General features: G+C 38.8%; 2 protein-coding genes and 1 long non-coding RNA gene across 3 annotated transcripts in view; 2 read left to right on the plus strand and 1 right to left on the minus strand.

The window, feature by feature from the left end:
• Nucleotides 1–27,248: 27,248 nt before the first annotated feature.
• Nucleotides 27,249–49,771, minus strand: Gm40383. Its single transcript, XR_872671.1, has 3 exons — nt 49,690–49,771; nt 29,140–29,231; nt 27,249–28,366 (listed from the first exon to the last, which is right to left on the minus strand). It is a non-coding gene; the product is annotated as a predicted gene, 40383 (long non-coding RNA).
• Nucleotides 41,892–42,777, plus strand: Ferd3l (Fer3 like bHLH transcription factor). Its single transcript, NM_033522.2, has one exon. It carries the CDS (start codon nt 41,957–41,959, stop codon nt 42,461–42,463), a length of 507 nt encoding a protein of 168 aa, NP_277057.1. The 5' UTR covers nt 41,892–41,956; the 3' UTR covers nt 42,464–42,777.
• Nucleotides 49,772–71,137: 21,366 nt separating the features above from the next.
• The window catches only part of Twist1 (twist basic helix-loop-helix transcription factor 1), a 2,161-nt gene continuing 1,209 nt past the window's right edge, over nt 71,138–72,089 (plus strand). Inside the window, exon 1 of the mRNA NM_011658.2 lies at nt 71,138–72,089. This exon is cut by the window's right edge and continues 16 nt beyond it. Coding sequence (NP_035788.1) covers nt 71,445–72,065 — 621 coding nt within the window. The 5' untranslated portion in view covers nt 71,138–71,444 and the 3' untranslated portion in view covers nt 72,066–72,089.

Raw genomic sequence — 72,089 nt, forward strand, 5'->3', positions numbered from 1 at the left:
AAGATTTTTCCAGGGAATTCCTTCCTACAAGTATAAATACGTTCAACAACATGGCTGGATACAAAATTAACTAAAAACAAAACAAAACAGTATCCCTACTATATAGAAAAAATAAACAGGCTGAGAAAGAAATTGTAGAACCAGCAGTCTTCACAATAGCCACAAATTATATAAAATATATTAATGTAACTCTAACCAAACAAGTGAAGGACCTGTATGACAAAAATTTCAAATCTTTGCAGAAAGACATTGAAGAAGATATAAGAAGATAGAAAAATCTTCCTTGCTCATGGATCAGTAGAATTAACATAGTAAAAATGGCCATCTTACCAAAAGCAATCTACAGATTCAATGCAGCTCCCATCAAAATTCTAACCCAATTCTTTGTAAAACTTGAAAGAACAATATGTAACTTTATATGAAAAACAAAACCCAGAATAGCTGAAACAATCATGTACAATAATAGAACTTCCAGAGGTATCACCATCCCTGATTTCAAGCTATACTACAGAGCAATAGTAACAAAAATCTGCATGGTATTGGCATAAAAACAAACAACTTGATCAATGGAATTGACTCAAAGAACCAGAAGTAAATTCATACACCTATGAACACTTGACTTTTTGACAAAGAAGCAAAAACTATACAATTTAAAAAAGTATCTTCAACAAATGGTGCTGGCCTAACTGGATGTCTACATGTAGAAGAATGAAAATAGATCCAATGCAATCACCCTACACCCAGTGCTAAGAACTATATCCAAACAATTCATTGAATCAAGCTGGTGCCTACATAGAGCCTTCGTCCACATGTCATAAAGTCTTTGGTGCAAGAAGGTACTCTTTAGGCTTACAAAAGAGAAATATAAACATAAACATGGAAATTTTGAACTACACTCTATCCTGCCTGCAAAATATGCCAGGCCAATGGTGACTCAGAACTTGTGGGAGTAGCCAACCTCAATGTCTGATTTGACTTAAGGTCTACTCCATGAAATGGAACCCATTCCAGATACTGCTTGGGTGACCAAGAACCAAAGCTAGATTTCCCAGAGGTCTAAAATAAAGCCAAACACTTCTGGTCCAAATAAGAATAAGAGTAAGAATAAAAGAGGAAGAATAAAATAATAAGAATAAAAGAAAATGACTATGAGTACATTAATAAAATGACTGAATGATTTCCTGCTATACTCATAGATCTGGGCCTTATTCAGACCTCATCAAGAGGCTTCTACATGTAGTAGACATGAGCACACATGGAGCCCCACAGCCTGACATTACCTGGAGAGAGTCCTTGGGACATACAGTTCTCAATGAGATTTCCTCATTAAACCCCACCCCATCAGTGCTCAGGGAACTCAGTGGAAGAGAGGGCAGAAAGGGTGTGAAAGCCAAAGGGATGGAGGACACCAGGAGAACAAGGCTGTCTAAATCAACTATGCAAGGCATATATGCACTTACTGAAACTGATACAGCAGATATAGTCAACATGAGTCTGCACCAGGTCCTCTACATAGTATATATTACATCTTAGGATTAGTATTTTTATGGGATTCCCGAGTGTGAGAACAAATGAATCTCTGATTCTTGTGCCTGCTCTTAGTATTCTTTCTTCTGTTGAATTGCCTTGTCCAACTCAACATGATAGTCTTATATTTTTTAAAAGATTTATTTATTTTATTTATGAGTACACTGTAGATGTCTTCAGACACACCAGAATCCCATTACAGATGGTTGTGAGCCACCATGTGGTTGCTGGGAATTGAGCTTAGAACCTCTGGAAGAGCATTCCATGCTCTTGACCACTGAGCTATCTCTCCAGCCTCCATGATAGTCTTTATCTTATTATAATTTTTTTTGCCATGTTTTGTTATTATTTCTTAGAAGTCTATTCTTTTCTAATGAGAGACAGAAAGGACATAGACCCTTGGGGGGGGGAGGGAGTGAGGTTGAAAGAATTAGGAGGAGTAGAGGATATAGAAACTATAATCACAATATAATGAAAAAGAAGAATCTATTTTTAATAAAAGTGAGAAAAAAGAAATCACAAGGGCTTAGTTTTTATTTATGTATAAAATACTTTTACATATTTAAATAATAGGAAATAAGTTTTCTTTCAAAATGATCTAACTGGATCATGAAGTGATTTTCTACATTAAAGATATATTATATGATTTCACATCCTCCATTTTAATTTGCAAAGGAGTGTGTGACATAACTTCTTCTTATGGACACAGAGTCCCCTTAGTTTTCCCCTACTATCCTTTTCAGCATTTCCTTCTAGCATTTCCACCCTTTTGTGACTCCTCATCTACCCACAGAGCCTCTTTGTACCAAGGATACATAGCCACCACATTGGACAGAACATAGGCGGGCTACTTTTATTATACTTTCTCTTTTCCACATAAGTTTCCCAAGATTACTTAGACCTGCTGCTGTCTGCTACCCCGAGCCTCCTCCTAATCCATCTTCTTCTCCTTGGAACTTGGACCCAGGATCCTCCCATATCTTCCTATCGTCCCTGTTAGCCTGTCTTTCTGGCCAATATCCATTGCTTTCTTACTTCTCACTGCCCTGCAGATCTCCTCTGGGATTCACAGCTGTCACATTTGGCTGGGACCAACAAACATTCTCTACCAGGCCACCATACTTCACTATGACTGAGACTAGTTTGACAACAACCAAATAAAACAGACAGAAAAACATTTCACAATAAAAACAAATGTAAGCAATTTGAGTTCACCATTATATATCTACAGAATGTGCTAGAAGGAAAACTTTAATCTGATTCAAAGCTTAACTATACTCAAGAGGACACAAAGAGTGAGCAATTCTAGAACAATTCATTAAAATGGGGAAGAAAGACATGATTACAACAAAACAACAGGAATTAGTAAACATTGCTCAATAATAACTTTGAATATTAATGGTCCTAATTTCCTAATAACAAAAGACCCAAACTGATAAGATCAAATTAGATTATATTAGATTAGAAAACAGGACCCATCTTTCTGCTGTTTGCTAGAAACACATCTCACTATAAAAGACAGTTATCACCTTAGAGTAAAAGTATGAGAAAAGGTATCCCAAGCAAATGTACCAATTTTTATTTATGAAAAAATAGACTTCAACACAAAACTAATCAGAAGAGATGGGAAGTGCACTATATACTCATCAAAATAAAAAATATCTACCAAGAGGACAATACAATTCTAAACATAGTCACAAAGCACAAGGGAAGCCAATTTTATAGATGTAAAAATATCAATAAAATACTTGAAAAACTGAATCATAAAAGACATCGAAAAAGATTATGCACCATAAACAAACAGACTTTATCTCAGAGATATAGTGATCATTCAACAGATACATATCAATAAATGTAACCTAGTACATAAACAGTCTAAAAGACAAAAACACATGAACATCTCATATGCAGAGAAAAAGAGTCTTTGACAAAGAAATCTAACATTTCTTTATGATAAAAGTCCTGGAGAGGCTAAGGACCCAGGATCATACCTTAATATAATAAAGACAGTTCTCAGCAAGTCCACAGCCAACCCCTGCCCCCAAATATATCAGGATATTTCCAAGGCTACTGGTTACTCTTCACAATCTGATAGTAAGGCCGTATTGCTGAAGATACAACTTACATCATTGAATATGAAGAAATTGAGTTAGTGCCCAAATAGAAGCTTCACCCCAACAGACTAGCACGTACACACACACACACACACACACACACACACACACACAACCGCAATCCATAAGACCCGTAAGACACACTAGTGCAATAGTGACACGTTACAGGACTAAAGAAAACAAGTATTTTTTTTTTAATTAGATTTAAGGCCTACTCCATGAGAAAGAGCCATCCATGACATGGCTAAACTGCCAAGCTGAGACAAGATAGGTCATAGGCCCTCAGAGAAAATGCAGCACTACTATTCTACTGAAGAAGCATAGCAATCACATGATTCCTATGGACATATTGCTATACCCACATATCAGTGTATCACTCAGACCTCATAAAGGAAGCGTCTTCTTGCAGTAGATAGCAATTAACACTGAGGCCCACAAGTAGGCTGTGTGCAGAAAATGAGAGACTTTGGAGCACACAGCTGTAAATGGGATGTTTCTATGAAACTCTTTCCATGAAGACTCAGGGATCTGTGTCAAAGACGAGGCTGAAAAATTGTGAAAATTGTTTGGCTACCATGGTATAATTGCTTGGGAGGTATTAGATATCATCTTGTTAGAAGCCTTCTTGGAGAAGCTGTGCCTCTGAGTAGGCACAGAGGTTCCAAAATCCCTTGACCCTTCCCACTTTATGTATCTACCCATCTCTCTTTCTCTCTCTCTCTCTCTCTCTCTCTCTCTCTCTCTTTCTGTGTGTGTGTCTTTGTTTCTCTCTGTGTCTCTCGGTCTCTCTGCCTCAGTCTCTCTTTTGTTCTCTCCCTCCTCTCTCCCTCCCCTCTCCCTCCCTATATTTATATCTACCTATCTACCTACCTATCTCTGTCTCTGTCTCTATAATATAATACCATATCTATCTATATATCATATATCTATATATCATTTAATCTATCTCTATCATCTCTATCATCACTATCTATCTGCCTATCTGTCTATTTCTCTATCCATCTATCTCTATTTTTATCTCTGTCTCTATCATCTCTATCTCACCTTTACAGATCAGAAGTATTTCTCACCTAGGGACACAACCATGCCTGCCTGTCTGCTGCCATTCCTGAAGCCTTGAACGTGATGGACTATCTATAACAATGATGGTGCTCAAGATAAATTATTAATTTATAGGTTACATTGGTCATGGAGTCTCTTTACATCAACCTAAAAGTAACTAAGACAGAAATGAAAGCACACACAAAGTCTTACCTTTACCAAGAAGCTATTTGCAATTGGTACCTCTGGGAAAGAGGAGAAAATCAATTTTATCAAATTTTTAAACTTTTTAAAAAATTTTGGATGGTTTTTTCATCGTGTGAGAGAGATGGAGAGAGGTAATATGAAACTGGGTGGGAAGGAGGTGGGGAAGATCTGGGAAGAGTTGTGGAAGGAGAAATAATAATCAAAATACATTGTATAAAAATTAAAACATTTTAAAGGATATGTATTTTTCTGTATTATGCTTATTTTATGTACAAAACTATAATTTTGTGATTTAATGATATTTCACTTAAGTTGATGATATCTATAATAAATTATACAATAGTATATTTTATATTTGTTTTATACTCTTCTACACAGTGAGAAAAAACAATGTGTTTTCTTGCTAGTGGGGTAGCATTATTCATAATTACAAAGATTTCACCTTCCCTCACAGAAATAAGCATTTAGACACCAATTGTGCCCTCATAAAGAATTATACTTGCTGCTTGTCTATAATCCCAAATAGGATACCTTTACCCTATAGAGTAGGACAAAATGCAGGCATGACCTGGTGTCCAGCCTACCTGGCACTTTGTGCTTCTAAATAATAAGGATGGTACACCATGCTCTTGAGTATGCCCTGAAGTCTGAGCATGAATTTTGAAGTAGCCCTCATAGACAGTAGCTGGCCTGCTGACCTTTTATGGTCTTCTTCTGCATAACAGTCTCAACACTCATCAGTGTGAGCACTCGCTATCCAATCCAAGCTTCGATGGTGTGAGTACACACTAACCAATCCAAGCTTATGTGCTAAGTAATCACACTCAGTGTCTTCTACTCTATAAGTTGTTGCAATAAAAGAGATGCTGTTCACTGAAACTCCTAGAGGTTCATCTCTGCACCCTTTACTGATCTACAGGTTTTGCCGTTTTGGGAGCAATTGTTTTTGACTCTTCTACATAGTAAGAAAACGGTTTGTGGTTTTGCGAGTGGGGTGGCATTATCCATCTAAAATGTCCCTTTCCCTGGCAGTAATAACCAGAGATAGGCATCGACATCGCCCTCATGACAAATGATACTTTCTGCAAGGCTATTACACGTATTAAATGTAAAGCATATGTTTGCCCATTAGGCTACCTGCTTTCTCCTTCTTAAGCATCCCTGAGCTACCTAAAGCAAGAATTAGAACAATTGTTAAAATAGAAGAATATCATCTCCATACTGGCAGGTATATAATATATAGGTGCAAAGACAGTCTAAAGGAGAATGGTTATTATTTCATCATTGATAAACTCTGTAATGAGTTAGTTTTCTAAGACTCACTGATACATTACTCTAGCCAAACACTGTCAACACTTTTAGACAAAGGTTTCTTACTTATTCCTTTCCTCCTTTGTGTCTTCTCATCCTGTATTCGTGTCTTCGCTCAGTTCACATCCTGACCTCTTTTCATCCTTTGCCGACAACCTTTTTACTAGCTTTCATCTGTATTTGCAATGAGGATAAAGTAGTACTGTGGAAATAAATGAAAACCAGTGCTGATGTAAAGATCACGGTGCCTATGGCAACTTTGAATGTCCTTCAATGGTTTCTTTTATTTTAGACTTTTTCACACACCAAGAAATTTCAAGAATTTAAGTAGGACAGAAGAAAGAGCATGAACTCTGGAGTACTGCATGGAGCAACTTATACAAGGGTAAAGTTGCTACAGAAAGTTGATTAACGTTTCCAACCCCTGAAGCCCAACAAAGAGGAGTTATATTTTTATGAAATAACATACTTGAACTTAGACTATGAAATGAGAATATACTGACAAGATTGGCACATACTGAAAACAATACAGAATGCATCTTGACCTAATAATGAACTTAGATCTATTTAGCTATGCCCAATCGTAGTATATAGACAAGGGGAGCTCTGGTTTCCCTGGATTAGATTTTAGGTGCATTAAAGTTTTAAACAGATCTCACACTTTAATCAGTTTAAGTCCTATTTTGCTAGCTTAAGGTTACTGCTCCATAGTAACTTAGGGTACTATCCTTATGTGCATAGACAAAAGGCATTGAAGCTAAGAGTAACATATATCTTTAAAATTTAAGATGAAACTTAGAACTGTGAAAATAAGTTTTTCTATGCTTTCTATCCATCTTATCATTCATCTCTTTTAATAATTAGAATACTGGTGCTTAGTGTTTACATGGCTTGCTTCAAATTTAAGGCCTAGAAACAAAATCTGATGATCAAACCAATATCATATCTTGTGTCTGCATATATACATATTCACATACATAAAGGTAATTGATACATGTGCATATACATATGTATTATAATTCCTCCATATTCTAAAGCATACTCAGATTTCTGGTAGCATAAGTGTGTTAGTAGAGTAAACTTCTCTGTTAAAGGTCAGTTTTGAGAATAATCACACTTGATTGAATCAGAACACTAAAAAGCTTCAACACATTAACTTTTATTGTTTCAGCTTTCATTTGTCTGTGTTTCTTTCAGAACATGTTCAATTTCTCATGAACAACCTGGTGGGTACAAAAAGGAACAATCCAACAGAAACAATAATGTTTTCTGTGATTCTTGCTTGGCACTTCATGTTGCTGCAAAAAGCACACATAAATCACTACTGTCCCTAGAAAACCCACAGGTCCTGGAAGGATGCCCTGTGTGGCCACTCACAGGTCCTGGCAGCATGCCCTGTGTGGCCACTACAGAATGAGTTCTAATATCTCTTCCCCTTCAGACACTCATTCATGATCCTCCATCCAGGCCTTGAGCCTGGACTCACTGTGATATGATAACTGCAAAGAAGGAAACAAGGTTACCAAATGAATGTCATCTATTTCTGGTTAGCAGAGCTCACTGTCCACGCTGGAACAATCTCACACGCTCCCAACATGTCATAAGCACTCTCTGCAAAGCTGCAAAATCAAAAATGATGCCAGCTACTAATGATGCCTTCCCGGTGGAGGCTCTGCTAGCCCACCTCAAAATTACCATGTTATATTATATAATACTTCCTTAGCCAGATTCCAAAGATTCTATAGACTATAGTTTAATCTTAAAAAAAAAAAAAACTAGAGGATATTAAATGATCTAAACTGGTTTAGCCAGAGATCCCCGATTTGGTTGCCCTTTGAAGTTTGTATCTGAAACTTTTTGATGTCTTAATATTATTTTAGAAATTGTAGGGGAAAGTTGACTTTGTAAATCATTTTAGGATTGTAAAAATGACATTATGATGATGAATGGCACAAGGCGTTTTAAAAGTTTCCCTGAATATTAAATTAACCACTGACTAAGGCTGTCTAGCATTAGCCCCTGATAACACAGAGGTCTTGTGGCCTGCCAGATGCTCTAGGAAACAAAAATATTCCATCTACATTATGAGCACCTTTCCACATCTGCAATTCTGTTATACAATAAAGTCTTGTTCTTTTGTTGCAAGAATGCCCTGGCTCATTTTTTTTTATTATTAATTTAAACCATGTGGGTAAAGGGTAATCCAGTAAGCCATAGGATTTTAGATCAGAGCCTTCATACAATCACATGTAACATCAAACATCTGGATATTTAGATGAACAGAAATGAAGTTTTAAAAAAAGATGTCAGGAACTAAAGCATTGTCTGAATGAATCAATTTTAATTTACATGAATCCATTCATGTTCAGTATATGTTCGTTGCCTGTTTATTTTAAGCAATAGCCATTTTAAAATGTAAAAAGTCATATATCACTCAAATTCCAATATATAACAAAACAGTTTTAATTAAAGGCTAGAAATAATAATGATATCAATTCCTTACTAGCCTACAATCACTTTTATTGTATGAACAAAGAAGCTGTAAACACAACAGCTACATGTTTTATTCCAGCATCAAGTTATGTGACTCTATGTGTGTGTGTGTGTTTACTCAATTTTAAGCAACAAAGTATTTCCTGTCAGGATTTTTTTTCTTTTTTTGCTTGTGCTTGTTTGTTTGGGAGACTTTTTTTGTTTGTTTGTTCTAATTCCTGAACTTTTTCTAACCCTTTTTTTTCATAAATGTTTTAAGGGAAAGATGTCATGATGACAAACAATTGGAAAAATAATTTACCTTATTTTAGTTTTACATTTTTCTCAGATACCTAAAACTTTCAAGCAATAAATAACCTAAGGAAAATACTTACAGTTCCTTCCTAAGGAGTCATGCTTCTTTGAGTTTTATTAATCATTTGATGCAGCAGAAAGCTCTCCATAAACTTCACAGACAACAACTGGTCATTTTTCCCAAAGACACTAGGTCAACACTGTTTAGAATTAAAGTGATATATATTAAGAGTAATGTGTGTGTGTGTGTGTGTGTGTGTGTGTGTGTGTGTGTGTGTGTGTAGTGAAAGGATGAGCACAGTAGGTCCACGCAAGACAAAAAAGTTAGAGTTGGCTTCTTGAATCGTAGAAAGTTCTTCTACAGTCCAAAGCAATTTACTCCCAAGCAGTTATTCTTAGAGACCTGTCTGAGTGTGTGTTATTTGTTCTCTGTAATCCAGATGCTGTGTATTTTACTGCAGATGCCAGGTGTAGACATTCAAAGGTAAAAACCTTGAGATCAAAGAAACAAAGGTTGATCCTGTTGAAATGTTTAGCCACAAGACACTCACATGACTTGAGACTTTATATTTCATGAGGTGTTTACATCCTTTGTTGTTAAAACTATTTATTACCTTTAAAGATAGGTCACCTTCCTCTCCAGAATACTATAGAGTATAGTATTCTCTTAAAGTGTTAAGAGAATACCGATATTTGCAATGAAAATTTGATTATTTTGGTTAAAATTTTGCTTTAGGTCAGTGTATTGCTTAACAATACATTGGTAATTAGAAATCTTTATATTTGATGTCAAGGAGATAGGTGTGAAAATACCAAGGCCAAAGTCAAAGTGAAGGAGAACAATATATAAAAGAAGTTGTTAGGGGAGACAGAAGCCCTTACGTCAGATTGCTGGCAGTGGTGGGAACAACCAGCACCCCTGGAACTGACCACCTGCTATAGGCACACATCATTCACTAACTTATAAGTATCTACTGAGGACCTCTGAACACCAAGCAAGAAGCACACACTGACTAGGAGACAGTGTCTTCCCCATCATTGCTTATAATCTACTGGAGGAGTCAAACACTTGAAGGTTCTCTGGTATTGAATGTCACAGAAGTACTGGAGAAGGGGACATCTTTTCCAGTCATATACAGAGAATGGAAAAAACATATACAGAGATGGAAAACAAACCAGGACGATGACAAACAGTCTAAGCCATAAGAGGAAAAGTAGGTGAGGGAGTATGCCTGATACAGACTACCCAGAACAAACACGTGACAGGAAATGAGGACTTGCAGGCAAGCAAAGGCATGGGTTGATGCGTGAGGGGCTTATTAAAATTAAATCTAGTCCAGGGTATGAAGAATACTTTTCTCTTTTCTCATCTATGCTCCTCCAAAGGAAATTCTATCTCAGTTAAACCCATGCTTCCAATTACTGATGCAAGGATTCCTCAGAACTTTTATCATCATCTAAGCCCTGGGCCTGACTACCAGGCATATGTTCTTTGAAAACACAGTGTTTTCTAGTAAAAAAGAAGAAATTGAAGCAAAAGTTTGAGATGAGTATTCCAATGTTTACTGCCTATATAAAAAATATTCTAGGCCTAGCTTAAACATATGAGACCTCAAAGCCTGCCTCCAAAGTAACACACTTCCTCCAACAAGGCCACACCTATTCCAACAAGGCCACACCTCCTAATAGTGCCACCCCCTGTAGGACTAGTATTTAAGCACATGAGTCTATGGGGGACAATGCTATTCAAACCATCACATTCAACTCAACCTTGTCCTTAACAGCTTGTAGCCATACAATGATGCAGAAATGCATTCACTCAAACTTCAAAAGTTTCCACAGTCTATATCACTCTCAAATTATTTTAAAGTTCAGCGTTCAAGTCTCTCATGACATTCATTCAATCTCTCATCTGTAATCCCCTGTAAAATTCAAAATAAAAACCAGATCACTTACTTCCCACATACGCTGGCGCAGGATATACATTACCCTGGGAGCATAGTGAGGAGGAATCCTGGACAAAGCAAGACTGAAACCAGCTGGGCAACGCCAAACTCTGCATGTCCAGGTCTGAGGTCAAAGCCATCTTCAGATCTCCAACTCCTTTCAGCTTTGTTGACTGCAACACATTTCTTTCTCTTGGGCTGGCTCCACTCCCTATTAGCAGTTTTCCTTGGCAGGTATCCCATGACTCTGATATCTCCACCATCTGGGGTCTCACACAATGGCCTTTCTAAGTCTCCATGCAGGGACCCCTCTGACACATGCCTGGCCTCAGTGGCTTTCCTTAGTGTCAGAGTAAGATCCCATAACCCTTTCCTTCTATCCTTAACTTGAAAGCCAGAACCATGTGGTTCAAGCTGCCAGGTTCTGCTGCTTGCTGGGGTTAAAACATGTATCTTCACCACATTTCTGGTCTTGGTGGTTTCATTAACTGCCTAAGTTTGGCTCTCCCAGATCTTGCTCTGTACATCAAGCTGGCCTTAAACTTAGCGATCTGCCAGCCTCTTCCTTCTGAGTGCTGGGATTAAATGTGTGCATCACCATTCCTGGACCCAAGATGTTCATTAATTCCTTTTCATAATTTGGAAGCTTATCAGGTGAGGTCTTTGCCTAAGGTCATCACTCTCTTTACTCCATTTCTTAATCTGTGTATCTCCTTAAACACAGGACATAGCTCCGTTCCACTTTCTGGTGCCCTTTTTCTCTTCTGTCTGTTCATTCTATATTTTTACTTGCTCAGCTTGCTCCTTTTCATTATAGATCTTCATAAGAGTGAAAATTTAATAACCACACAGCAGATATTACTAGGCTGTTTTGAGATTTCCTCTGCCAATGGAATTAATCCAAATCTTTTCATGTTAGTCTCAGGCAAACCTTTGGACAAGGGCAAAAAGCATTCTTTATCAAAATATCTCAAGAATGATGTATAGGCAACATACTAAAATTCTTCTCTTCTAAAACCACTTGAGCTATGCTCCCACAGTTCGAGTCACCTCCGGCACCACTGTTTTCCATTCTTTTACTAGTCTAGCCTGTTAAGCGGTGCTTAGAGTATTCTACTGCTTATCTAACTCAAAAAGTCCCAATTCCTTCTAACAAAAAATATGGTCAGGCCTATCACAACAATGCCTGATATCAACCTCTGTCTTAGAGTTTTATTGTTGTAAAGAGACACTATTACCACAGCAAAACTTATAAAGGAAAATATTTAATTGGGGTTGGCTTACAGGTTTAGAGGTTTAGTCCACTATGTCATGGTGGGAAACATGGCAGCTGGCACCAGGCAGGTAGACATGGTGCTGGAGAGGGAGCTGAAGTTTTAACATCTTGATCTACAGGCGCTAAGAGGAGATTACAGTGCTAGGCAGAGCTTAAGCCTAGGAGACCTCAAAGCCTCCACAGTGACACACACACACACACACACAGTGACACACCTCCTCCCACAAGGCCACACCTCTTCCCACAAGGCCACACCTCCTCCTACAAAGCCACACCTCCTCCAACATAGTGCTACTCCCTATGAGCGAAGTATCCAAGCACATGAATCTATGGGGGCCGTACCTATTCAAGCCAGAACATCCTTATTTGCAGATGTATTTGTTTCTTTATTTGTCCTGGGATTCTTTAGCCAAAAGATCATAGCAGTCACATAGTGCATCATTATTCAACATTCTGTCTCTGATTCCTACTAATTATCTCCTAATTATTACAGAGAGAAAGAAGCTCTCCTCAGGAAAAGGAGAGCATGCCACTGACATATTTTACTTTCTCAGAACTTCTGTGCATTGTGCAACCCTGAGCTATAACTTAGCGATCAAGTGATAATATCACTAAATATTGCATATCAAACACTCAGATTTAATGATATAAAACAAGAATGCATTTCCTTATACATTCTGTAGGTTGATGAGCTCAGCCAAGTGGCTCTTATTTAAAGTATCAGAGATAGCTGCTGGAGCCATGTGGTTATGGAAAAGCTTCATTACCTACATGGCTTTTGCCTATGCTGAAATGCTTTGAGCTGGGATAGATTGATGATTCATTCCACTGCCCAAGTGGCTCTCTGCATGGCTACCCTGGTATTCTGTCCTGTCCCTTCGACATCAGCACAGTCAGGCTTCTAATACATAAGATACCTAATGTAAGATCTGCCACTCCTGAAAGGAGGATAGAAACTAAAGGTGGGTTGGAATGTCACAACGTCACATCATTATATTCTGCTGGTCAAAAAAGTCACAAGTTCATTCATCTTGGAGTGGAACACATGACTTATCTCTCAAGGAGAAACACAATTTCTTTTTCCATTTCCAAATTTTTGATTAGGTATTTTCTTCATTTACATCAAATGCTATCCCAAAAGTCCCCCATACCCTCCCCCCTCCACTCCACTACCCACTCACTCCCACTTCTTGGCCCTGGTGTTCCACTGTACTGGGGCATATAAAGTTTGCAAGACCAAGGACCCAGTGATGGCCAACTAGACCATCTTCTGCTATATATGCAGCTAGAGACATGAGCTCTGGGGGTACTTACTGATTAGTTCATATTGTTGTTCCACCTATAGGGTTGCAGACCCCTTTAGCTCCTTGGGTACTTTCTCTAGCTCCTCCATTGGGGGCCCTCTGTTCCATCCAATAGCTGACTGTGAGCATCCACTTCTGGGTTTGCCAGGCACTGGCATAGCCTCACAAGAGACAGCTATATCAGGATCCTTTCAGCAAAATCTTTTTTTAAATATTTTTATTAGGTATTTTCCTCATTTACATTTCCAATGCTATCCCAAAAGTCCCCCATACCCTCCCCCCTACTCCCCTACCCACCCACTCCCACTTTTTGGCCCTGGCATTCCCCTGTACCGGGGCATATAAAGTTTGCAAGTCCAATGGGCCTCTCTTTCCTTGCTGGCGTATGCAATGGTGTCAACGTTTGGAGGCTGATTATGGGATGGATCCCCGGGTGTGGCAGTCTCTAGATGGTCCATCCTTTTGTCTCAGCTCCAAACTTTGTCCTTGTAACTTCTTCCATGGGCGTTTTGTTCCCAATTCTAAGAAGGGGCAAAATGTCCACACTTTGGTCTTCGTTCTTCGTTCTTCTTGAGTTTCATGTGTTGTGTAACTTGTATCTTGTATCTTGGGTATTCTAAGGAGAAACATAAATTTGGTGATCTTTAACATACAATGCTAAGCTTTTGGCTGTGAGAAAAGACAGCCTCAAAACTTATTTTGAGAAAAAGATGTCTAGTTTCCCAAATTTCTAAATGTAAGCACAGTGTCACTTAATAGGCTTAAATATTATGCACTGAAAATCATTTCTAGTCCATTATAAATTTACATCTTAATTAGCCTACAGATTATACATCATCTTGACTGGTATCCAAGCATTCTTATTGTTCATATTAGCTGCTGACTGGAAATGTGATGGGGTGTTATTTATGTATAACTTCAACAGCCCATGTGAATTGTCAAAGAAGTCAAGATTCATGGTTATAGGGCAGAAAATGACAAGTCTATCAAAGTGCTCAAAACATTTCTAAAGCAAAAAGTTATGACAGACTTTACAGAAAATCACAAGTTATTTTCAAATGACTTTATAATGATAGCAACAATTTTTACATATTTCATGGGAGTATTTTTCTTTCCATAAGTATTTTTTAATGACTATTTAAGCAGTACTTGATGTTCACTCAGAATTTAAACTATAGTATAATGGCTTGATGCACTTCATTAATATGTCTGTGGGAAATTTAGTGGCTTCTTAATTTGGGATTAAAGAGCTTTATCCTTTGACATCTAATTTAGATTCCCAAGGAGAAACAAAACATCAGTCTCTCGAAGTTACATATATAAACACAGATAATGCCAAATACAGCACTAACAGATATTCATTGGACATTTAGGTTCCTAACAGCAAGCAAATTGAACAAGAATTGTTTATGGTAATGTGATGTTAGGAACTGGTCTACCACTGGGGAAAGATATGAAACTTGGTATAGCAATAGGGAAATTCAATGTCCTACAAATGTAACAGAAAAAAAAATTCAGAAAGAACTGATCCCATGACCAAATTTGGCAGACATAGATGTTCTACCAGGAACACATGCCAGAGACTCCCCCTCTCTGGACCAAAATAAAATAAAACAAATGATCATGAAACCCAAACTCTCTGTACTAACACATGCTAAGTTTATCACTGCTGTTTCAGTTTTTAAAAATGATTTATTCATTTCATGTACACCACCTCTGACACACCAGAAGAGAGCATCAAATCCCATTATAGGCAGTTGTGAGTCAATGTGTAGTTGCTAGGAATTGAACTCAGGGCCTCTGGACTCAGGACTAGACAGTGCTCTTAACTGCTGAGCCATCTCTCTGGCCTGTGTGGTTGCAGATTTTTAGAAGAGATCCTAGGGAAGAACGGGTGTAGTTCAGTGGTAGGGCACTTGCCTAGCATGAACAGTGCTCTGGATTCAAGACTATTATAAAATCAAATTCCTATTGAAAAATTATACAATTATGAATTTGGTGTACATTTAATTGGCATCTTAAAGTAAATCTAGTAGATACTTAGTTGTTGAGGTTGGAGGTCAATGAAGGCCGATACAGCTGGTGAGGTTGGAGTGCAAGGTGACTTTTAAAGACCAGCAGGGCAGAAGTAGGTATCTCAGATGCAGATACAATGAAATTTGGCAGACATACGTGTTCTACCAGGAATACATGCCATCAGACGCCCCTCTCTGGACCAAATTAACTGCACAACTTCACTGAATAACCAGATGTGAGCTGCTAAAGGAAGAAAATGATCTCTGCTAAAATTAATCTCTGTAACCTCTGCTGCCAGTCTTGAAGGAGCGCAGGTCCTGGGGCTTTCTGTTGCTACCATTGCTTGAAAAATGAGTAGAAAAAATTGCCTGAAATTGATTCTAAATGATTTTTCTTTGTGTCTAACACATAGCGATACAAAAACAAACACAGATACACATAGATATTGTACAGGAGGAAGCTCTGATGACGATGGCTGAGAAAGGTACTGATCTATGAGCGTAGTATGGTATTAAGGTTCATTTTATTTGTACATTCTCTTAGGACAATAGTAGTATTTGGTTTTGTCCTGGGTCCTTGGGCTATCTAGACAAATCAGATATTGATTGGTCACTTCCACAACTTTGGGCCCTCATTACCTTAGCTTATCTTACAGGCAGAACATCATTGGGGATCAAAAGGTTTGTAGCTGGGCTGGTGTTTACATTTATTGTTGTCCTGTGCCTACGATGCTAGCACATAGGTATGCAGTCTCTATGGGCACCAGCTCAACTTAATCCATATTCATTGAGCTGTGTTAGTGTTGGCTTCAACAATATGGCCCTTGTTGTCAGTTTGGAGAGAGAAACCTATAGTCTTGGAAATAGCCTGGGTTGTTTCTAGGTTCCCATAGGACCTCTTTGGACGAAAACTCAATTAGATTGCAACCAATACTGAACTGGAAGCTTTAAGTAGTAACAAGAGGTGGCCAGTTACAGCTCTGTCTCCATTATTTGTTGTATCTGTCGAGACTAGCTTTGTGTCCAAGTATGTGGTAATTTTGGAGAAAGTTCTATACAGTGCTGTAAAGGTATATTCTTTGTGTAAAATGTGCTAGAAATACCTATTGGGTCCACTAGGTTTACTACATCAGTTAGCCCCAGTATTTCTGTTTAGTTTTCATCTAGATGACCTGTCTATTCATAAGAGTGGATTAGTGCAGTCACTTTCTGTCAGTGTGTGTCAATAAGTTATTTATGTAGTAGTTACATTTTTTTGTTGTTATTTTTGGATTTTGTAGTCATTGTTTTGGTTTGGTTTTGCTTTGGTGCACAGATTTTAAGAATTAGAATGTCCTCTTGGTGGGTTTTCCTATGATGAGTATGTAGTATTCTTTATTATCTCTTTTGACCCGTTTTGGTTTAAAGTCTATTTTGTCAGATATTAAAATGGCTATACTAGCTTGCTTCTTGGTCTGTTTTCTTGTAATATTTTAATCCTGAGGTGATGTTTGCTTTTGATGTTAACGATTTTTAGATGCAGCAAAAGAATAGATCCTGTTTTTGCATTCATTAGTCTGTTAGTCTGTGTCTTTCCATTAATTTTAAAAGATATAAATGAGCAATGTTTGTTGATTACTGGTATACTATTGTTATTGTTGCTATGATTTTGATGGTGGTGGTGGTGGGCGTGTGTGTGTGTGTGTGTGTGTTTTCCCTATTTATTTGTTGGTATGGAGTTGTGTATTCCTTGTGTTTTTCTGGGTGTACTTAAGATCTTTAGACTGTCATTTCCCTTCTAGTGCCTTCTGTATAGCTGAGTTTATAGATAACTATTGCTTAAATTTGGCTTTATTATGGAATATTTTATTTCACAGTCTATTGTGATTAATGGTTTTCCTGGGCATAGTAGTCTGAACTGACATCTGTAATCCCTTAGAGTCTGCAGCACATCTATCTAGGCTCTTCTAGGTTTTACAGACACTTTTAAAACACATAGGTCTGCCTTTATGTGTTAGTTGGTCTTTTTCCCTTGTGACTTTTAGTATTCTTTCTCTGTTCTGTATATTTAGTGTTTTGAATATAATGTGCCAATGGGAATTTATTTTCTGTTGGTGAAGGTAGCCTCTGAGGTTCTTGTTTGAATTTCTAAATTCTCATTTTTAGATCCCCCCATTTCAGATTTTCTTTATTGGTTCTATTTCAACTTTCAGGTTTCAAAGTGTTTTATTCATTTCCCTCCACTGTTTGTTCAGGATTTAATATATTTCTTTAAGATATTTATTCATTTCATCTTTAAGGATTCTATCATATCCATAAGGTCTATTTTAAGGTCTTTGCCTTGTGCTTCAGCTATGTTTCAATTCTCCGGGCCTACTGTGGTAAAAATAGCTGGGTTACTTTTCTCTAAGTCTTATTATTCTACAATGTATCTGTCTTTAATTTACTTCCTTTTGGTTTCCAAAATCTCCCTCAAGAGTAGAAGATCATCCTGAGAACCAACTAGCATGACTACCCACAATCCACTCCACAAAATATTTCTTGCTATTTAGTCATTGTGGACTTTGTGAGGGAACAAACAGCCTGGCAACCCTTTTGGCAGCATTTGGTTGAAATCAGTTTTTTGTTCAAAGAATTTTTGCCTGATTGAAAGATAGTTTAAGTCCAATCCATATCCATAGAAAATAATAATGATGGAAGGTCTTATCAGATCAAAAAACAAAATGCGAACTAAAACTGGAGGACCTATAAGCATAACACATACATTTAGGAAATACAGGTATAGTCCTGAAAATAATACTAATTTGTAAAATTAAGTCATTAAAGTATTTAATATTTGAAAATTTTTATAGATTTATTATTAACAAAACTATTTATTCATCTAGATTTCAAGCCGACCTATAAAATAAAGCCATGTTTTGCTGTGGTATTTAGATTTTCGTTGTTGTTGTTTTTCAAGACAGGGTTTCTCTGTGTAGCCCTGGCTGTCCTGGAACTCACTCAGTAGACCAGGCTGGCCTTGAACTCAGAAATCTGCCTGCCTCTGACTCCCAAGTGCTGAGATTAAGGCGTGCACCACCACTACCCAGCATTACTTAGATTTTATGTAGGTGATGGTATTCAAATGTAAACCAATTGCTTCTAAAGATACACTGCTCAAGGACTAAAGAGGCTTACCAAGTGTACTGGCTGGTTTTATGTGTCAACTTGACACAGGCTGGGGTTATCACAGAGAAGGCAGCTCCAGTTGGGGAAGTGCCTCCATGAGATCCAGCTGTGGGGTATTTTCTCAATTAGTGATCAAGGGGGAAAGGCCCCTTGTGGGTGGGACCATCCCTGGACTGGCAGTCTTGGGTTCTATAAGAGAGCAGGCTGAGCAAGCCAGAGGAAGCAAGCCAGTAATGAACATCCCTCCATGGCCTCTGCATCAGCTCCTGCTTTCTGACCTGCTTGAGTTCCAGTCCTGACTTCCTTGGTGATGAACAGCAGTACGGAAGTGTAAGCTGAATAAACCCTTTCCTCCCCAACTTGTTTCTTGGTCATGATGTTTGTGCAGGAATAGAAACCCTGACTAAGACATCAAGCATGAATTCTGACATAAAAATGATATCTACTACACTTTTCTACTTAAGTTCAGTACAAGTTACAAACAATTTAGCATGTCTAAAATCTATCTCTTTTGGTAAACTTTAAAAGATTAGTGCAATCTTCAGAAAATCCACTTAGATTCACCTCTTATGGGTTAAACAGACTCCAGATGAGTATCCCTGTCAATCAACAGCCTATGTTTCCCACGTATTGCCTATTCCAGAGCATGGGAATTCTCCCTATTCCCTGCTTTTGGGACTCCTCTAACCCCAACTACCAAGAACATGTACACCTAAGATAGTTTTCTTTTTTCTCCCTAACATACTTAACTTTTTTTTTCTGTCTCTAATATCTAAATGTGTTTACTCAAAATTTGTATCCATGACTGCTGCATAGTGCTACTCACAGGTGCTCTGGTCTAGCCTTTCAGACTGTTCCAACTGGGGCTGCACTTTCCTAGCTGCAAATGGTCCCACAGATCCTGGACAAGAGTGAAGCAGCCATTATCTCCCAGGACTTGGCCAACATCCCAATTTTCTTAGGATTCCCAAAGATGACATCGCCCCCAGTCAGCAGCAAGCAGTCTAAAGAACATAAGGACCTCACCTTTGTCCCACCATCACCCCTTCCTAGTTCATCATTTTTAATTAAAAAGGGTTACTCCCAGGGACCTAGCAATGGCTTAAGTCATTTCCTGACCCCATTACATGCTGCCCAGTGCAGATGCAGATAAAAGGACTGCCCACCATTCAGTCCTCTCACATTACTGCTCTCTCTCTCTCTCTCTCTCTCTCTCTCTCTCTCTCTCTCTCTCTCTCTCTCTCTCTCTTCCTTTCTGTCTCATTTCTTCTCTGCCCCCAACCTCCTTCTCTGCCCTCATGGCTCTGCTCCTTTCTGTCTACCTCTACCTCTTCTTCAGACCTTCACTCTGTTCCTTTCCCCAAAAAAGTTCCCCTTTATGAGAGAGGGAAAGGGAGGGAGGGAGAGAGAGGGGGGTAGGGAGAGAGAGAGAGAGAGAGAGAGAGAGAGAGAGAGAGAGTTCAGTACTTAGAAGCACTTGCTGTTGTGCTCTTGAAGGGGCTCTGTTGTCAATTCCTGTAACCACATGCTCACAGCTGACTCTAGCTCCAGTTCCAAGGGATCTGACAACCTCTTCCATTCTTCATGGATGTTATGTACACATGTGGTAGACATACAAACAAAACAGTCATACACATAGAATGATTTTTAAATTAAAAATAAAAGAAGCACTGCTTGGGAGAATATCAATGATTACACACCATTAATATCTACCCACCAAATTGTTGACACAATACTGGTTAAGAAGGTAGTATCTAACACTTTTTATATGAACACTCTTATAATATTGTTTTTTTATGGTTGGTATGAAACGTCTATTACTATGTCCTAGTAAAAAAAAATCTAATTAATTTTAGTCCATCTGGTATAAAGAAACTGCCATTTAGAGATTTTTCTCCATCATAATGGAATAATCCTTCTAACAGTAGGGAGAATTTTTTAAAGCCCCATTATCAAAAACAAAATTTAGTGAACAGCAAAGAAAAGGCAGTTTCTAAAATATAAACAACGACTTGTCAACTGTAATTTCAGACATACAAGGCCAGAATATTAAGCCATCAAAAAATAATTTATGGGAAAACTGCTGATTTCATGTACTTTGGTCATAACAGAGTCCTAAAAATATTTTTCAGAAGGTTTGTTTAGTATTATGTAACTACTTGGGTTATGTGGTTTTCATATTTTTTCGTCTATTTACTAAACCTTTGGTCCTACATTTAATTGTTCACCACAAAGGGAGGTTTTCCAAGCTTCCAAATGAATAGAATCACACTAAATTTTATTGAAGTTTAAGATGAGACTTGCATGAGGTGATCTCCTCATAACATATGGAAATAAGATACTTTTAAAAAAACCTTTTCACTATGTATGGCTTATTTTAAATTATATTTGTATTAAAATTTATAAAATTATTGCCTAAAAGTCTTTGCCAGGGTTACCAGAAGCAGCTGGGCAATAGCAGACCAGATTTCAAACAGTTTTGCCTGTGGGGTGCATGTACAATGAAAACACCTTACAGAACAGGGCTCCTCAGACCCAGGGGACATAGACTGTGAATGCAGGCTGCAGAAAAGCATCATTGGAACACATACTGTCAGCTGATAGCAATCCTTGAGGTTTGGAGACTCTCACATCTGTATCTAAAGAACTCAGATCCTGAACCACCTCTGTTAAGAATTCCTAATCTTCATGTCCCAGTATACAGAGTATTGATACTTTTCATAAACACAGCTGCAGAAGCACTGTTTAACAACTTGCCTAGTAAATATCTCTCTTTAAAACAAAACAAAATTTATTGAGGTATAACGTATTTGATAAATACTATATATTTAAATACAGTTTACTACAATTCACATAAATTAATCCTGCAAAATAACATGGAGGATCACTGTAGAATTTTTCTCTCTCAAGCATACAATTCATTTACCAGAAACCATTGGCCTGTTTTCACTCTAGGTTAACTTGCATTTTAGAGCTGTACTTAAGTGAAATAAAATGCTCGCTCTCATATTTATCTATTTTCTTGCACTTAGTCTATTTTAAGATTCATCTATCTTTTAGTGTGCATTGATAGCTCACTTCCTTGTTACTAGTGAGTACTGTTTCATTGTTTAGCTATTCCATATTTGGTTGTTATTGTACTAAATCGCAGCTATTATACTGTTCACCTACTATGAACATTTGCATCTAGCTTTCATTTTTCTGTAAATAACTATGTACATAGAGACAGTTTTCTAAATTCAGAAAAATTTTCTTACTCTTTGATTTGCATAGTACTTCTTTTTTTTAAAAAATTTTTATTAGGTATTTTCCTCTTTTACATTTCCAGTGCTATCCCAAAAGTCCTCCATACCCACCCCCCCACTCCCCTACCCACCCACTCCCCCTTTTTGGCCCTGGCGTTCCCCTATACTGGGGCATATAAAGTTTGCAAGTCCAATGGGCCTTTCTTTCCAGTGATGGCCGACTAGGCCATCTTTTGATACATATGCAGCTAGAGACAACAGCTCCGGGGTACTGGTTAGTTCATATTGTTGTTCCACCTATAGGGTTGCAGTTCCCTTTAGCTCCTTGGGTATTTTCTCTAGCTCCTCCATTGGGGGCCTTCTGAAGAACAAAAGTCTTGTTTTGATTAAGGTACAACCGACCCATTTCAAAATTTCCTGGATCGTGCTATTGAAACTTGGCTAAGAAATATCTGTATAACTCAAAAGATTTTTCTCTGGTGTTTTTTTTTTTTAAATCCTACTGTTTCTGAATTTTATATTTAGGGATAAATATAGTTTTAAAATAATTTTATTGTATTTCAATGTGCATTGAATTCAAATTGCTGATGTGAGGTCACTGAAGAAAAATAAACTTAGCAAACAGTCATTAAAAGTTACAGTTACTGGTTGAATGATGGCATGGTTTTGTGGATTGTGTAAAAATCCAAACACCGAGAATTTTAATATGTATTTTGCTCATGTTTGAGTACATGAAGGAGAGGGTAATTTGTTTTTCTGCTGCTCTGATTTGCCTCAGTGATGAAGTACTTTGCTCTTTAAGTGAAATATCAAGATATAAATAACCAAACACAATAAAGACTTTCAAAAATTAGGATTAAGAAATACTCAAAAATATTACAAGAGGAAATGACCTCAGATGTTCATGTATCACCAGAAGTCATTCTGTGAAAATGGCCATATTGCCAAAGGCACCCTACAAATTCAATGCAATGTCCTCAAAGCTCCAAAGACAATCTTTACTGAAATTTGAAAAAGTCCTAAAATTCATAGAAACATGAAATATTCTGAATAGCCAAAGAAAATCTAGCAAAAAAGAAGCATCCCTGAAAATATCATACTAGCTGACTTCACACTATACTGCAGAACCTGTTCACAAAAATAGCAATATATTGATACAAAAGGATATTAACCAATGTACCCAGACAAGTACATAGAGCTTCACTTATCTGATTCTTAACACATGTGCTAAAAACATACATTGGGAAAATGCCTCTTGTCGGGCACTGCTGTGAAAACAGGATCTCCACATGGACAGAAATGGAACTAAACTCTTCTTTCACACTGTACAAAAAAAATAATAATAAATGGATCAAATAGCTTCATGTAAGGCTTGTTGAAAGTACTAGATGAAAACCTGAGAAAAATATTTCAAAGATATAGACATGGGCAAACACTTTCTGATTCAGTAACTCAAGAAGTAATAGAAAACTATCAAGGGGGAATAGTGTTCAGTATTCATACTCAGCTATAAAGTCCAAGAGTTACAATAATGGCTAGACCAACATCATTTCCATAATAGTACAATAGTAGTATATTTTTTATCTTGGTGTTTACTAATGGTTGTCTAGTTGAATTTACATCCCACTCAACAGGAAGAAAATCATACCTGGTTCTGTAACCCTAGCCATCTACTTGTGACTGTGGCTATAGAGTTCATGGACCCAAGAGAACCGAATCCTGCCACTTTTCTAAATCAGTTTAATTTCTTAACTCCCCTCTAGAGATGTATCTTTATACCCATCAGTAAATGTAGATATCACCACTCATCCAAGAAGCTTCTTTTGTCGGAGCAAGAGAAGCAATTACAAAAAGCCACAACTCAAAATACAGGAAGCATCTGACTATGTGATGCTCAGCCCCCGTAAATACTGTACTATTTTTCACATAAGATTCAAGAAACATTGTGGAAGAGGGCAGGGAAAAATTAAATGACAGAAGCTCAGGAAATCTGCTGTAAGGTTGTGTCTTATAGCTATGTTAAGGAAGCTATACATGAGAAATCTTAGTACCATGGCTTCCTAAAGTGCTGAAAAATTCTAACCATAGTTGCCAACACAGAGAGACTACCACCATACAGAAAGAGCTAAAAATAATTAAGAACTGTCAAGAGAGAGGGAGAATTAGTCTGCCTCAGAAGTGAGCCCCGGGTTGGTATCCAATACCACATGATATTGGATATAAACATATTCATACAGCAACACTGAATGGACCTAGAATACATATTTATATATTAATTTGTCTATATGAATATTTAATAACAGTGATTAATTTGGTAAGGGGATACATAAGAGGAGCAGAATACAGCAGAAGAAAGATTATTACAATTATATTTTTAAAAATAATAGAAAGAACTAATAAAAATTAGAACAAAAGTCAAAATCTCCTCTGAGCAAAGAAAGTAAGTTATCAACACAATAGATAAACAACCAAGGGTATCTATTTGTTAGGGAATTATTATACAGAATAATTCAAAGAACTGAAAGTTTAACATCAAAAGAATAAATCAAATCAACACATAAACACAGATATGTTTCAAATAAAATACAAATGGCTAAAGAAACATTAAATATATTCAATATTCATAGTCATCCGAGAAATGCAAATCAAAATTAAATTGAGACCAATCATATTGGTGTACACTATTAGTCCCAGCCCTCCAGGGACAGAGTTAGATGGATGTCTCTGCATTCCAAGACAACCTGGTCTACATAGTGAGTTACAGGACAACCAAGGTTATATGTGAGGTGTCTCAAAACAATGCAAAACACACACACACACACACTCACCCACCCACATAAGGGCATTGAGATTCCATCTTACCACATTTGAGTTTCTATGATTAAGAAAACATAAAGTAACAAATTCACCTGTTGGCAAAGATACGGGAAGGTGGTTAGCAATTCTTTCTGTTCTGTTGTTAGCAACGTCAATGTCACCACAGCAATCAAGATGATGATTACACAAGAAAATTAAAAGTAGAACACTTATAAGATCCACCTACATCACACTGAGTATATTTCCTAAAATATCAACCATCAAGCTATAGAGATGCCTGTTATCTATGGGGAATCATGGCGTTACCCTGTTCTAGATGACTTGAGAAGCATGGTCATAGGGGCTTCAGGTTAGAGTCCATGGCTCCTGGGCACTGTGTGTCTTTCAATTTCTGAGAAGCTGTGCTACCTCAGGCAGTGAATCAAAGAGGCTACGTGTGTATGCTTGCATTCCCTAGAAGTCAGTGAAGCAGATAGAAGCTTGGATGGACAATTAATCTCAGACATTAATCTTGTGTGCCGGAACATGCTTGTGATGATCATTGTATTATAGCAAATATCATTATATATGGGTTTTGTTTTGGTTTTTGTTTGTTTGTTTGTTTGTTTGTCTTGGTTTTTCGAGACAGGGTTTCTCTGTGTAGCCCTGGCTGTCCTGGAACTCACTCTGTAGACCAGGCTGGCCTCAAACTCAGAAATCCACCTGCCTCTGCCTCCCAAGTGCTGGGATTAAAGGCGTGCACCACCACGCCCGGTTTATATATGATTTTGATAATTTTATAAAAACTCTGATTGTTTGAAATAGTCTCAGCCCCAGTCTTGTTGAGACCCCTCCAACCCAGCCTAGTTTTTGTTCCTACCAAACATATCAGGACACACATTAATAGTGGGAGAACTCAACACCACAGTTTCACCAATGGATAGGTCATTGAAACAGAAACTACGGAAAGATAAAGTGGAACAGAGGTTATGAACCAAATGGATTTAACAGATATCTACAGAACATTTCACCCCAAAACAAGAGACTATATCTTCTTCTCAGCACCTCATAGAACTTTCTCCGAAATTGACCATATAATCGGACACAAAACAAGCCTCAACAGATACAAGAAGATTGAAATAATTCCATGCATTCTATCAGATTACCATGGTCTACAGTTGGACAACAATAACAATAAAAACAACAAAAAAACCCCACATACTCATGGAAACTTAACAACTCTATGCTTAACTTGGTCAGGGAAGGAATAAAGAAAGAAATCAAAGACTATAGAATTCAATGAAAATGAAGACACATCATGCCCAAACTTATGAAACACAATGAAAGCAGTGTTAAGAGGAAAATTCATAGCACTGAGTGTGTTCGTAAAGAAACTGGAGAGATCCCATACTAGCAACTTAACAACACACCTGAAAGCTCTAGAACAGAAAGAAGCAAGCACACCTAAGATGAGTAGATGGCAGGAATTAGTCAAAATCAGGGCTGAAATCGAACAGTTAGAAAGAAAGGGATCAATCAAAGAATCAGCAAAACCAAAAGCTGGTACTTTGAGAAACTGAACAAGATAGATAAAACCTTAGCCAAATTAACTAAAGGGCAAAGAGACATTATCCAAATTAACAAAATTAGAAATGAAAAGGGAAACAACAACAGAAACTGAGGAAATTTAAAAAAAAATCATCAGAACCCACTATGAAAGCCTATGCTCTACAGAACTGGAAAATCCAGATGAAATGAATGACTTTCTAGATAGATACCACATACCAAATTAAATCAAGATCAGATTAACTATCTAAATGGTCCCATAACACCTAGGAAATAGAAATATTCATTAAAAATCTCCCAACTAAAAGAAGTCCAGGGTGAAATGGTTTTAGTGCAGAATTCTACCAAACTTTCAAAGAAGACCTCATACCAATACTCTCCAAACTATTCCATAAAGTAGAAACAGAAAGAACCTTACCTAATTCATTTTATGAAGCCATAGTTACTCTGATACCTAAACCACACAAAGACACAACAAAGAAAGATAACTTCAGACAAATCTCCCTTATGAATATTGGTGCAAAAATACTCAATAAAATTCTGGCAAACCAAATCCAAGAACATATCAAAACCACCATTTACCAAAGTCAAGTAGGCGTCATCCGTGGGATGCAGGGATGGCTCAATATATGAAAATACATCAATGTAATACACTATATAAGCAAACTCAAGAAACAAAACCATATGATCATCTCATTAGATGCTGAAAAAAAAAAAACCCTTCAACAAAATATGTTATGCCTTCGTGTTAAAAGTCCTGGAGAGTAGAGATTAGGAATTCAAGGCACATAGCTAAACATAATAAAAACATATATAGTCAACAACAGCCAACATCAAATTAAATGGAGAGAAACTAGAAGCAATCCCACTAAAATACAGAACAAGGTTGCCTACTCTCTTCCTATCTATTCAATATAGAACTCGAAGTTCTAACAAGAGCAATTAGACAACAAAAGGACAGAAAGGGGATAAAATTGGAAAGAAAAAAAGTCAAAGAATTGCTATTTGAGGAATGAAAAACACATTCCTGGGATGGCTGAGAGACAGACATGAGATTCAATGTAAGCTAGAATCCAAGGTAATATGGAGGTTCTTTTGATACAAATACCTATATTTAAATCTGTATCTGTACATAGCAAAGTTAATAAATGAAGTAAATTCAGAAAAGCTTTTTAGGTTGATGGTAATATTGATTCAAAGAGTTGAAACTGGGTTTCAAATATAGTAAGAGATTACTGAATTGTAGATATTGGCCCAAAATAATGTAGGATAGACATAGATTTCTACAAATGAAAGTGAAATTTAATGCAGAAATTTCTGCCTATCTCTAGAGTGTCCACATTTTAAACAGCTTCATTTCTCACAGCTTTGCCTTGTTATGTACATGATTGCCTTTGACAAACCTCAAGGATGTTTGGCCTCTACAACTCTCTTACATATTTTAAGATATCCTTTTGTGTCTTTTTCCTATACAATACAAACAATTTTCACTATACTTTCAATATTAGTTCAAACCAGCTTTAATATATTTATTATTTGAGAATTTTATACATGTATGTATTTTGATCATACCAACCCCCTCCTCCCCCGACATGTCCCAGAATCCCCTTGCTCATATCCCCTTTGCAATTTCATTCTGCTTTTAGTCCAATCGCTGTTGTCCTTATGTGCATACTTGTAGGCTATCCACCTAGGCAGCTTAATAAAGGTCATTTCCCTGGGTGTGGGGAAATGACTTTTTCTATTCCAGAAACCTAAACCTGCCCAAACTCTTCAGCTAGAGGTGGAACAAAGTGAACCCTTCCTTGATCTGTGCTAAATTTGACTGACTTGATCCCATGTTGGTCCTGTGCAGGCACCACAGCATTTTGAGTTCATGAATGCAATGAACCAAGTCGTGTCTAATATGTACTATTTTGCCATAGTCCTCCTCAGCTTCTGGCTCTTACAACATTTTTACCACCTCTTCCAATATGTTTCCTGAGCCACATGGGAGAATGTTCGATACAGATATCTCGTTTAGGGTTGAGCATCCGACGTTCTCTACATTCTGAACAGCTGTGGAACTCTGTATTAATTGACATCTGCTGGGAAAAAGGCAGGGGGAGCTTCGTTGATGACGGTAATTCATAAAGTTTTATAAGGTTCAGCATTTTAACTTACTCTCTCCAAGTATTGACTTTTATCCTTATCTATTTAAATAGTAGTTTCTTGACAACTAAGTTATTCACATGTAAAACTGTGACCATCTTCATAGGCTTTACCAATGAGGACACTGGAGTGGATGAATGGATTTGCTTCCCTGCCTTTTCTGCATAAATCTTTGCAAGTTTCACGCTGTGACAAAGAAGACACACTCTGTGTGCTATAGCTTGAGATTAGAGTTTTGAATACTTAGTTCAGAAATCGTGTCATACAAACTCATACGGATTTTCCTCTTCCTATAAATATCATTGATCTTCTATATAGATATTTGAGAGACAAACAAGGTTAAAGTCATCATATTGTGAGGAATATTTAGAACAAAGTAAGTCCTGAAATATCTTGTTTGCTCTATAAAATACAGGTCAGTTGTCAGAATCTTTTAAAAACTACTTATTATCTTTTCCCAAAACTTTGTGTGTGTGTGTGTGTGTGTGTGTGTGTGTGTGTGGTATATTTATACATGGTAACATATTTGTAGGTGCAGATATTTGAGATGTGCATGCATGTGAGTTTTCCTCTGTCACTCGTTCCCTTATATTTAGAGGCAGAGTCTCTTGCTGAACTCAGAGATCATCATTTAGGTGAGTCTTGTAACCAGTTTGCTCTGTGGATTCCATGACTCCTTTTCCCAAAGGCAAGTCTCCTCACCTACCCAGTATTTATGTGGGCACTGCAGATCTGAATTGCAGTCTTCCTAATTGTGCAGCAAGCACTTTGCCAATGAGCCATCTCCGGAGTACAAACCTACAATCACAAAAAGTGTATGTTTACATTTACATCAAACTGTCTCTGCCATTTTCAGTGCGTCCAATGTCTTATAACTTGGTCTTTTAAAGGAAAAGGAAATTTACCATACAATAAGCAAATCAACATCATAACATCAGTAAGAAATGTCAAGTAGAGGTGAAGAATTGTAATCAACCAATCTAATTCAGTAATAATCATCCCAAGAGTTACTTCAAAGTCAGGTAGTCATGGGGGAAGAGGACAGATCAGATCAGGAAACTAAGTTCTTAATATGAGGAAAAAAATATACTCAATTTTGAAGCTTTTGTGGGTAGAGAGAGAGATAGCAAGAGACATATAAACTAACAAACAACCAAACAGAAACAGTCACTGGTCCAGTTACCTGTGGGTGAGATCCTTACATTTAAAGAGTCTATGAATCAACAATGGATGGAGGAGCCAATGTAGATCTGTAGGAAGTGATTTGGATCTTAGAATTATATTAAATCTCAAATGAATATGTGGAAAGAAGTTATTCTCCAAGGACACTGGCAGAATAACAACACCAAGAACAAAATCTTGTCCAAGAAGGAGTGATTCAAAAAGAGCAGGAAAATGGTTAGAAAGTCTTTCACTTCAAGGTTGTTAGCTCTAGTAGAGCCACCATTTTAAAGCTTAAGTAAATTAGTAGAAATAATACAGTGTAGAAACAATTCTAAATGATTCCCTTGGCATCAATGCTTAAGCCATTTTAATAAAAATTTAAAAGCACATACAGTAAATGAGCCTAATACAATATTCTTCACTTAAGAATATGATAGTTTCCAAAGAAAGTGTTAATAAAATCCAAGAGATAAATTTTGTATGGTTTCCAAAATTGTTGAAGAATTAAGTATGCAAGGATCTGTGCTGGTAACAGAAAATGAAGATATATTTTCTTTCTTTCTTTCTTTCTTTCTTTCTTTCTTTCTTCCTTCCTTCCTTCCTTCCTTCCTTCCTTCCTTCCTGTCTGTCTGTCTTTCTTTCTTTCTTTCTTTCTTTCTTTCTTTCTTTCTTTCTTTCTTTCTTTCTTTCTTTCCTTCTTGTTTGTTTGGTTTTTGAGACAGGGTTTTTCTGTGTAGCCCTAGCTATTCTGGAACTCACTCTGTAGACCGGGCTGACCTTGAACTCAGAAATCCACCTGCCTCTGCCTCCCAAGTGCTGGAATTAAAGGCATGCACCACCATGCCCGGCTGAAGATGTATTTTCAAAGAAGCAGTGTTGGAAATGAAACCCTAGAAACTGTGTCCTAGGTCAGGTCGGCCTCAGAGGAGAAGGAAGTCAATCATCAAGCATAATTCACGTCACAGCTTTCAATAATCTGTTTATTTAATGCCTCCAATTTTACTCAATGCCTACAAGGCGATGTTTAATCATCTAAAATGTAAAAAGATAAACCATTCAAGATAATTCATAATCCCTTCAAGTGAAATATCTTTGCCCACCATCTCCAATGAAACTTTTATTACATATATATTTAGCAAGTACTACCTGGTCCCACAAATGCTCCTGGACAAGGTCCTTGCTGTCATCCATGTATAGAGACATCAACTCTAAAATCTCATTTAGTAAGGCAGTCTGAGCACTTCCAGCTATAATTGTATCATCTTAGATACCTAAGATCAAATCAAGAATAGTCAGGAGTTTGGGGCCATAGGGATGAGTGGGATTGTAACTTCTGTGAAAGACAAAAAGGAAAGATGTGGAATTGAACTGGGAAAGGCTTTGAGACCATAAAACCATAATCTAATGTCTATGAAAGGAAGTAGAGGAGAGGGCAGGATGAGATAGGAAGAGCCTCGGACTGTTGCAGAGTGGAAAGAAAATAAATCTCAGTGTAAATGATGGGGAAATATCTATAAGGAAGTTCCTCACCGGGCAGAAATGTTCATGTCTACTGCTCTAAGGCTATGGCGAAGACATTTGCTTTGGTATGTGGGCTTAAGACACTGCTGTACAAACAGCTTAATGCAATCAATGATGCTGGGGGGAAAAAAAAAGCCAAGCCATTTAATTCCATGTCTACCATCTGGTGTTCAGACCCCACTTAAGGAACGTGGAAGTTAAGTAAGTATGTTTCATATCTGTCGTGTTATGAGCTATGGAGAAAAATAAAACACAATAAAGGAATTGGGGAACAAAAGACAGAGGAAAGAGAGTGCTAATGAGCTTAGGGTTGTCAAGACCACATTACCTATCACAGACTGATCCTCTGGTGATCTGCGATTATCAAGAGGCGTAAAGGATGTGATGAAATGATCTTCGTGAATATCTGAGGGAACGTTATCACAGTAAGATATAGAAAGATACAGAGGCTGGTAAACCAGCACAGGCACAGAAGAGTGAAGAAGGAAATCAATGAGTTCTTAGAAGCTTTAGCATGGAAACATATTATCCAAAGTGATAAATCCTTACCTAGCTGTGGCTGCCTAATAGCCATAATAAACTGGTCATGTTCAAAGCTAACCTTATCTTTGCCCTCTCCCACATCATCCCTTCCTGAGAACCCAGAATTTGAGATCACCAATTGTTGTGTATTTGATTTAACGCTTGTGTTAGGTTAATTGGGTTCCCAGAAAATTACTGGAGAATCCAGCATGTAAGATACTCCAAGTACCTGCCCCAGTTGTTTCTAACTGTTAAATGAAGTTCCCCTGCAGCCTATGGCTGAGCAGAGAGACAGAGGCCAGACTTTAGATTTCCCCCAGGCAAGGAGACAAAGGAAAAGAATGGAGTACCTCCACACCTGGGAAGCAGGAGGAGGCTTGACAGCTGCAGAAGGGAAGACATACAAACATGTAAGAGCCGTGGAAGAGTGGCTCCAGAGACCCCCTCCGATTTAGTCTAGGACAGCAAAAATGGAATAGAGATTTTAGTAAGCAATAATTCAGGAGTAGCAACGTGGAAGTTCGGGAGTGGCCCAGTCGTTGAGCTGATTAAGGCATATTAACTATAAGGCTACACGTGTTTGTGTTTCATTCGAGAATCCAGAACTTCGGGGCAGGTATCGAGGAACTCGCTCCGCAGCCCAGCCGGGAGATTAGAGCAGGTTAAACATCTACGGCTACAATCATTAGCTCCTCATTCTCCTCTAACACCCATCCATCAGCAAATCTTGTTGCATTTTCTTTAGAATACATCTAAAACATTGCCATTCAACGTCACTACCGCGCCCAACATGCTGAGCTGCAGTGGCATCTCTGCAGATCGCCTTAATGCCTCAGTCTTGTTGGGAGGTTATTCTCTATACATTTGCTTTGTGGAGGGAAATCATCCTAAAGTACCCATGGATTCCATCTTATTGTAAGTCAAACTCTACGTCCTTATGACAAAAAGACCCGTCATAGAGCAATGTTGACTTGTCTACCACCACACCAAATCAGGCCCTGTCGCTTCTTCCTCCTCTTCTTTCTGAGGCATAGTGTTTCATGATGTTCCTCGAAAATCCAAGTCAGCCTGATACCTTGTCTTCCTTGATACATCAGTTCTCTCTACCAATAGCATTGTCCCTGGATAAGCACTGAACCGTTTCTATTTGCCTTCAAATATTTATTCAAATACTACTCTTTTCTTTAATAACCTTTTAAGAGTAGTAAATTGCCCCCAGCTTTCCAGTATTCCTCAACAACCTCTTTATCGTGAATAACGTTTTGCACGGCTCTTGCCATTCTCAGTGTTACATGGAATATTTTTCATTTAGTTTCCTCTCTTGTTCAATGGCTCCTACCAAACATAAAAGAATTATGTTAACATACAATTGACCACAGTATTTTTAGATTCTACTTTTTTATTGAGTGATAATACATTCGAACACACTGGGTCAAAGTTAATGAAACTCTCAAATTTTGGATAAAAGAGAATAGAACAGGCAGTTTTAAATGTTTTAACTTAATTCTAATATTTTCTGTATCATACATAGTATAATAGTAAAATCCTTTACATAATTACACACAGCTTTAATTTATGGATGTACCAAAATATTTAACTTTAAGGATGAAGATAGAGCTATAAATTTTATTACAGAGGAAAGTCACTATGAAAAACAAAGACTAAAAATACAGTATAGGAAATGAAAAAAATGGGTATTATTTGAGGGTATTAGTTTATAGCAACCTGGGGGACATTATTTTTCCTTCACACCTCTCTGATTTCCAAATTTTAAAAAGTAAAGAATTTGGATAGGGTTCAACTAATAACTAAGTACTAATATAGTTGAAAGTTTGGAAAATAGATTTATCCTAAAGGTTAACGGAAATGGCTTTATTGCATGTGAGGAAAAGCCTGAGGTAAGTAATGTAAGAGCTTATGTAAAGCCATATTCCAATGATGCATTATGAAGATGTTAGAAGCACATCTGTTTAATCTCGTTCTGTTTCTCCTGCTGTTTTTGTTTATTTGCTTGGTGCTAGTTGGAACCAGAGCAGCTTTCACAGGTATTAACTGTGGTAGAGGCAGACAGTTTCTTGCTATTCCTTGTATTTTGGAGGTTCTGCTCTGCTCAGTAGAGATACTCTGTCCTGGTCTCCTGTCATTCCACCCTCACCTAGGGCAAGTGTCAGCAAAAGACTACTTAAGCAGCAGACTTTCTGATACTGACTTATATATGTAAAGCTCTGTGAAGCACTTTAATTCATATACAGCTGAAGCTTCTGAACCCTGCAGAGGCAGAGTTGAGTCATTCTGACAGAGACTGCACAGCCAGCAAAACAAATACGTACTTTCTGGTCTTTTGCAGGAAATGTTTCCATGCTCCTGTATAGTGTAGTTCCATCTAGAAGGCTAATTCTAGCTCAGCAAGATACCCACACCCTGACTGGAGACAGAGGAAAAATGCAAAAATGCCAAGCAGAGGGAGCCTGTGGAACCAGGATCCTCCTCACCTTAAGAACCCAGAAATGAGCTGACCTCAGACATAAAGATGAGTCCATTTCTAGATGGTAGAGGCTTCAGTGGACCCCGAGGGAAATGAGCATAATTAACTATAGTGAAAGCAGGGTGGTGTTGGTGGAAACGGTAAGCCTCTGTAACAGCCACCGACATTACAAGTCAACCGTTGAGAATTTTGATATCAGGAAGTGCTTCAGAAGGTAACATCTTGCTTTACAGCTTAGCTCATTCCTTTCTGACTCCAAATATCTGAAAGCAGTCAACGTTGCAATACGAACAGTCTAAAGAGCCAGTCTTGGGACTCTGCATTTGTAGTAAGTGACTGACAAGTGGGTGAGCATCACTCCTGTGCAGTTCTCTCTTTTTATGTTTTGTAAAATCTTCAACCATCTCAAAGAGAGAAACTACAGGTTTGACTGTTCTAGCACATTGTGCCCCTCCCTCTAAGCCACTCTCTCTTCCCATGTTGTACATATAGAAACAGAAACGAAATACACCCTCAACTGTTCCCCTTTACTTAGATTTCTAACTTTCTTATCGCTACAAGCCTACGTATTAGGTGTGTTGTGGGATACAAATATGGATTTGTCTCAGGACAAGAGGAAGCAACCTAGAGCTCACGATCCAAACCTAGGCCACTTCTTATCTTGTATACAAAGAATTAGAGGATGCATCCGTGTTGATTACATTTGTGTTACTGAAACAAATACCTGAGACAGTTAACATAGACAGAACAATGGTTTAGAGCATTGTGGTGCTGTTGTGCATCACAATGGGGAGCAAATAATAGGACAACTTTGCTTATGGGATGACCAACAATGAAAAACAAAACAAAAAAAGCAAGATGTGGATCCCTTCTCAATCCACTTCAGGGACATATACCTAACGACCTAAAACTTTCCATTAGCGTGAACATCTTAAAATTTCTGCCACTTGCCTAAAGTATCAACTTGAGGAGAACGGTACACACACGAGCCTTTGGGAGCTGTGCAGAGACAGCCCACAGCAATAGCCGTGCTAGCACATCTGCATTTGTCAATTGCATCCTAGTTTGCATGCTAAGTGATGGCAAAAAGAGAACGAGTGACCTAGAAAACATAAATTCTTCCCCATTGAAGAAAACTTTTGCCAATGCTTAAACACCAGCATTATATAGAATCTTTACTCTGATTTGAACTTGTGTTCTAATTGCAATAGCAAATGCCTTATTTGAGTAGAAATATGAGTCTCTTACCCCAAAGTATAGGTAAACTGTAGAGTGAATTTGCTTTTACAGTTCATCTTAGAGCTTCAAAAAAGAACATACAGATAGTTAGGAAATATTCTAATAAAATAAATAAGGTTAGTAAGAATGATCTCTTCAGTGATGGTAGTGTTCTGTCAGGTTACCTATAGGGAGAAAGGAAGCTTAATCTATAACTTGGCCACCAGGCTACATGACTCCTTCAAGGGTGGCAGAGGTGGGAAATCTAGACCACTCCCTCTATTACCCATGCAATAAGAAAATCACAATGAGATAATTGGTTCAACGTATAAGACTTTTTAAAAGATGCAAACAAAAGTAAGCTTTTAGGAAAAATGAGTGACTCCTTGATACTGGAATATGTTAAGATTTTTAAAATATAGGCTAAAGAAAACCAAAGAGTTAAAATGGTAATTTGCACTATGCCAAAAATAACTTCTTTCATGAGAGATTTCTAAGATAGTCATTTGCTGATTTCAGAGCTCAAAACAAAGCTATAATAATTGAAAGAGTCTAGCAATAATATAAAGATGAACATGATACTCAATGCCATAAAACAGAGTCAAAAGTAAACCCTCACAAACATGGTCGTACAACTTTCCTCAAATGCTTACTAGAGGGAGCATAATCTCTTCAGCAAATGATGCTGGAAATTTTGAGTTTCTACTTTCAAAAGAGTGAGGTTGGATCTTTACCTGAAACCATATTAAAAAATTAGCTTTAAAATGGACTAAAGCCCTGAATATATTATCTACAACTGCAAAGCTCTTAGAAGACAGCATAGAACAGAAGTCTGGAAATGCAAGTGTGACAATGATGATTTCTTGTATTTGACACAAAAAGGAAGACAAAAGGCTCTATGAATTATCTTTTACAAAAATTCAAATTTTTTTTTACATCAAAACATTTTTTCCAGAAGAGTAGTAAAGCAACCTACAGTAAAACAAAATGTTTAAATCCAGACATAAAGACCTCTTTCCTTTACATGTTCAAAATAAAATGATTGGTTTTTAAGTGCTTTTTGGGTATAGATCATGTTTCAAAATTCACAAAATATAGGCTAAACCATCAAAAGAATATTTTTTCCAATAATGCTCTTGGAAGAAGAAAAAAATAGAAAGGGGAGGAAACCAATGTGGGATTCAGAGGACTTACCCAAAGAAAATACACAAATAACCAATAAATACATGAAAAGGAACATAACATCTCTAATCCATAGCAACTTGAAAAACCAACTCTAATAACATCAATATGGTGATACATGGCCACAGGCTGAGGTGGGGGAATCCTAAATTCCAGACCAGCCTCGCCTGCATAGTGGATGGTGTGACACTCTCTCTCTGAATGCTACAAATTACAAACAAACAAACAAACAAACAACAAAACCTACAACCTCATAACCTCACATCCCTACAACCTACAATTATCAAAGAAACCAGAAACTGGTGAGAGTGTAAAGTGATTACAATGCTACTTGTGTAGCATTCCCGAACACTTAAAATATTAAAGCTGTGTGGGAAACAAACCAATCATTCCAGAGAAGAAAAAAGGCACCATATTAAAAATAGTTTCTCTTATGAATGTATACTCAGAAGAATTCAAAGCAGAGTCTCAAAGAGATGTTTGGTTAGCTATGTTCAGTTCAGACAGCTTCATTCACAATAGCTGAAAGTTGCAAGAGACTTAAACATCCATCAATGGATAAACAAAATTCAATCTAAATTTATTGTGGATGATCGCTCTACCTTAGAAAGAAAAGAAGTGTTGGTGTATAGCACAGCGTAGATTGCCCTTGGGGACATTGTGCTAAGTGAAATATACCAGTAACAGAGAAGGCCAAACTCAGCATGATCTCACTTACAGGAGGTACCTGTGAGTGGATACAAATTACTGCTTGCTGGAAAGTAGATCAGTTAAATCCAGAAACAAGACTTGGGGCAAGGAACATAACTCCATTTGGAAACTTGGGTTGAAAAATAACATGGAAGATTCGTATACAGCGAGTGTCTTTGTGGGAGGCTGATTTAGTTATGATTTACATAGGATACAAAGATTATTTATCTCACATGTATGATTTGTTGATTTTAAGGCATGTATTATAAACTCCAAAGCAAGCTTACAAAAAAAGAGCCAGGTGGGTCTTACTCGCAGGTGCACAAGACAGAATGTTGCACATCCAATACCAAAAATCCAGTCACCAGATACTTCTAGTCTGAAGTTCTTAAGTATAAAGACCCATGTTTCTTCAATCAATTCTCCTCATTAAGCGTTTTGTCAGGATGTTCACAATAAACACCCTAGAGTGGTAGCTACCACATATCCCCTAGCTGATCATCAAGCTCACGGGGAGGAAAGAAAGTATAGATCTGGATGCTGTGGAATACAAGATTCCAGTGAAGTTAAGAGGAAGTCAGTCTTCTCTCTGTTAAGCCTCTTATCTGGAGCTAAATTAATCTGAGAAGCCAAACACTCAGAGACATACTCAGAGTGAGTAGTGGTTAGATTTAGGCATAAAGTTGCAGGAGAAGTCTTTCAGGATGCTTGTAATGTTTTCTGTGCTTTTAGCACTTCCAACACGGGCTCCTTCATTTGGTAAAGTAGTCCCAAGCAATGCTGTTAAGGCATTTCTCCTCACACTATCTGGAACTTCAGTAAATTAGTTCTATTTTGTTGTTCAGAGACCGTTGGCCGGCGTGTGCTCACTTCCTGAAAATTAATTGGCATACACATGTATGATTTGTTGATTTTAAGGCATGTATTATAAACTCCAAAGCAAACTTACATAAAATATAAGTAGCAAATGTATCTATAAATGAGCAATGGCCACAGATTTGAAATGGAATATGAAGAGGACACAAAACCCTTCTTCATGACAGCCAGGAGACACAGCTTTGAGGAAACTCTTCCTGGGAGCATGACAAATGCTTATCTTTGTTATACTACTCGTCATTTGACCATTGCCCAAGTCCTCAATGCTTGAGAATATAGGGGAAGGAATAAAAGAAGGGGGCAGGAGAATTATTAATATTTTTATAGTTTTAATAGTTTTTTAAAAACATTTTTTTAATCTACCTTTCTTTACTTACCAACTTTAAAAGTCTCTCTAAGCCCCTTTGGAACTATTGTTCAAGTTCCTTGGTTGCTTGAATTTTTCTTTAATTATGAATGTACAAAAATGTTATAAATAAAATATTTACCAGAGATTCTCAATAGAAATACAGTATACAAGCAAATACAACCGACTTTTTTTTCATGTTGACTCCTAAAGTATTCTCAGCAAAGTTTCTAGCAATCTTTATATAACGATTTCCAAAGCTCATGAACTATACCCTGGGATCCAGAGGAACTCAATCCCTTTAATTTAGATTTCTTTCAGCAACACTGGGTTATTTTTACATTTTTATTTATTAACTTTGAAATTTAGAAATAAAAGAGAATTATTCTTTCTTATAAAATGAACTATTTTAAATCATTAAGCTTTATATTAATTCACTGTCTACTCTACAGATTTACTGTTGGTCAGATAGCCACATCGCTTTTAAAAGTACGTCAAAGTAAGGGAAAAAAGCCAATTTTATTTGTATGATTTATAGTGGTAGATTAAAAATAATCAGTCACTATAACAGATGTCTAACCTTTTGGGCACTAATTGTATCTGTATGATTAGAGTCTCACAAGATAAGTTACTGTAGCACAAACCAAGGGTTTTGCTTGAGATTGTTTTGATAAAATAAAAATAATTTAACTGTTGTCTTAAATAAGTATATATTAATACTTGACTTTCTACATTTCTAGTATTTTTATACAAGTGTTTCAACCCAGGATGTTATATGATTTTTGAAATGTTAATTCTCCTGAGTAAAGAATTTTAGTGCAAAAAAAAAAAAAAAAAAAAAAGTCTCCTTAGAGGTGCCTCAAGGCTTTGGATCTGTGTTTCATCAAATTTAATTTGAATTTTGTATTTTGTTTCCTTTCACTGTGTAATCTGTTTTTGCTGTGGAACTGATTCTTAATTGGCTCATATATGTTTAGTGTAAGAAATCTCATAGACAATAAAAGATCAACCATAAAATTTACACAAGTGTTTAGACATTTAAATAAAACAGAGATCCTAGGAATTGAATTGTCAATATAAAACTTATTTCTCCCATTTTCTTGTTTCTTAACCATTGTTGATATTTCCATGCCTCCCCTTCCTCTTTCTGCTCCTCTTCCTCCCCCTCCTCTTCCTCCCCCTCCTCTTCTTCTTCCTCCTCCTCTTCCTCCTCCTCCTCCTCCTCCCCCTCCTCCTCTTGGGTGTTATAACTGTCTTTCATCCAGCACACTGTATAGCTGAGGATGACCTTGAACATTTAATCCTCCTGCCTCCACCTTTCATGCGGTAAGATTGTAGCTTTGCACCATCAAATTCAAGTTATGTGGTGCTGGGAATCAATCTTGGGGCTCCCTCCATGCTAGAGAAGCTTTCTCCCAAGTGGGCTACACACTTTGTCTTCTTTATTTCTTTTTCAATAGTTCTTTTATACAGTAAAAATAAACCAAGTAGGCAATCCTAGCAAAAGTCCTTTGCTCACTGTAATATCTCAGAAAAAAAATGTACAATTCTTATCATAGTTATCCCAGTATCAATAAGGAACTTAAGAGTAAACTCAAACAAAAGTAGAGGGAAATCTATCAAAGAGACATTGAAGAGGAGCTTGGATCTGAAGATTAAAATGAAAAAAAATCCAATATTATGTTGCATTGTAAAATAATAAAATTTATTTTAACTGTTACATAAGGACATAAAACTTAGAAATACTGATGGAGTAACATGTAGTGAGTATATGTATATACTGTCTAACATTTAACCAACATTAAAATTGTTATCTCTTTAGGTATTTGTTTACTTCCTACCTGTGAAAACTGCAAAATATTTCTTTAAATATTACTGGTGTCTATAATTGCCCTGCTATGGACACTAGAAATCCTTGCTTTGATTAATACTGGGAAATGAAGAAGAGGGAGAACTGTGTAGAAGTAGGGCCTTCTGGGAGCTGTCCAATGTACCGACTAAGCTTACTCTTTAAAGGGAACTGATATCTTTCCTGAGTCTCCTTGAAATCACAAAATATCCATTTACATATTTTCTGCTATTTCTTCTGACCTACCTAGGAACTGGATTTTTCAACGTGTTGTTTGCCTCCTAGGAGGTTTAAAAAAAAAAAAAAAAAACAGATCTTTACACCGAGTAATAAACTAGCTGTTAGTAAACCAAAAGATGGAAAAAATAAAGTGTGTGTGGACATTCGGGACATACAAAAATCAGAAAAACTTCTTAGTGTATTAAGTTTAGAATCTCTTCTATTTCTGTGGATAGACACCAAATTTCCCTGAAATTTCAGTAAGGTATAGTTTTCCTTCTAAAACCTTACTTTGGTATACAAAGGAGTGAGGGTAGCAGCCAGATCAAAGTGTCAGGATTTTTCTTTGTTCAAGAACAAATGCTTGATTGGCAATTTAAAAGTTCGAAGGCTAACTCCCTAACAGAGAGTGAGCTGTTCACTCTCTCTCTCTTATTAAAGCTAAATCGAATTTTTCAAAGGAGGCTTGCAGGGTCGGGGGTAGGGGGAGGGAGGCAGGAACGGGGAAGACAGGGACAGGACGGTGATACTTTGTCCCCTAAGGGGTAATTACACAGTAAAGGGCTTATGCAGTAAATGTCTGGAATCTCCGTTTTATATTTCTTTATCACCATAACTCTTTTCTTCAAATATAACCCTCCACAGTGGAGGATAAGACCAGGGAGAGTCAAGTATCTCAATTGTCAGTCTGATTGTGTTCAAGCCGACTTCAGAAGTCAGGGTCTGTAACCAGGCAGTGAGTTGTTTGCGATGTCCTAGAAGGAGAAAAGACACCGGTTCCAACAGAGACACTGGGGAATGTGATCGGCCCCCTAGCCATGCTTACTTAAGCTAATGGAAGGTCTTGCCTTTCAGCAGCCGCTGTGCTGGGATACCAGACAAACAGCTCCCCTCGACCCCTGGCAGGAAGGGCCTCTCTTCTGGACATCATTAAAAGCGCATGCCCTTATTTCACATCCATTGGCAAATGGAGGCAAGATTCAGGACTCCTATCCTGAAGCCAAGGAGAAGCCATCGCAGTGGAAAGATTTTGGCTTTGAAAATCCAAATCGAAATTAAAGACCTATACGGAATAAGGAACCAAAAGAACATTGAATGGATACTGGGATGAGACCAGAGACAAAAAAGCACAGCAGGTAAGAACTGGGGCCTGCTGCCAAGAAGGAACTGCCCTGCAGAGGTGGTGCAGCAAGGGGGGGAAATACCTTAGAGCCTGAAAGTCTGCCGCCTTGAGCCTTCTGTGAATGCTTGAACTTGTCATCTTCTATCAGCTTACAGAAGAGGGACGTTGCCCTAGCCTTCAGTCTCCCTGCTAAGAATCCTTTTTCAGTTTGGTTATAAATGTCTCCCCGAGTTTGGTGATGATACGCTGCAGGAATCAAGGCCACCAAGGAGCTCTATCGGCAGCTATGCCATTCCTGCAAGAAAATCGGTGAGATAGACGCTGAGTGATGGCCGCCTATCCAGAGAGCTGCTTGGATGCTACCGTGCTGAACTTCGTAGCAGATCTCTCTCTGGCCTCTCCCAGACACCCTCTTCTCTGCGAGTTCCCACCTGGGGTCCCTTTTGGGGACCGAACACTGGGGTACAGAGAGGGAAGACCTGGGAGACTGTCGCAGTTTGATGAAAGATATCAGGAAGTAGAGGGGGACGAAGTGGAATATGAGGACCCAGAAGAGGAGGAAGAGGAGGGAGAGGGGCGCGGCAGAGTAGCATCCTTGCTGGGCCGCCCCAAAAGAAAAAGAGTTATTACTTATGCCCAGCGCCAGGCCGCCAACATTCGCGAGAGGAAGAGGATGTTCAACCTAAACGAGGCCTTCGACCAGCTGCGCAGAAAGGTACCCACCTTCGCTTATGAGAAGAGACTGTCGAGGATCGAGACCCTCCGCTTGGCCATCGTCTACATTTCCTTCATGACCGAGCTCCTGCAGAGCAAGGAGGAAAAGGAGGCCAGCTGAGCGGGGAGGGGTGAGCCCAAGAGACACTCCCCCGCCTCATCGTGCTTGGCGGGGTGCGTCTGGAAGGCAGAGGGGCCGCTGGCCTTCTGAGGCGGGGTTTGAGATGGTAAACTCCCCACTCGCGGCAGCTCTGCAGTGAATAAGTTGGGGATCCGGCACAATAAGGGTCTAGCTGGGCAGGTTGGGAGTTCCCGGGGTCAAGGATTTAGGGAGTTAGAGCTTCTTGCTTGGAGCAGGTGGGAAACTGGTCTGCTCCTCCACGGACCTCTGGTGATCTCTCCTCCTTGCTCCTTTTCAACAGTAGAAATAATAAAATAATCGCTCGCATGATTAGTTGCTGCCCCAATTCCATCTCCAGCTGGGGCTTCATTCTAGCAAGCGCACAGGTGAGCACACCTAAGGCAGAGACCAGGGGAGCGCTCTTGGTGCAACTTTCTCTTGGTTCTTTATGGGAACAGTCCTCTCAGACTACTTGGGGGGTGGGGGGACAAAGAGGGAGTGAGTGATGCAGGGGCCGAACAAACTCTCAAAATATGGCCTCTGAGAAGGATCCCTCTCCCTCCCTCATCGCCATCCCCACACCACCCTAACACTGGGTGCTGTGGAAACTCCCCTACCTGAATTGTTTGCAAGTGTACTCTAACTTGTCCCAGTTAAACGCAGTCCTCAGTGAAAATGGCCATTAGCCTTTTGCTCAGAACTAAACTCTGTTCTTGTCTCTCCCGGTAAGGGTGGGAGGTGGGGGCGGGGTTCTTCCTTCGGGTGCACTTTCCACACTGGCACCCCCAAGGTCTTGGGATTCATGCTTTCAACAGTTGCCTGTGGCAAAGGGCTAGTATCTCTTAATAAGCTACAGCAATCCTGTGCTGGTAAAATAATTTTAAATAGTGGGTAGGAACAGCCGTCTTTCAGGGTTTTTTTTTTTTTTAAATTAGATACTTTATTTACATTTCAAATATCCATTTTTTACACTTTTTATTTACATTTCAAATTTCCATTTCAAATTACATATCAAATACATATTCCCTTTCCTAGTTTCCTCTCAAAAAACCCCTATCCCCTCCCCCTCCCCCTGCTCCCCACCCACTCCTGCCTCCTGGCCCTGGCATTCCCCTATACTGGGGCATAGAACCTTCACAAGACCAAGGGCCTCTCCTTCAGGTGATGGTCGACTAGGCGATCCTCTGCTACATATGCAGAAGTGAATGCTCACAGTCATCCATTGGATGGAGCACAGGGTCCCTAATGAAGGAGCTAGAGAAAGTACCTAAGGAGCTGAAGGGGTCTGCAGCCCTATAGGAGGAACAACAATATGAACTAATCAGTACCCCCCAGAGCTCCCTGGGATTAAACCACCAATCAAAGAAATCGCATGGTGGGACTGGAATACCAGTCCATCTTTCAGTTTTAAGCCATCGAGGGACTATTGGGATGAGATAACTTCTGATGCTTTTGAGAATGCCTGCTGATGGAGGTTCTGGGAAGCTACCTTCCTGGATCCTCTGTTATCCCACAGTTCTTTCTTCTCGGTGACCTGGAAGCACCTGATGCTGGGGCTTTATGAGATATGCGCTTACATGAGGCAAGGGACTGAGCTAGTGTACATAACTGTGAGTCCATTCACGCCAATGATAAATCCCAAAGAAGGAATGCTTGCTTCTGCTCCTCATGTGCACTTGCAAAACAAAGTCATAGCAAGATTGCACAAGTGCAATGCCCTGGCATACTAAAGTAATAATAACATAGGAATAAAATTGTATATGCTTATTCTAGAAAGATTAGTAATGTAAATGTAAAAACCTAAGCAAACACGCACGATTTTCATCTTCTTCCTTCTGTTCTTTTATTTCCTATGCAGTTAGAAATTCAATATATGTAACAAATTTGTAATACTTTTCAATATTGATTTTTCTCATTTTGCAATACTTTTGGATATTGGTTTTTCTCATTTAGCATTGTGGAATTCTATGGAATAGTAGCTAAATAGATGGAATTCCATTACTGTATCTTCCTGCCATCCTATGTATCACAACATAATCTCATTCCTTTACAGATGGCTAGCTCAGGCATTTCCTTTAAAAAAAGATTATATTGCAAACAGGGCTCTTAGAAATGTCTTCTCTGTTACAACCACCTGATGTTAGACTACAGTCCTTATTGGTGCGAATTTAGGAAAACAAATGTCCAGAACTCCTATCTGGGCGCTGTCAGATCACTTCCCATCTCAACCACACTGCAGGAGCCTGCACCTCCTGTCTCAGCACCTGCTATCAACACCAAGACAGAATATTTCCACCCACCCCCCAAAGGATACTGTCATTCTTTTATTAGCACATTTATTTCTCTTTGATTCTCATGTGGGTTAAAAACACATCTAGCAAAAGCTTACTACACATTTCTGAGATTGTTATTAAGACTAAAGTGTTTTTAAGCACATATATAAACCAAAGCACAAAGCCATACAAAACTATGAAATGTAATGAACCAATGGATTCATTTTACATTTGAGACACATACTGGCATCATTGGGAGCTATATGCCAGAAGCCAGTCTTAAAAGATCTCCCTGTTGCTATACGAATAGAATGGAAAATGGTCTTCCATATATTCTGAGTATATAGGTCAGTAAGTCACAAGTACTTTAATATTATTCTACTTTAGGACATACTAATTTTTCATTGATAGCTTCTTGTCATTGTGTTTTAACGCATTACTTATTTCTTACTTAAGTATATTGGAAAAGTTATCTTCTGGGCATTCAAGAGTGACTGACTAATGCTTGAAAGGCAAGAAATCTAGACAGAAATTAATTCACATTAAGAATTAAGTCTCATTGCATCTTTGCATCGATAATAGAGAGCTGCCATGACTTTTGAATGTCCAATCTGCCTCCAAAGAACAGTGAATTAGAAGTTCTATGACATGGGGGTGGGTGGATATGGGGGACTTTTGGTATAGCATTGGAAATGTAAATGAGCTAAATACCTAATAAAAAATGAAAAAAAAAAAGAAGTTCTATGACAGTTCTTTAAAAGTAGATTAAATTTAGCATTAATATGTGGCTAATAACATTGATGCTATATAATGGGATATAATCTACTAAAATAGTAGTAAATTTCTTTGGCTATATTTAACACAGTATTGCATACTTGGTTTATTTATAAGCAGTTAAGTGTTACTCATTCTCAAGTCCTTAAAAATCTTCCCTACTACTCCTTTTCCTGAGACTAGATAAGATCTGCAATTAGCCTTCTTTCCCAATATTCTTATAACTATGTCTTTTTTACCAGAATTTTTTCTACCTCTGCCCTAAGAATGTTAAAGTAAACAGAAAAGAGAACTATAAATAGCTAAGGCAAAACAGTAACAAAACCAGGGCTGTTAGCTTTTCTAGTGCTCTAGAACCTTTATTAAAATGAACTGAGTCTTGAAAATGACTTTATATCACATTTTTAAGTAATGTCCTTAGTTTTTCTTTATAATCTTTTCATTCCAAGGCTAGTGTATGTTGTCTTTTAAGATACTTTTGTAACAACTCATTTTAATATGTAAAAGGATAATAGGTAGTTATTTTGCAACTCATTATCAAACAGTACTGTTCATATGTTCTACTGAGTCAATAAATAGCCATGTTGATCTATCCAATTATTTATTCAGTTAATAAAATGTTGGCTTTTTATAGATCGTGTGGATGGGTTCAAAACTTTAGGGCCTATAGAGTATCTTTTCCTTCAGGTCCTTCTGAAAAAAAATACCAACTTAAAAAGAAGTCTACAAGTGTGAGACTGGAGAGAGATTTCAGTGGTTAAGAGCACTGTCTGTGTTTGCAGAGAACCCAGTTTGATTTTCAATACCCATGTGGTGGTTCAACAACAGTAGGCCCTGTTTCAGGGGACCTGACTCCCTCTTCTGGCTTCCATAGACAACACAATATACACATGATGCATTTGGGACAGAGCGTCCATACACATAAATAATACAATAGATAAATAGAAATGAAATCTACAAGTCTTTAACAAATAAAAAGAAATACAGAGTTCAAAATTTTATGTGTGGTTGGGAAAAAAAAGAGTTTTTAAATTCTAGGGGAAAAACAAATCTCTATGTGGTCTATGGGCCATTAACACCATTGGGTCTTACTGGGTGTAGTTAGCCATCACTCTTAGTCATTTCTACTGTTTTGACACTTTCTGCTATATTCAACAATCACATGCTGCCCCTACCAAAATTTCCCATCAGAAGTCAATGGTACCAAGGAGTTTATTTTACATTATTACTAAAAGAATTATATTTACCATTACTTAACCAGTTACAGTTTTATAAGTACTTTGCTCTTTGTATAGTTGTACATGTCCCTAAAGGAAATGTCTTTTTAAAGAATTTTTCATGATCACTACAATAATGATGTGGTTTAAGTCACTGTAACAGTCAGAGACTCTGAGAAATGAAATGACTTAATCCTAACACCAAATCATCCTTAGAGATAAGATGAATTGTCCATAGCCCAACATTAAAACCAAAGTGCTATTATGTTTAACACTCAAAATGTCTAAACAATGTGTGCTTATTTTTGTTTTCTCTAAGTTCATTCTATATAGCCAATGTATTTTCAACAAAAACTTTGTTAGTATGTTACATAGTATGTCAATATTGCTTTATTTTTATTACCTGTATTAAAATTAATAAAATATTTCAGGACTGTTTAGGTTTTAATAACGTCAACTAAAGAGCCTAATAGTGTCAGCTCTAAAAACTGCTATTATTAAATTTAACATTATTATTAATAATGTTAAAATCTTAACATTATTTGGTCATTTTAAGTTTAAATACCATTTTAGATGTTGCTTGGAGGGAATTTTTTCATATATCCTCTACTGACTAAAAGTTGACTTTTGGTCTCAAACTCAGATCTCTATAAATATCAGATTACTATTAGTATTTAGACATGCAAGCCATAAAAAGATCTAAATGAAATCATATTGGAAAGACATAATTAAGCTTTCCAGGAAAAGTGAAAATAACTGTCAATAGAGAAACGTTCAGCCTAATCAGCTTTACCGGTCACTACCCAACTCAGAGGCTTGTTCTGGCAAAATTATCACCCCAAATCAATCCAAATGTACAGCTACTATGCACAGTCCTTGCACAAACATATAATTAAGACTCTTGCATTGGTGTCTATTATCATATGTGTCAGCATTCCCATTATAAAATACACTTTGAAGAAAGTTTATAAAGAACTTCTAAAAATACCGAGATCAATTTAATAAGCAAAGTCTTAAGACACCTTCCCTTCTTGATGGCAGATCTTCAAGAGGAACTTCAAAGGCAACAAATCCAAAATTACATTTACTATCCATTGCTCAAAAAAATGTACCTACATTTTCAAATTCACAGTATCCACTCAAAACAAAAATATAAATTAGATCACTGTTTTATTTTTAATCAAATAGAGATATAAAATTCATATTACATGTTAAGTTCTCAACTGATTGTTAAAGTCAGTTAAGCTGAGCTATTTTGTTAAATAAGGTTTGTTTTGATGCTTTTAGAAAAGTAATATTTTTTCAAGATATCTATAACTTGGCTCACATCCACTAAAAGTTTCTTGAACTTTGCCAGTATTTTGAGGTAATTCAGACGCAACTCTGGTCAGCACCATCGCTTCCAGTGAATACTAGATTTTTTTTTTAAAGTCTTAAAATATTTTAAAAACACAAGTCAGCAGTTGTGACCATTTTGTTTTGACTTTGGGGTTTCTTTGAAGTTGCAGCACAAAGCCAAGCCTGGCAGAGAGTTGATGGGAAAGACTGAATCAGTTTAAGATGGCCGGCTAACAGCAGAGGGACAAAATATGTCACATCTCTACAAATGAAAGCCTATGAATTTTGACGACTTTCTAAATGACACCAAGGTTTTCACTCTGTGTCTGTGAATCATTCCTTGGTAGAGTATAAGGCAATACAAAAGTGTGACTTGATGTTTAAACACTACTTATAGCTAATATTTAGTAAGACCCTATCCTAAATTTTTCAAAGGGCAGTTAATATTTAAAGGTCTGTGAAGCCAAGGGTTTGACAGATATGGGGTGATGGAAATGATCTTGATAGAAACGGCTCCTGTCTGATTAGTGTGATGTTTTTCAAAGCACCATCCACATACCTTCTCTCATTTAATCTTCACAGTAGGATTTCCACAAGACCTAAGATCTCTCAGTAAAATTGAACCATCACTGTGCCATCTTGAATATTCCTTCTCCCCATCATTGAAAACAGCAGGATACTAGAATTCCTTAAAAAAGGACTGATGGCTACATATAAGCACCACATCACTTTGAAAGATATTGCCGTCAAAGATCAAAAGCACCTTAACATGGTCTGTGGATGATAAATTATACAAAAGGCTGGCATGGTCTGCCTCCCTCAAAGGCCACATTTTACAGCCTTCTATTCAGGGCTCTGTGAAGGAGATTTCCACCTGCAACCAGCGAATGTAAATGACCTCAATGCAGCTGTTATGGACAGGGTTTTCTGTTTTATGATTTCCAGTCTTCAAAAGGGGGAAAATGCCTATGAGGATATGGAAATGGATCAAACAACTGGTGAAGAATAGAAGCCAAGAATATCAGGTAAACATGTCTAAGTGACTCAAGGAATCACCCTGATATTTTATTTCAGGTAACATCAGGACTTTTTTCAAAGGCACTAAAATCATAATCTACCTTTGTCACTGGTTAGATTTTGAGTCATAGGATCATCTTGAATCTCATGGTTTAGAAAAGTGACGTAAAATTCAGAAATAGTCTGAAAGAGAGTCACTCAGTAAATAACTGGAATGAGGTATTAATGTCCATGTTAATATGTACTAAGTTTTATAACAGTATATCTAATACATTGCTTGGTTTGGATAATACACGTTCTGAACACAGTGTTCTTTTTTTAACACAAGTTATTTTTATAACTATCTTAAATGTCACATAATGGTCTTAGAATAAAGATGGTATTGTTTATTTCATACCTAAGGAAATATAAAATAAAGAAGTTTAGCAATTTTCCACCTTCAATTAGTTACCAAAAGGTAGACCCAAGGTTTCAACAATTTCAGCAACCAAATCAGACTGATACAAAGTCTCAAAAGTGCAAGTCACTACACCTAGACCATTGGAGACAGGCACAGTATGGCCATGTTTTGCTTTGTTTTCTGAGATGTTCAAGTGGCACCCCGTACCTCTTTTAGGAGAGACTGAGGGTAGATGGGCCAGAGACCTCTCTTTGAAGTGTGGGAAGCCGTTGCAGAGTGGCAGTTTCAGAGTGGCAGTTGGCTACTGCTGGCCACCACACATACACAGGCAGTGAAGGTTCTTTTGCCAAGATGAGAGACAAGTTAACCAATCAGATGTGAAACACGCCTCTCCTAGGCCTATATAAGCAGCACCAGTTCTGGGCTCAGGGTTTTTCCGCCTCTACAATCAAGCTCTCCCAATAAACGTGTGCAGAAGGATCCTGTTGCAGCATCGTTCTTCCTGGCCAGTCGAGCACGCGCAAGATTGAAGCACCAGAAAAAGAGCATGGGTCTCAAATCACTTTCTTGGACATCCTGTGTCACAGTTGCCATTTGTAGTATTTAATTGTAATGTCAGATTTTTGCATACCGTCACTATAGGATTTGTATATTTCTGTAAAAAGAAGTTGCTTGTACTCTTAGGCTTGGATTTCTTTTGTAAGGTGGGTAACAGTCTTTATTTATTTATTTATTTATTTACTTACTTACTTACTTACTTACTTACTTATTTGGTAAGGTTGACCTTAACTTGCAAAAAAATCTCTGAACATCTAAAACTGGGAAAACATATTTAGATGTAGTGTTTTACATAATAATTTACAACTTTGAGCTGGGTGTGGTGGCACATTCCTTTAATCCCAGCACTCCAGAGGCAGACTTAGAGGCAGGGTTTGAGGTCAGCCTGATATAAAAAGTGAGTTTCAGAACACCTACGGCTATTACGCTGAGAAACCCTGTATTTACCCTGAACAAGTAAATAGATAAACCAACCAACCAACAAACAAACCTCTTTGCCTAGAAAGAATAGTTTTAAGTATTCTGTTTCCTTACTTTTTTCTTTTTTATTCTCTCATGTATTATATCCAAACCATAGTTTCCTCTCCCTCCCTTCCCTCCAGTCCCCCCACCTTGGACTACTCTCTCCCCCAGATCCAACCCCTGCCTCCCCTGTGAGAAGAGCAGGGTCATCACCCCAGACATCAACCAAACATGGCATAACTAGCTATAGTAAGACCAGGCACACACCAACCCATCAACACTGGTCAAGGCAACTCAGTAGGAGGAGACAGGTCCCACAAGTAGGCTAAAGTGTCAGGCACAGCCCTTCCCACTGTTCAGAGTCCCAGAAGAACACCAAGCTACTCAGCTGTAATGTACATACAGATGACCTAGGTCAGACCCTGACATGCTCCTTGATCTCCGTGAGCCCCCATGAGTCCTGATCAGTTGGTTCTGTGGGCCTTGTCCTCCTGGCATTCATGAGCCCTCTGGTTCCCCGTCCTCCTCCTCTGCGGGACTCCTAGAGTTCTAGAAAAAAAAAATCTTTGATTCATCCCATATTTGAGGGCTGGTGGTAAATGGTCTTCTGAGATATACTAGAAGTTTTCTGATAGAAAACATACCCTGTTCAGATATTCTAAGGATGGATTCATAATTTTGGCCAAAGCCTTGTGCTGACTTTAGTTAACAAGCATTTGACAAGTAGTGGTTTTGTTCATTGAAGACTTTATCATATGTCTCGTCATGTCTTTCACCACCATTCATTTACCAAATCTCACCAAAGTCTATTAAAATTGGTGATAGCATTTATGTGTGTGTATATATATATATATATATATATATATATATATATGTATATATATGTACTATCATATATATATGTATATATATATATATGTATATGTATATGTATATATATATATGATACTGCTTTGCTTCAGAATAACAAAACCACAAATTAAACATCATACTATTTATTAGTACACTACATTTCATCAAATGTAATGAGCTGCTAGTAAAGTTAACATGAAACAGGCTGAAAAATGCCCCAGACTCAAAAGCATTATACAACAAAACAACAAAAATCTCTCCAAATTACATCCACATGCAAATACCTCAGTCCAAACCTCAGGGACTTTGCCCTGAACACTCTCAGGTTTCTGCTTATTAATTCAAACCCATGATCCACTGTATGATTTACACACACGTTAATGCGCATATGCCCCAAAACATTTCCCTCCAAACGCCTTCATGTGCATTTCAGAATGTATTATGCATATGCAAATTTTTACTCCAAGCTAAACCTATAAAAAGGGCTGGTTTTCTTTCCTTTTCCAGAACATTTGGTAACTCCTGTCTTATTTACTGCTGGTGTCTTTTTCTTGGAACTTAATGATTATTATTGAAAGTTTCCATCTTTTGTCACAGAGTGAGAGGGTTTTTACGTTAGTTCCCCATGTCTTTTCATATCCTGAAAACAAGCATAGGAATGCTGTGGTTCTCCCCCAAGCTTTGGCCTCACACAAGTGAATCAGCCTGAATATAATTACTGAGACCAGCAGCTTAGACAGTGGTAGAAAAGGCGTCTGGAATTGCAATTCGGGAAACCTACAGAACGCTCATTGATTAGATGAGGGTCATTGGCTCAATGAGAAAAACAGAATTTTCCCTGGAAGCACAGTTCCTTCCTCCTGAGGAGATTCAAGAGTTGCGGCAATTCAGGCAATTTCCATGTCAAGAGCAAGGTTTGAAAGGGTTCATGAACACTTTCTAAACCTTGGCTCTGATCAGAGACACATAGGCAGAATATTATAAAGATTTTATGGATTCTTACAGCTCCCTACAACATTTCACTGGAAGAATTTAGCCTACAGAGCTCAGAGTATGAATGCATCAAGGCCGGATTACAAAATATGTAATTCAGTATTGTTTACAATAAAATGGGGAAAATAACCTAGATGCCTAAATTGTGAGATCTTATTAAAACTGACACAGCTCTTAAAAGTACAAATATACACAACAATTTGTGTTGTAAATAGTATCAATAAGTGTTAAGAGAATATTGTATAAAGTAAGACATAAAACATTTTTTCAGTTTCATCTAGAGCAGTATGCACATATTTATACTTTTATTTAGAAATACACTAGAGGGGGGAGTTATTTTGTGCTTATTTGCAGTTACAGGTTTGCTATAGTGCTTTTGTAATCAGAGACTCCTAACACAACTTGTGAGCAGCACTCTGAGTTCGAAGAGCAAAACGACGAAGAATTCCTGCTTCTTAATTCTGAAACCTCTTAATTCAGTATTTAAAATGATGAGAAGACAGATTCTGTGACATTTTCCTGGGGCCTAGACAGCAGTGGCAGCCTTCCCACACTCTAAGGCTCTAAAGTGACTTTGAGCACTGGCCATTTGTCCCTGCAAGGATATCCACTCTCCTGTTTCCAACAGCCTATATTATTATTATTATTATTATTATTATTATTATTATTATTATTATTTATTACTATTATTATCTTATGTTTAAAACTGTATTATTTGGGCAAAGAATCTTTTAATTTTCATATCTGCCTTCAATAAAACACATGTACTAATGATTCTCCCCCAGAAAGATTATTGAAATTGGAAAGATAAAACTTATATCAGCATTAAACAAGAGCTTATACGTTTTTAAAGAATAAGCACTTATCAACATGTCCTTTAGTTCCAATAATATTGAAGTGGAAAATTTAGCTGGAAAATGGAAATGAAATGGAAATTTTTGAGAGAGAGAGAGAGAGAGAGAGATCCAGAAATAACTCTCAATGATCTATAGTAATATTGAGTCATTTACTAGTCAAGAATGCACTTACCATTTCAAATGAAACTCCAAGTTTTAGACAATCCTCCAGGTTTATTTACTTCTTATCAGAACCAAGGAAACTACAGTGAGTGGGGAGCAGCATGAAGAGTGGGTAGCACTCAGTGTTTATTATTTAAAAGGATATGCTAGTGTCTGGCAGTGGAAGCTCCCAGCCCTTGATCTCATAGTCACCTCTTTCCATGCATATTTACTTTCATGTAATTTGCATATTTGTCATTTGAAAACTCTGCCATAACCACAAATCCAACCCCCCACATTTCTAATGCGAATAATTTATAAATATTTAAAGCATGCGCTGCTTTTAATAAGTTTTATTGTTTTTTAACACATGATATTTTATCCCCATTAGCAGTAACAGATGTCTAATGCATTAAAAAGGAAAATCATGCCCATGTGTTGAAATAGTGGACTTTGCCGAAAAGAAAGGCATGTGCTTTGATTTATATTAGTCAAAATTTAGATACTGTACTTGGTGCTATTTCAGGAAATGAAAAGGTGAGGAAACAGTTATACACCAGTACACCAGAGCAAAAGTCTCAATAGGAACCGGGAGGTTAAGTGTGAGCCACTTGAGCTAAATTAATTCCTAGAATATGGTCATATTAATCCCAAGGGAGCTAATTCCAACAAAGCAAAACTTGTTCATTGATTAATGCAAGTTGCATAGTTTACAATTCTTTTTGGTGTTCCATCAGTTATAAAGCCAACCAGTCACTGAGATTACAAATATTTAGGAGGACTTTGTAAAGATCACAGGGTATAGAAAAGAAAAAAAGAAATGCTGTTTTTTTCACTATTCCCACTGAGACTCCAATTTTTCATTATTAACAGAGGCACAAAGGGCAAACTGTAAAGTAATGTAGGTCTAGAGATATAACTTAGTAATAGTCTTTGTCTATCATATAGGAGGCCCTGATTTCAATCCCAACATTGCAATAAATAAATAAGAAAATAAATGAGCAAGAACTTAGGGAAAAATTCAACAATCCAGTCAAGATTTCTTCCTAGGGTGGTTTTCTGTCGCCACTTCTACTCTCACCTCTCCTACAGACCCCAGAGGCAGTGCTCTGCGCTTACTGCCACTTTCCCTTACACACAGTGCAGAGATAGATTCCCCAAGCACTTGGGTAGCAATTATGTCACTGAACAACTCTAGGTACTAAAGTTTGGATTACTTCATTCAAATCTCCCAGAAGATGTACTGAGACAGATATTAACACACTTATGTTACAGAGGAGCAAATAGTTCCAATTAGTTAAAAAGAGCTTACGGATTCTTAAAGCCAGACTCTTTCAAGGCTGTTTCTTTCTCTAGAGGCAGCCTTGACAAATGCCTTAATGTAGCTCCATGGTCATGCCATGGACACAGAAGCTAATCCTTACAAGATGGTGGTAGGGCTATTGTTTGGAACACCTAGCTGAAGTGCATTCACAAGCCCAAAGCAAAGGCTCCTATATAAAACTTCTGCCAGTCTCCCTGTCTCATCTTTCAAAGAGAACATTTATTTTTTTGTCTTATGTAATGAATATGATGTTTTCCCCAGTCTCATTCAGATACACTAGTGTTGCTTCATGTTTAGACAGTGAGAGAAAACAAACGAACAAACAAAAAACCCTCTTGAATGTGAACTGGGCTATTGTCTTAAGTTCCAAAAGCACATGGGCATTTGCACGCTTGTGTGTGTGTGTGTGTGTGTGTGTGCGCGCGCGCACGCACGCGAACATGTGTCCATGTGTGTACTACCTGGTGTTATAATGAGATGTTCAGGCCTTGGGCTTTCTTTCAGGGAATGCATCTTCATAATGACACGTAATATATCCTGTGCTTTAAAGACTCCTACTTCAGATATTTATTATATCCATGATGTTTGAAGACTGTAAGGGAGAGAAGGATACATTGCCCTCTCTTCAGTTCTCATCCTTGGCATCCACACATGCTTACCCCACTTCCTGTACACTGGATCTCAAACCCTCTGTCCTGCTAGTCACAGTTACTCGGAGGACGTTTTGCCTTTCCCCTCCATGTTATTATCCTGTTCTTGAACAAAACTAAGATTGGGTTGAGATGAATTCTCAAGCTAAAACAAAGATGGAAACAATGAAAATTCTTAGTGTACAGATGTTTGCTTTGTCATCTCAAAAAAAGTAGAAGACAAGTTTGTGGGTTAAAGCTCTGTTTCTGGTCATGTACAGTGCTTCTACAAGCAGTGCTTCCTAAATGATATTGCCACCACCACAGATACCAAATTCAGGGGTGCTTAGAGGTCTGGGCAGGAATGTAACGCCCATCAGAAATCCCTGAGCTGACAGGGGTGGAGTCTGTGGAAGAGGGAGAGTTTATCAAAGAGGTTTGTAATCAATGTATGATCAAATGAACCAAGGAGCAAAAGTGGATATAATTCTCAGCTTTACAACTTTTAATTGAGAAATAGAAGTTCTCACATCAACTTACAACCATTAAAATAATTTCTAAGCAACATGCGATTTATAACCTTTTCTATATACCCATTGCTGTACCATGGGCTTTGCAAACGTTCTTTAAAGCACTGCAGTCTTTGATAAATCTAACACATCCTTAGCACCCTGACCAATTTGCTCCAATTTGACTGTAATTCCTTCTATTCATGTCACTGTATCATTAGCAACTAGAACATTGCAGTTCTATTCCTTATTGGTATAAATAACTACACAAACCAAATAATATAAAAATTCGTTATAATTTGTTATTATTTATATCCTTGTATCTCTGCTTCGCCTCCATCTCCCTTTTCTTTTTTTCCTTTTTAAAGGTCTTTTCTTTTTGTTAATGTTGACATTGACATTTGAATTCTGTGCACTTTATATGTGACCATATATTAAAAGCTTTTTAAAAAAGATTCTTTCCTCCTGTAAAAGGCATGCAAATTGAATGCTTTCTACAGAAATTATAGAGAAAAAAAGCAATGAAGATATACTGTAGTGCAGCTTAATAAAGTTATAGGGCTACATAAATGTCTCCTTTGGGAAAGAGGAGTTGACAAAATAATCAAGAACGTGAACAATTTCCTGACTTCCCTTTCCCAAGTCGAATGTTCATGATCATTCTTATGTGTAGTCCTGAACTAAACAAGGACATAAATGTCATGGTGGGGAGGGAGTGGAAAGCAGCAATAAGGCAGGCTCGGTTTACATTTAAATTGGGCTAGATCATGTTGAGTTTTCTAGCTCTGTTCAGCATCCAGTTCTTGTGCTAACTTTCATTACCAATTTAATAAACATATATCAAATATTTATTGGATGGTTGCTATAGTCTGGACTATGCTCTCAACAGTATTCTAGCTTGGTTAAGAATCTTGACCTATGAGGGGCTCCAAGCAGAGTCAGAGCCGTACATTTAACCAGATGCTGAATAGGAGATGTAGGATAAGTAATTAGTCATTTGAGTTATGAGGGGATAGAAGAAAAATACTTAACTTATAAGTTCTGCATTACTTTAAATGCTTATCAACAGAGACAGCCAGAGAAACTAACAATGATAGATTGCATATAATGGCCTCCTATAACTATTACAACATGCAGCCCATGGTTAGAGGCAAAGGACTGAATCCTAGTTTCGAATACAGTAAGCAAAGGGCCTAAGACTCCTAGGTATCTGCCAATACCAGCTCATCCTTTTTCTTTGAAAACGATAATCTGAAGAAATGGTGGCAGACATTAGCCACCTCTCCATTCCTATAACAAATACCAAAGATGGACAACTTAGGAATTCAGCTAGGAGAGGTCATGTTGAAATTGGAACGATGAAGCAGGTGTTACATGCAGTGCCTTTGCGTACTCCAGTTTACAGCACACCTCGCATCGTTCCTGGACCCCAAGTTTACTTACCTCCTGAAGTACTGCTCTGATGCTTCAGAGGATGGCAATGATGTAATGATGCAAAACGGTGAGAAACTTAGTGTACCTAACTCATGCATTAGTGACTATTCTCTCTTTGACAACAGATTTAGATTATTACTCCTGAATTGTCACTGATGGACAATGAATGGTTTGTTGCTATCCCTCGCCTCCCATTGGGACAGCAAAGCATCCCAACTAAGTGTATATGTTTCATTTAAGGTTTTTGAGGGCTTAGCAGTTCTCTTGAGAGAACAGCACTTCATTTACCACACTTTATTTTCAAGCTTCAGATTATAAGAATCTCAATTCACTTCTCAGTAACTTTGCATTTTCTCAGCTCAAAAAAAAAAATGTGTTTGCTGAAGATCATCAGAAGGATGTTTGTGTTATGTTAGATGTTGAAAGACTACAAGAGCATGTAATGTTACCACCAGAAAAAATTCCTTTTATAAAATTATTTTCAGTAACTCATTTTTATTATCATATTGTAAACATATACATGAAAGTATTAAAAACTCTGTAAAATAATTTAATGCATATTTTGTCAAATTATACTGTCCCTCAGATATTTAGTGTTCTTTTCTCATGAACCTAAGAGAGGAAAAATCTTTCAAATCACATTCCAGTAACGGTTAGGCTTCTTCTAGATCATGTGTATGTACATGTAAGTGTGTGTATGTGTGCATCCATGCTTGTGTGTTTCCTCATACATTTCCAGAAGAATGTATTAGTGTATACTGGGAAAACAACAGCTTTCATGACCATGTTTTCACACACGTAAGCAGTATACTCCATTCTTTGTCACCCTTTTTTTCCTCTCTTGTCCCCATTCTCCCTCTCTCACTGATCCTCTTCCTTTACCCATAATCCTTCTTCTAATGTCATGTCTTTAAAAAAAAATGTCTAAGGGCTGGAGAGATGGTTCAGCAGTTAGGAGCACGGGCTGCTCTCCCAGAGGACCCTGGTTCAATTCCAAGCACCAACATGGCATCTCAAAGCTGTCTGTAACTTCAGTTCCAGGGAATTCAAAACCCCTCACAGAAACATAAACTAAGGCAAAACACAATGCACGTAAATAAAAATAAAAATATAAAGTCTAGATTCCACCTGTGAAAGAAAACATAGAGTATCTGTCTTTATGAATCTGGCTTATTTCATTTTACCCAATGATTTGTAGTTGTATCAATTTTCTCTGATAGTGCAATTTGATTATTTATATGTGATATTTTTATATGGGAAATACTCCTTTGTATGTATCCATTACTAGTACATAAGTTAATTCCAAAGCCTCATTATAATGATGGTGTATGAATAAACATGGATGTGCATGGGTATATCTTTGAGGCATAATGATACTGTTGCCTTTTGTATAATATATCCAGAGATGAATCATATCAGGGGGTGGAGGTTCTTCCACCCTGGTTTCTGCAGTGGCACTATATTTATATTTTCATTAAAGAAGTTCAAAAGACATTTTCTCCTGATGACCTCACTAGCACTTTGGAGTATAATTTTGTTTTTGTGATTTTTAAAAATTGTTTTCTTTTATTCTTTTTATTAGATAATTTCTTTATTTACATTTCAAATGTTATCCCCTTTCCTAGTTTTCCCTCTGAAAACCCAGTATCCCCTCCCTTCTCCTCCTACTCACCAACCCACCCAAATCCAATCAAGTATGGGAAGAGTTTTGTGAAGTATGAAGTATGACAGAGTATCTGTGTTCTTCTCTGTCCTTACTTTCTGCAGTGTAATGGTGTTCAGTGAAACCCTCCTACATACCATGGTTTGCCCAGTCATTTCTCAGGCCTTTAGAATGTAATTCTCTTAAGATAATCAGAGACAGTGTGTCACACAGTGTCTCTTTTCCTATTTCTTTACTAGTACTTTTTGTGTTTGTTTTTATTTTCTTCCTGATAGGAATGTTGGTCTGGGTAACAAAGAATCTCAACAGAGTTTGGATTTTTGTTTTCTACAATGGCCCTAATTTACAATGTAATTAAGAAGGTACAAAGGACCCCTTTTCCCCATTATCTTCATGGATTCTTCTGAATTTTTTATATTTAGTTTGTTTTCCCATTTATAGATTGCATTATTTATTACTTGGGTGAATAGCTGTTTAGATTGCACACAATCTGAATATTAATCCCCTGTCTGTGTTGAGCTCTCAACCACTCACTCTCATTCTGCACTGTCTTTACTCGGCTTGGTTGCTTTGCTGTGCAGAAGCTTTGAGAGTTTGACGCAATCGAACTTGTTAGTTCTTGCTATTATCCTTACCTACTGGAGTCCAGTTCAAAAACTCTTTGCATATCTCTAGATCTTCAAGTATTTTCTTCTGTTTTCCTTCCAGTCTTTGGAAAGATTCATGGCTGACATAAAAGTCTTTGACTCACTCAGAATTCATTTCCATATGATGTGAGGGACGGGGTTCTAGTTTCCTTCTTCCGTATGTGGATTTCCAGTCTTATCTGCATGTGGGGGGTTGAATAGGTGTAGGCTCTATAGACTCTTGTGTTTGAATGCTTGGTCATAGGGAGTGGCACTATTAGTAGGTGTGGCCTTGTTGCAGTAGGTGTGGACTTCTTGGAGAAAGTGAGTCACTGTGGGAGTGGGTTTTGAGATCTCCTATGCTCAAGCTACATCCAGTGACACAGACTCTTCTGTGCATAAGAATCTAAACAAGGAACTCTCAGCTCCTCCAGCTCCATGTCAGCCAGGATACTGCTGTGCTTCTTACCATGATAACGACGGACTGAACCTCTGAACTGTAAGCCACCTACAATTAAATGTTTTCTTTTCTAAGCATGGCAATGGTGCCCCTTAACAATGATAAAACCCAAGCTAAGACACTGCCTCATCTATTAAAGAAGTTGTCTTTTTTTTTTTTTACACAGTATGCTCTTACCCTCTTTGTTGAAAATCAGGTGTCAGTAGCTACATAGCTTTGTTTCTTGGCCCTCTGCCCTAGCCCCATAGTAAATTAATCTGTTTTTGCGCTTGAGACTGTGTTGACCGTGTCACTGTATCTCTATAGTATACCTAATGTCTCCTATGGGATGCTTGAAGCACTGCTCTTTGTGTTCAGCATTGGTTGAGCCATTCAGTGTCTACTGTGTTTCTGTATGGGCTTTAAGGTTTGTTTTTCTATTTCTGTGATCTATGCCATTGGAAACTTGATAGAAATTATGCTAAAGATCGAAACAGCTTTTGGCAGCACAGGTCCTTTTTTAGTGTTAATTCTGGCAATCTGTGAGTGTGAAGAGTTCTTGGGGCTCACTTTCTTCAGTCTTTCCAACTTTTCATTGCAGAGGTCTTTCATCTCCTTGGTCAGGTCTGTCTGTCTTTCTATTTTGACGGTATTGTGAACAGGATCATTTTCCTGTTTCATTTTTTAAATTTTTATATCATTATTTTTATTTAAAGTGTATCTATGTTTTGCCTGCATATATGTCTAGGCACCACATGCATGCCTGGTGCTCATGAACTTGAGAAGAGGCCACCAGATGCCCTGATGCTGTACTTACAGATGGCTGTGAGAAGTCACTTGGGTGCTGGGGATCCAATCTGCGTTGTCTGAAAGTGTAACAAGTGTTCCTGACTGCTGAGCCATCTCTCTATTCCCAAGTATTTCTTTACTCTATCTGTATGTATGTGTGCCTGCAAATATGTATGTGTGCATCACATGTGGGCAGGGGCCTGAAAAGGTTGACAGAGTATGTCAAATCTCACAAAACTCGTGGTATAAGCAGTTGTGAGCAACCATATGGGTTCTGGAAACCAAACCTAGGTCTTTTGCAGAAACAGAGGATACTTCTAACTTCTAAACTCTTTATTCACCCCTAGAAAGACATTCCATTTAATTTTTTAACTTTGGGTTTTGCTTTCTTGAGAAAGGGTCGCACTATGTAGTTCTGGCTGGCAAGCAACATGCTATGTTGACCAAACTCAGTGGTATGCCTATCTTTATCTCACAAGCACTGGGGAAAGGCATGTACCACTATGTACAACCTATCTTTTTCTTTTTTTTTTTTTTTTTTTTAAGTAGGAATGCCTTTTGTTGGTATATAGAAAAGTTTTGGGGTTTGTTATCTTGGTTGCTAAAATTCCTCATCAATCTAAGAGTTTTCTTATTGACAACTTAAGATATGCTAAGTACTCATGGAAATAAACCCTAGCAACGATTAAGAATTTAAAAGTCATTACATATCTGCCCATATTTTCTATTAGACACATATTTGGCGCTAACTCAGCTAAGTATTTATACTCAGGTTTTCTTTCTCAGTTAACCTCTAAGTACAAACTTTCCTGGTCATTTTCTTGTATTTTGACTACCTTCCTCAACTCTCAGGAGTTAAGTGCACAATTATAACTAAATACTTTATAAGATCTTTGAAAAAAAGATATCTTGCTTACTTCTGTATTTAATATAATTTTTAACAACTGGTCAGACTTTGTTGCTTTCACGTTTGTTACTGATTCAATATTGTATAGTCTTGGCTGGGATACAACATCCATTTAGCATCTGCTCTGAAAACAGGTGAGTTGTGGAATTTTCATTTCTTAAAGGTACTCTTCCTTATTTAATGCCTTTAGAATAGGTAATCTTTAATGGTGCTCTGAGAACACTCATGGCTATAGATCCTGCTTTCATTGTCTTGGCCCAGGGTATAGTACAGTGTCCTCGTGCATGAACTCTGTCTTAGTTCTCCAACTTTGAATACCTTTCTGTATTGTATCTATTACTATTATAACTTCTCAATTTGTTCTTGCTTGTTCTTAGGGAAATGAATTGTCTCCATTTTCAAGACTACCATCCTACTTAAAACTGTAATCTCTTTATTAATTCCCATGGCTCCTCTCTGCCTTATTTTTTTCCACAGTAGTAATCTGAGTCTTCTTTATTTTCAGCCCTCATCTTTTCTTCTTGTGCACCATCATACTCTCCCAGTCGCATAGCTTAAAAAGCCATTTCTATGCTAATGAATTCCAAATTTTCTCTCTAGTTCAGACCTCTCTCCCAAACTTCAGACTCACATATTCAACTGCCTGCCCAATTCCACTTGGATTTCTAGCTGACAACTTGAATTTAACATGTCTGAAATTGAACTGTCTCCCTGAAATGTGTTCCATCCACAGCCTTCTCCATCCCTGTGGCTGCCAGCTCCCCAATTTCTACTGCTCAGATCAAGAGGCCTGAGTTGCCTTTGATTTGACTCCCGTTAGTAGATCCTGATGGCTCTGACTTCAAAATATACACCGAACCTAACAAGATTTGAAACTCCTCCCATCCGCTGCTGCCAATCAATTGCAAGTAGAGATCATTTCTCACTAAGCTTGTAACCATGGTCTCCCAGCCTAGCTGTTCTCAAGTGGAGAAGCTCACACATATCACAGAAAAATCAGCATTGCCCATGTTTCAAGACACTATTGTGGTGTGGTCTACCACATGTCTGGGGGTGGGGGGCAGGTCTAAAACTTTGGATGAAGTGACATCGTACTGGCTAGTTTTGTGTCAACTTGACACAACTGGAGTTATCACAGAGAAAGGAGCTTCCGTTGAGGAAATGCCTCCATGATATCCAACTGTAAGGCATTTTCTCAATTAGTGATCAAGGGGGAAGGCCCCTTGTGGGTGGGACCATCTCTGGGCTGGTAGTCTTGGGTTCTATAAGAGAGCAGGCTGAGCAAGCCAGGGGAAGCAAGCCATTAAAGAACATCCCTCCATGGCCTCTGCATCAGCTCCTGCTTCCTGACCTGCTTGAGTTCCAGTCCTGACTTCCTTTGGTGATGAACAGCAGTATGGAAGTGTAAGCCGAATAAACCCTTTCCTCCCCAACTGCTTCTTGGTCAGGATGTTTGTGCAGGAATAGAAAGCCTGACTTAGACAGACATCTTCATGTTATGTCCAGAACAGAGTCTCCTTAGGTGATGACCTGCCCAAGAAATCAGAAAAGAGAACTGGTTTTTTAGTGCTTAAAGAACTGCTTTCTTATTTTGATGGCCAAAGCCTCTAAAGTGGTTGCTTCACTTTTACTTTTTGTTGCAGACAGTTTAGGTTTGTTTTGTTTTGTTTTGTTTTAACTGCACAGTTGAAAGCCCCTCTTCCTTTTCCAGCTCACGCACAGTCAATAACTTTTTTTCTGCGAAGGACATAAAATGGCAGACTGACAGCTTGTTCAAGCTTTACTGTAGTTCTCTTTCTCCTCCTCAATATTTTCCAAACTCAGTTCAGGTCCTGTCAAACTATCCGTGAAAAACTATGGACCGTAAGATGCTGCTTTGTATCTCGTCTCGTCGTCCCTCAGGACTGAAGTGTGGCTAAATGTCTTTCAGGAAGCCTGCAATGTTTGATTACTACCCTACTTAGGAATATCCATGCCTGCTAGAGAATCCTACCACTCACCCAGAAACAAGTGGCTTGAAGAGCATCTTAAGTAGTGGGGGCTGTGAATACACCAAGCAGAGAGGAAGAGGAAGATCAAGGAGCATCAAATAGTCATAAGCTCACAGCAAAGCTGTATTTATGGTGAACTTGTGCAAGTACAGGGTCACAGATAGGCTCTTTAGTAATGGCGCCCATTCTGTCTTACTTAACTCCTGACTAAGATGGAAAGATAGGATCTAAAGTCTTGCCAGGCTGTGCCAAGTCCTAGCTGTCGATAAGGATGCTGCCTTGTCTCTCAGCAACTGCACATGAGCTCTAGACACCCTTCATCATTGTGTATCCTTCCCTTTGACCCCTCAAGCACACTGTCAATAGGAAAGGCTGATGGAAAGAAAGGAAAAAAGCCACACACATGATCGTGTAACCCCTCCTGCCCCCAACCCCTAGCCTACCCTAGAACAGCCAGTAGCCAAGCTGTATGTAGATCCCCCTTCCCGATATGTTTCAGACTGCCTCAATGAACCATGCCTCATGTCATTTGTAATTCAGTTTGATCTCTGAGCTTTTCCTTTCTGGGAAAGCCTTCTTAGGGAGGTCTGACTGTGAATCAAGGAATTTTCCAAGTGTACAGATCTACAAATCATCCTTACCACCTCAGTCCAGGCTCAGCCTTCTTTGTGGGCACTCTTTGCAGATGTAAACCAGAACTCTTTAAATTCCTCATTTACATAAATCATATTTTATTTTCTATTGTTCTGTGACTTGATGTTAAGGATTAACTCATTAGTTAAATTATCATAATAAATTAAATTATGGTAGATATATTAGATATAATTAGGTATTAGGTACTCTTGTACCTAACATAATTAGAGCTATCAATGGTTACAGCAACACCCATACTGCAGTTAACTGGTGCCAGTAGAAACCAGAATTCAAGTCTCTAGAATGTACTATTAGAAGACTCAGAACCTGACAATCAATGTCTCATGTTCTCTAACAGACTGAATGGGAACAAGCCTCATTTACTGAAGCGCTGTGTAGGAAGGCAAAGTTACTGAGTTCTTCTGACTACTGAGGAAGCATCCATCTTCCCTTCGATAGTTAGGTTCAGTGGAAAATAACAAATGATCCAAGGGTCTAACTGATTGCTATGAGCCTTCTGAAACTGTATCACAGTTAATAGCATTTCCATGAAGTAATGACGTGAGTCTTCCCCCCAGATAAACGTTCCCTGAGGTCCAGTAATGAGAGCATATTACCATGCCGACTCTCACATAAGAGAATGTATACCCAAGTAGACGAACATCATAAATAATTAAATGTTTCATAGCTTTCAACCTGTCTTTATGTTCTTATGTCTTGGACAACAATGATTGGGATTTTTATTTAACTAACTGGTTCTACCAAAGGATGGGAAAAAATACTTGAAATAATGCCTAAGAACAAACATAAATCTACCTGCACAATGCTGGTGTTCTATGGTATCCCTGTGCCCATTTCTTCCTTGCTCTTTTAGGTCTTTTGTTCTCTCCTTGTACTTTTGTATGCTGTGTGCTTCTACACAGAAGACTTCAGACTGTTTCTGCTCATCATTCTCCATTTGCCAGAGCCAGGGCTTCCCCACCTCTTCCTCTCTCCAGGTCCTCTACCATGCTTTTCTCCACATTTTTTCCTTGTTTTTATTTGCTTTCCTCTTCTTTGTCTTCTTTTCTTTCCTTGTTTCTTTTTATTTTTTAAAATAAGTCTTTAATCAATTGCTCCATACCTAAGAGCAGAGTATCAGGGGATATTATGAAAAACACAATACCAGTGAGAGTTTAACAGTGAGTGACTCAGGATCCCTAAACCCTGCTGTCATGGAAACAGAACAATATGATGTGATTCTTTCAGAAAAGCAAGAAGTATTTATTTCAATTTACAAAGTAATAAACTGTTATAAAACCTATTTAAGCTGGGGTTCTCACTTTTCTCCCAAGGTGTCCTCAAACTTAGGTTTCTCTTGTCTCTACTTCCTGAGTGTAAGAATTATAGGTATTTAGTCTCAGGTTATTTTCACTGCATGAAGGGGCTAAGAGGAGGAATAAACTAACCATAGATTGTGCATAATAATTTTAATGTAATAATAATAGAGAGTGAAGACCGTAAGTAATCCTACAATTGTTGCAAAATAATTTTATTTACCTAACACGTGGATTCAAACTTATTTGACAGTTTGTAAAAAAAACAAAACCAAAAAAAAAAAAAACCCAGATTTAATCTGCCTTTCTATATAAAAAAATATTGCAAATTCATTCAAGAGAAAATTTTGTTGAAACAGTATCTCACTGTAGTTTAGTGGCAGGTCTAGCATACACCTCATAGCTCACTCTAAGCAATCCTACGCCTCATCCACAAACATATTGGGATCTTAAACATACATCAACATACCCAACCTAAGAATTTTGAAAAGCTCATAATTCTTAAAAACTCTTCTTTTGTTATTAAGCATGATTCTAAAAGAAGAGAACTTCAAGACCTTTTTACAAACTCTGTCAAAAATAAATATTTTCTTTTAACTATAACATTAAAGGTTTAACATTTTCCATAAATGTTAAATTTCCTCCAAGTTTCACAATAAGGGGTAAATAGATAAAACACCTAATGACTGAAGTTTATGTTGTGTTTATTCTTTTGAAAATTAATAAAACTGACACAGGAGTGGACATCTCTAAAGTGACATTAATGGATTGCTTGCTTTTCTTTTCTTTTTTCTTTCTTTTCTTTATTTTATTTTATTTTTTATTTGCTATTTTGTGATTGTCTCTGAGTTTCTTTTTAAGCAACGTTCCTAGGAAATTGTGTCCTCTTGTGGTCACTGGCAAAAACAACATGTTTTCTTCAGGAAGAACCAAATCTAACAATGGGAGTTGGGCTTAAGGCTTCAGGAACAACCTTCTTTGGAGGGCTGAGAGTAGGAGTGATGGAGGGGATATTCCCAGAGAAAAGAGAGACGAAAGTTATGTGTAACCAAAACCAAAAAAGCCATTTGAATTGACCGGTTTCTACTGCAATTGCTGAGCACTGGATGGCTGAAAAGGAGATATTTAAATGGTTACACAGCAGGAATGTGATTATGGTAAAATGTCCTGAAGAGTTTTGTATTTCATAGGATTGTTTCTTCAGTTATCAGAGAGACTCAAAGATAACTGGGGAGTGTCATGCCAACTAGAGGTTGTGATAGCAACTCTCCAAGCCCCACTTACTCTAAGCATGAAAACAACAAAATAAAATCAAGAGAAAAATATAAGACTATGTATTCATCTGCCTGGGTCTTGCTCTTCCTTCAGGAAATACAAGACTTTTGGTTTTCTTTTTTTAAAATTTATTGGTTTTTTAAATTTATTTACATTTCAAATGTCATTCCCCTTCCTGGTCTCCCCTCAGAAAACCCCCTATCCTACCCTTTCTCCCCCTGCTTCTATGAGGGTGTTCACCCACTCTGCTACATACGCTATGCCTGCAGCTAGAGCCATTGATCCCTCCATGTGTATTCCGCAATTCCTAATCCGACCCTCATTTCAATGTCAGATATTCTAGTGATTAACATTGATTTACATTTTATTTGCTCATCTGAGGAGTTCTTTGTTTCTTTTGCTTTTCAGTCTTTCACCTCCTTGATTAAAAGTTTCAAGTTGTATAACTTTAGCTCCGTATTATTACAGAAATTCAGGATGATGAAAATAGAATCTGTTAATTCATGAATTACACTATCATCAGCAGGACCGAGATGCTCAAATATCACTAAGGCTATCTGCAAACCAGGTGTGATGGGTACCACTGGGACTGATGCAGACTTCATATGACACTTTAGCAAAAAGTATCCCTTTGAAATATCAAACTGGGAAGTTCCTGTGGAATGTCAAAATTGGATGAAATCTAAGACGTGCAACCTCACCTCATACCTAATGAACCGGAGCCTTCTAACATATGCCCCCTCCTGTGAGAAGGCTCCTGGGCTTCACCTAAGCAATGCAAAGGAATGAGTTTCAAGGTAAACACAGATAACTTGTCATCTGACCTCAGAGGAGAGAAGACTGGAGAACCAGTGTGGAGGGTTCACTTAGCTTTTGTACAAATCCAACTCTGAAACCTACCAGCTTGCTGATATCTCTATATCTATATCTATCTCTATCTCTATCTCTATCTCTATCTCTATCTCTCTATCTCTATCTCTATCTCTATCTCTATCTCTATCTCTATCTCTATCTCTATCTCTCTATCTCTCTCTCTCTCTCTCTCTCTCTATCTCTATCTCTATCTCTATCTCTATATCTATCTATCTATCTATCTATCTATCTATCTATCTATCTATCTATCTATCTATCTATCTATATCTATATCCCCTCCCTCTCTCCCTCCCCCAGGAAGAACTGCAAGCACCCAGTTTGCAGCCTGAAAACAAAGCCCCTTGTGAATTCTGCCAGTACAAAGCATTTGTTGTTGTTTTCAGGGATCATTTAGGAGGATCTTTTTAAAAAATAAAGTGAGCTAGATCCTAATTAACCTAACATTTCCAAAGAAAGTCACCAGATTGACAGAAGCCTTAGAGGAGAAGCCATAAAACTGTTTTACTTAGAAGACGAAAATCAAAAAGTCGAGTCTCAGATGTTAGGCTGAAGCACTGTGCAAAGCACAAACTGTCACATCGGTGAGTATCAGACTTGTGGTCACACAAGGGACTTGTCATCCATTCTTACCAGGAAAAAAAAAATCCATTTAGAAAAACGTTTTAAGTCGTTGAAGGCAGCAGAGTGAGCAGCCCATCTCAGCTTGTCAGGGTTTGCACAGCACTAACCCTAGCCATTGCTGAGAGTTGATTCGCCTGGTAAGACACCGCTTTCTGCTCAAAATGTAAGTTCTAACCCCACTTAACAAGTACTTTCATCTTCATTGCTTCTGAAGACGTTCAGGAGGAATTTCTTCTCAAAGCTTAAATACATTTCTTGTAACCCTGTTTGAAAGATAAGTCAGAGAATGACCTGGGCCATTCTTTTAAAATTATCTTCAGAGTATTTTGGTTTCAGGAGATTTGCCTTGGCCCAGTCCGGGGAAGGGGGATCTAACACTATGATAAGGACAGAAGCCTCCCTCAGTGCAGCATCAGGGCTGGCCTGCAGATTGGAAGTCTTAAGAAAGGTGCACTTGCTCTCTGCCTGGGTACTATTTCTCCTCACCTGCTACAACTCTTCCCTCTGAACCATTTCCCTTTCTGGAGTACACCTCCTGATCTCCTCCTCGTCTTCCTTAGCCTTGATTCCCAATGAAGAAAAGGTTCCTGTCATTCGTTGTCTTTGAAATATTTTTAACACTCAGCTAAAATAAAAAATAGATCTTTTGAGGTTGATATTAATAAAGGGTGAATCGAGATTTCCGCAGTCACCCAATTACGAGATACTCTGAAATTCATATTTAGAAAAGAGAGCACTGGGTAAGAGGATGCGGCAGAATTTCTGCCACGTTTTGTTTCCAAGAGATAAATTCTTGTCGGTGAAAAATGCAAATGCAAGGGTGCAGGAGTGGCTTTATTTTGAGAAGAATTGGCTACGAGCTATTAAAATTAAGTGGAGGTCAAGTAGAATCTGGTTTTCAGCCAGGCTGTCATTTTAAAATATGGTAGCGGCGGGCGAGGCCGGCCAGTTGGCACACTGTGGTCATTGTCTCTGGATATCAGTAAAAACGGTGCAGGGTAAGCCCGGGGAGGGGGGGGGGGGGTCTCTACTCGGATGAAAGTACAGTCGGGTTTACTGGCCTCAGAAGAGAGCTTTCTCTACAAAGGCTGAGTCCTCGGACTAGCCTCAGGCATTCCACACCCCAGAGTTTCCGGGACCCAGCTGAGAGCTTCAGCAGGACCCAGCCACGTGGCCTGCCCTGCGTCGCAGGGGCTCCGGCCTCCAGCTTCTCAGGAAGTCGGTGGCCGCGACCTTTGGTCCAACCCAGAAAGGGGCACTTGCTGAGCTGGCAGTTTCCCGGGGGATTGGCCAGGGGAGTGGGGATTGGGCGTTTAGCAAGGTCCTCAGCTTGGGAACAGGGCAGGAGTTCGAGACGCTCACCTCCACGCCCGCAAACTCTGCCCCTGAAACTCTGGCTACTTCCTCCGGACCCAGAATTGCCTTTCTGAGTAAGAGATCACCTTGTACCGGCTCCCTAAATCCCCATCCTACTTAAAAAACAGAAATAAATAAATAAAACATATTTAAAAAATGTAAAGAGCCCTGCAATCACTGGCTTCCATAGCCACTCTCCTTCTTGCTCATTAACCTCTCTGCTTCCACTTTTCCAGAATCCTTTTTGGGGTTTCAAGGTATTTGGTAAAAAAAAAAAAAAAAAAAAAAACAAAACAAAAAAAAAAAAACAAAAAAAACCGCTTGCAATCAACCAACATGGCTGAGTGCATTTGAGGCACCGGGAGCATAACTACTCACAAGATCTCCTAGGAAGACGAGAATATTGATCCCCCACCTTAAATGTATGGACTACCCAAGGTTAGCATGCAGGGCTTAATTTGGAGTTAGCGGACATGAAATGTTCTCAAGGTTCTCCTCCACCTAGGGCTGGCAGCGTGGAGCACCAAGGCTGCTCTATCTTTCCCTAGCTTTGCTCCCTTCAAAAGAACAAGGCTTTTCTCTGTAAAAGAATGAACTCCAGCCTAGGTCCAGCACCTTTGGAAGCACAGTCCTCTGAGAGCAGGGAAACTTTAGATTGGGTCACCGTAGCAGGAAAGGAGAGCCCAGACGTTTCTCCGGGAGGGGTGACACGGCAGGCCAGGGCGCAGATCCATAGCGCCCACGATGTGGCCACGTCTTGAGAACCGCCCTCGACCACAGGGCCAGGCAGCCGCGGGGAATCCCTTGGGACTAGAGGTTTCCGACTAGAGGTTTCCTCTACCTGACCGTTAGATGGACTCGGTTGTTGAAACTTTTCTTGCCTCGCAGCCCGGGCCCGAGCCACCCCCAAAGGGCCCGGAGAACTCCGAGGGATCCCAGGCGGGATGGGACATCACCCAGAGCGTCGAAGCCGCTTGCCACTACTGCTGTCACAGCCACTTGGGGAGGGGGAGACTGCAACAGCGACCCAGACAGTCCCCTGTTTGCGGTGCTGTGCTCGGGTGCGGGGGCGCTGGGCGCGCTCTGGCGCGGAAGGAAATCGCCCCGCGTCCTCCCCGAAGCGGAGGGGGAGAGCTGGGGGGGGGAGAGGGAGGGGAGAGGCGGGCGCAGGGGCTGGCCGCTCGGGCCAGGTCGGTTTTGAATGGTTCGCAGGACGAATTGTTAGACCCCGAGCAAGGGGGGAGGGGGCGAGGGAGGGGGGCTGGAAAGAGGAAACTTTCCTATAAAACTTCGAAAAGTCCCTCCTCCCCACGTCAGGCCAATGACACCGCTGCCCCCAAACTTTCCGCCCGCACGGAGGTATAAGAGCCGCCAAGTCCACAGCCCGCGCCCAACTCTCAGACACCTCGCGGGCTCGCCAGCACCGGCACCGGCTGCGCCAGGCCGGAACGGGGCGCGCTTGCGGCCGTCGGGCGCCTTCTTTTTGGACCTCGGGGCCCTCCACACCGTCCCCTCCCCCGCCCGCCTCCCTCCCCGCCTCCAGCGCCCTCCCCGCGGAGGTCCCCCCACCCCCATCCCGCCTCCCTGCGTCCTCCGGGCCGCACCGCCCGGGCCGGCGCCGAGCGCGGGGAAGCTGGCGGGCTAGGGCGCCCCGCTCCTCTGCTCTACCCTCCCCCGTCCCGGCTCCGCGAGGCCGCACGTCGCCGCCCGCGAGATGATGCAGGACGTGTCCAGCTCGCCAGTCTCTCCGGCCGACGACAGCCTGAGCAACAGCGAGGAGGAGCCGGACCGGCAGCAGCCGGCGAGCGGCAAGCGCGGGGCTCGCAAGAGACGCAGCAGTCGGCGCAGCGCGGGCGGCAGCGCGGGGCCCGGCGGGGCCACGGGCGGGGGCATCGGAGGCGGCGACGAGCCAGGCAGCCCGGCCCAGGGCAAGCGCGGCAAGAAATCTGCGGGCGGAGGCGGCGGCGGCGGCGCGGGCGGAGGTGGTGGCGGCGGCGGCGGCAGCAGCAGCGGGGGCGGGAGCCCGCAGTCGTACGAGGAGCTGCAGACCCAGCGGGTCATGGCTAACGTGCGGGAGCGCCAGCGCACGCAGTCGCTGAACGAGGCGTTCGCCGCCCTGCGCAAGATCATCCCCACGCTGCCCTCGGACAAGCTGAGCAAGATTCAGACCCTCAAACTGGCGGCCAGGTACATCGACTTCCTGTACCAGGTCCTGCAGAGCGACGAGCTGGACTCCAAGATGGCAAGCTGCAGCTATGTGGCCCACGAGCGGCTCAGCTACGCCTTCTCCGTCTGGAGGATGGAGGGGGCCTGGTCCATGTCCGCGTCCCACTAGCAGCGGAGCTCCCCACCCCCTCTG

The sequence above is a fragment of the Mus musculus genome, chromosome 12 (genome assembly GCF_000001635.26).
Source record: "Mus musculus strain C57BL/6J chromosome 12, GRCm38.p6 C57BL/6J".
NCBI lineage: Eukaryota > Metazoa > Chordata > Mammalia > Rodentia > Muridae > Mus > Mus musculus.

Excerpts from the sequence above, each read along its gene's own strand:
- Ferd3l (NM_033522.2), top strand. The coding sequence starts at position 41,957 with ATGGCCGCCTATCCAGAGAGCTGCTTGGATGCTACCGTGCTGAACTTC.